The 72089-nt window shown below is 40.0% G+C and overlaps 1 protein-coding gene and 5 pseudogenes across 4 annotated transcripts; 4 read left to right on the top strand and 2 right to left on the bottom strand.

Annotated features, from left to right (window-relative positions):
* Window positions 1-9010: 9010 nt before the first annotated feature.
* Window positions 9011-9309, bottom strand: LOC119528679 (annotated as a pseudogene).
* A 19129-nt stretch (window positions 9310-28438) lies between these two features.
* On the top strand, window positions 28439-30487 carry LOC119529553 (spindlin-2-like). 4 transcript variants are annotated; one of them, XM_037830054.1, is made up of 3 exons: window positions 28476-28510; window positions 28652-28723; window positions 29459-30487. In XM_037830054.1, exon 3 carries the CDS (start codon window positions 29461-29463, stop codon window positions 30235-30237), a length of 777 nt encoding a protein of 258 aa, XP_037685982.1. In that variant the 5' UTR covers window positions 28476-28510; window positions 28652-28723; window positions 29459-29460; the 3' UTR covers window positions 30238-30487. The 4 variants fall into 4 exon arrangements, with proteins under 4 accessions (XP_037685983.1, XP_037685981.1, XP_037685982.1 ...); XM_037830055.1 differs by lacking the exon at window positions 28652-28723 and having other exon boundaries at window positions 28439-28566; XM_037830053.1 differs by having other exon boundaries at window positions 28461-28723.
* A 3826-nt stretch (window positions 30488-34313) lies between these two features.
* Window positions 34314-36285, bottom strand: LOC119530319 (annotated as a pseudogene).
* Window positions 36286-55603: 19318 nt separating this feature from the next.
* Window positions 55604-56738, top strand: LOC119530318 (annotated as a pseudogene).
* Window positions 56739-63236: 6498 nt separating this feature from the next.
* On the top strand, window positions 63237-65892 carry LOC119529552 (annotated as a pseudogene).
* Window positions 65893-66970: 1078 nt separating this feature from the next.
* On the top strand, window positions 66971-70779 carry LOC119530317 (annotated as a pseudogene).
* The last annotated feature ends 1310 nt before the right edge of the window (window positions 70780-72089 follow it).

The raw sequence follows: 72089 nt of genomic DNA, 5'->3' as shown, positions 1-72089 counted from the left end.
TTTAGCATTTTATTTCATATTCCATTAAATTTTTTCAATATTAAATATCAGCATTTTTCCATTAATTTTTTATCTGAATTTTCTCTTAGTTCTTTAAGAAAAGCATTGATAGATGACAAAAGAAGTTACATCCCTTTACATCCAAATTAGAAGTGCATAATTTCTCAATTGTTTTAGTGAAACTTCCCAAATATCTTTCCAAATTCCAGTAAAATTGTATGTCCCCAACTCAACTTCCCCTTAGCTAGATCCCAAAAATGCTAGTGGCCATGCAAGTGTCTCCAAACATAAGGGAATATGATAGAGTTGAATTTGAAGTGGAAAGAGCAGCTTTAACTGGTTGCAGTTAAAATATCTCAATTTTGCAAAACTCAAAAAACATGACTGTGTGACCATTCTAATATGGTCCCTCCTGAGACCTCAGAAGGATCCTGTGCAAGTCAGGAACCCTGAAGTTAAAATTCCATAGTTTCACAATAGTACATATTTATTAAGCAAAATTTAACTGTCAAGCCTTATACAAGTGCTTTATATGTATTAATGTAAGTGTAGTATCCAAGGCACTCATATGGGGTAAGTAATATTGTACAGTTACAGAAATTGAGGCACATGGAAATTAAGTAACTTGATCTGACAATAGTGGTGAAATCAATATTCTAACTCAAGATATCTGACTGTAGGACCCCTACTCTGAACCATTACTCTAGATGGTGCCTTAGGTATTCAGAAATAATAAGGAAAATAAAACTCTGATTTGGACATAAAAAATTTATTTAGCTCTATTTCTATTATATTCACTCTCAAGAATGGTTGCTTCGGTAGCTTATGAAAAATGTTCTGTACAACCAAACATTAAAGAATTAATACCAAATCTTCACATATTCTTCCAAACAATAGAAGAGGAAGGATCACCCCCCAACTCATTCTATGAGGTCAATATGAAACTGATACCAAATCCAAATAAAGATATCACAGAGAAAGAAAATTACAAATCAATACCTCTTATGAATATAAATGCTCAACATGATAGAACATCTAAGAAAAACCTTACATCTTACTTAATGGTGAAAGCCTGGATACTTTCTCCTAAGATCAGGAACAAAACAAGGATGTTCACTCCCACCACCACTTCTATTCAACATGGTGCTGGTGGATCCAGCTAGGGTAATTAGACAAGAAATGAAATAAAAGGCCTTTGGATTGGAAAGGAAGAAGTAAAACTATCTCTATTTGTGGATGACATGATGTATTACATAGAAAATCCTAGGGAATCCACTGAACAACTATTAGTACTTACAAGTGAGTTCACCAAGGTTGCAGGATACAAGATCAAGATTCAAAATTCAATTGTATTTGTATACACTAACAATGAAAAATCAAAAAATGAAGTTAAGAAAACAACTCCACATATAATAGCATCAGCAAGTAAAAAATGCTCAGGAATGTATTTAACAAGTACAGAAGTTCTTCTCTGAAAATTACAAAATATTGTTGAAAGAAATTAAAGAAATTTTAAATAAATGGAAAGGCACCCCATGTTCATGATCAGAAGATGTAATATTGTTAAGATTTCAATACTCCCCAAACTAATCTGCAGATTCAACCAATCCTTATCAGAATCCAGCTGGCTTCTTTGTAGAAATTGACAAACTGATGCTGAAACTCAAGGGACCCAGAATAGCCAAAACCATCTTGAAAAAGCAGAACAAGGCCAAAAGACTCACACTTCCAGATTTCAAAACTTGCCACAAAACAACAGGAATCAAGACAGTGTGATACCTGCATAAGGATAGAAATAGAGATCAAAGGAAAAGAATTGAAAGTCCAGAAATAAGCCCATTTTTAGGCATTGAATAAATATTTATTGAATAAATGAAATTTGATGTATGATAAAGAATCTGGTCAGGGCATTGGTTGATCTGAAGAGATGTGCTTTTTTTTTAATTTTTTTGTTGAGATTGTACACTTTGGACCTTTGGATAACTGTATGTTTGTGAACAATCTATTGCCCATGGTACCATCATACAGCTGTGCATCCAACACCACAGTTAGTTGTTTTTCAATTTTTAGAACATTTTCATTACTCCAGAAAAGAAATAAAAACACACAAAAAAAGGAAACTCAAATCCTCCCATGTCCCTTGTGCCACTTTGAATGTATTATATCCCCCAAAATGCCTTTATCTTTGATGCAATCATGTGGGGCAAATTAATTAGTCTTTTTGATTAGGGTGTGGCCTTTTGATTGGATGTTTCCATGGAGATATGACCCACCCAACTGTAGGTGATAACTCTGATTAGATAATTTCCATGGAGGCATGGCCCTGCCCATTCAGGGTGGGCCTTGATTAGTTCACTGGAGACGTATAATACCTCAGAGAGAAGGAGCAAGCTTACTACAGCCAAGAGGGACACTTTGAAGAAAGCACAGGAACTGCAGATGAGAGACAGTTTGAAGGCAGCCATTGAAAGCAGACTCTTGCTCCAGAGAAGCTAAAAGAGGACAAATGCCCCAAGAGCAACTGAGAGTGACTTTTTGAAGAGGAGCTGCAGCCTAGAGAGGAATGTCCTAGGAGAAATTGGAGCAGACTCCAGCCACGTGCCTTCCCAGCTAACAGAGGTTTTCCAGATGCCATTCACCATCCTCCAGTAAAGGTACCTGATGCTGATGTGTTAACCTGCACATTTTATGGCATTAAGACCAAATAAACCCTCTTTATAAAAGCCAATCCATTTCTGATGTTTTGCATCCTGGCAGCACTGGCAAAGTAGAACACCCCTAACCACCACACCTCCATTATTGATTCATAGTACTGGTATAGTACATTTGTTACTGTTGATGAAAGAATGTTAAAATACTATTAAGTGTAGTATGTAGTTTGCAATAAGTATATATTTTTCCTATATGCCCCTCTATTATTAACTTCTAGTTATAGTGTCAAACATTTGTTTTAGATCATGAGAGAGATTTCTAATATTTGTACAGTTAATCATAGACATTGTCCACCACAGGATTCATTATTTTATACATTCCCATCTTTTAACCTCTAACTTGCCTTCTGGTGACATATGTGACTCTGAGCTTATGCTTTCCACTACCTTCACACAACATTCAGCACTGTTAGTTATACTCACATTGTGCTACCATCACCTCTGTCCATTTCCAAACATTTAATTTCATCCTAGTTGAACATTCTGCTCATAATAAGCAACCACTCCTCATTCTTTTGCCTCATTCTGCATCCTGATAACTTACATTTCATGTCTATGAGTTTACATATTATAATTAGTTGATATCAGTGAGAGTCTGCTATATTTGTTCTGTCTGTTTTATTTCACTCAATATAGTGCCCTCAAGTTTTCTTCATCAACCCATTTTTTTAAGATGGTTTTGTTCACACACATACATTCTGTCCTACATAAACAATCAATGGTTCCCTGTATAGTCCCGTATTAATGTACTCACAACCATCACCACTATGTGTATAAGGACATTGTCATTTCTTCCACAAAGGAGGAGGAAGAGTCAAAGAAGTTAGGGAGACAGGAGAGAAAGAAAGAGAGAAAAAAAGCAAAATAAAACATGAGAGCTAGGAAGCAACAAAAGGAAAGATAGCATTAACTTAAAGTAGAATAAAGAGTCAGACAATATCACCAATGCCAAGAGTCCACACCCTTCCCCTATGTCCCCCTCGTATGCATTTACCTTTGGTATATTGCTTATGCTACATTAAAGGAAACATAATACAATGTTTCTGTTAACTATAGTCTCTAGTTTGCATTGATTGTATTTTCTCCCCAATCCCACCCCATTTTTAACACCTTGCAATGTTGACATTCATTTGTTCTACCTCATGTAAGAACATATTTGTACCTTTTATCACAATCATTGAGCATCCTAGGTTTCACTGAGATATACAGTTGCAGTCTTCATCTTTTTCATTCTGGTGTCCCACATGGTTCTAACCTTCCTCTTTCAATCATACTCACAGTCATCTTTGTTCAGTGTACTTACATTGCTGTGCTACTATCTCCCAAAATGTGTTCTGAACCTCTCACTCCTGTCTTTTCCTTTCTGTTTGTAGTGCTCCCTTTAGTGTTTCCTGTAGAGCAGGTATCTTGTTCACAAACTGTCATTATCTGTTTGTCAAAGAATATTTTAAGCTCTCCCTATATTTGAAAGACAGTTTTGCTGAATATAGGATTCTTGGTTGATTGTTTTTCTCTGTATGTATCTTAAATACATCACCCCACTTCCTTCTTGCCTCCATGGTTCCTTTTGAGAAAGCTGCACATAGTCTTATCAACCTTCCTTTGTATGTGTTAGATCACTTTTCTCTTGCTGCCTTCAGGATTCTCTTTTTATCTTTGATGTTTGATAATCTGATTATTAAGTATCTTGGCATAGGCCTATTCAGATCTATTCTATTTGGAGTATGCTGCACTTCTCAGATCCATAATTTTATGTCTTACATAAGAGATGGGAAATTTTCATTGATTCTTTTCTCTATTATTGCTTCTGCCCCTTTTCCCTTCTCTTCTCCTCCTGGGACATACATGACATGTACTTTCTTGCATATCATGTTGTCCTTAAGTTCCCAGAGAAGTTGCTCATGTTTTCCCATTCTTTTCTCTATCTGTTCTTTTGTGTGTAGACTTTCAGGTGCCTTGTTCTCCAGTTCCTGAGTATTTTCCTCTGCCTCTTGAGATCTGCTGTTGTTTGTCTCCACTGTGTCCTTCATGTCTTGTGTTGTGCCTTTCATTTCCATAGATTCTGTCTGTTGTTTTTTTGAACTTTTGATTTCTACATTATGTACACCCAGTGTTTTCATTATATGCTTCATCTCTTTTGCCATATCTTCCCTGAAATTTCTGAATTGATCCAGCACTATTTGTTTAAATTCCTGTATCTCAGTTGAAGTGTAAGTTTGTTCCTTTGACTGGGCCATAACTTTGCCCCTCCTAGTATAGGTTGTAGTTTTCTGTTGTATGGGCATCTGGCCTCCTTTGTTACCCCAATCAGGTTTTCTTAGACCAGAATAGGCTCAGGTCTTGTAAGGAGGCAATAGTTTCAGGACTCCCTGAGGATGTGATTTAGAAGATTGATACACCCTCTGAGGACTCAAGTAACTGTGCTTTTCTGCCCAGCAGGTGGTGCCTGTCAGCCTGTCACTCCTGAATGGTGTAAGGGGGTATGGCCCATGGCTGTTTTCCCCCAGGCTCTGGGGTCTGGTTCTGAATGGAAGGCAGGTAGTAGAGCTTGGCACTGCCTCTTTCCTCTTAGGGAAGATATACCCCCTGGGGAAAGGTCATTTGTGTTTGAATAGTCTCTGACTCTGCTATCTCCACCCTTGTCTGAGTCTGAGCTCTGGGAATTGAAAATGGCTAAGGCTTTCTCCACTGAGCCAAAAAAGGGACAGAAAGACCCTCTTCAGGGTCAGTCTGTGGCCTTCATAATTTTCACCCATTTGCCAGAGAGCACCCAGTCCTCACGGCTCCCCCTCCCTCCCAGCAAGGTCCTCTGGCTCTTCAAGATCAGTCACCACCAAAAGCCTCTGTCTGCTTGTTGGGTATTCATAGGTTGCAAAACCCCAGTTGGAGCTCAGCTGAGCTATATTCACTTGCTCAGAGAGTGCTGCTCTCTAACACCACAAGGTTTAGCAGTTCAGGCCATGGGGGGAGGGGCTCTCAGCTTGGGTCTGCAGTTTTTTACTTACAGATTTTATGCTACAATCTTGGGCATTCCTCCCAATTCAGGTTGGCATATGATGAGTGGATGGTCACATTTGTCCCTCTGCAATTATTCCAGATTATTTGCTATTTGTTCCTAGTTGTTTATTAGTTGTTCTGGGGGACTGACTAGCTTCCACTCCTCTCTATGCCACTATCTTCTTCCCTCAATTGATTTTTTTAATTACTAACATTTTCTATTAATTTCATTAATAAAAAGTGCATAGTACAAGCCCTTTATCCCAATCCAAGTACTCAGTAAAAGAACAACAATATACCCTGGATGGCACAAACATGATTTGTTTGGTATGATTAACATTTAAAAACAGCAATTAACATTTGGTACATCACATGACCAATTTTGCTTTTAACAAAGTATTTATCAGACATGGTAACAAATACTTAGTGATTTTTCATTTAGAAATATTATAATGTTAAGACTAAAACTACTATTGCAACAACAAAAATTTAATCCATTAACTATAAATTCTTCAATTTTCCTTCTTCAAACTGCTGTGCTGTGTCTTAACCTGAGTGGGTCAAATTTTAGCACAACATTCATTTAGAGTGACAGGCTTTCATTTAGAGTGATAGACTTCCATAGTTCCTTTGAAAATATAAGTTATCTATAATTACATAAACACTATCACATACTGCAAAGATGCAAAAAGTAACATGGAATACATGTACTCAAAAACTATGACTTATTGACCATGGGATTGTTGTTGGATAGATACATGATAAAATCTTTTACTAAAAACATTTCCAATGTTAATTTTTTCCATATGGAAAGAAAAAGAAAAAAAATTACTTTGCATAAAGAACACCAAATGGCTCAAAAGCAAAATAAACTCTTAATGGCATTTGTGGAATGTTTAAGAGCCAAAGATGATATTTAAAATGCGGAGCTCTATCTTTCTTTTTCCAGGTTATTTTTAAAGGATTTTAGCCACAGTTAAGATGAATGTTTACAAAGCCAAGTAATGATTTAATAGAGTTCTCAATGAAAAAGCCACATGTAGAAACTTTAAGAATTAAATAGAATAATATAAATTACTAATGTTGCTAACAAGAATACTTTATGTGCAGCACACTGTCTTTTCGGGAATGCAGAGAAATTTTACAAGCCAAAAACAAGACAGCTATGATAAGAACTTTTATTACTAATTAAGTAGATCGTCCATAAAAGAAAAGGCTAAAATCCTAGAAGTAATATCAATTAAGTGTATGTGACAGAAATGAAGGACTAGAAATAAGAATCCAGATTTCCAGGTATCTAGCTAACACTAGACATTCTGTTTCCAAGTTACAGCTATTTCTTAAGCCAAACCAATTCTCAATTACCTGTGAGCCACAAAGCCAGTATATACATCAGTATCTCTGCCAAGGATTGGCTCTCAGGCAGCTTAAAGAACAGACTGTTAGACTGCAAGGGCAAGCCTTCAAAGTTCAGGGGCAAGGGCAGAAAAAGGAAATGCTATTGGATTTTTCTCCATCTTAAGTAGTTCCTGCCATTTCTGCCTTAAACACTGTACCAGAATGGAGCTGGGAAGACCTTCCAGAATGACCTTCCAGTAGGTCACAGCAAGAGGAAAAACCTTTCATCTGTGGTGCTCTGTTCATTTACCCTGGATCTGACTTACCTGTGTTACCCTTCTATTAGCACAATTAAGAGTTGGTGATATTATTTCAAGAAGTTGAACACAAAGCCAAGATGCACAAGGAGGAATGCAAGCAGTTAATATTGGATTATACACTGAAATAATGCCCTTAAAGTTTGTGGCCTAGAATGTAACCATAGTGAAGGAAAAAACCTCCATGAGTGTTATAACTGTATCAAAGACTCTATTAAAGAGTACAATGATATAAAGTTTATTCAATTCATACAAGTAATATTTCAGATGTATACAATGAAAAGCTAGATTGAGCTAAGGGAAAAAAAAATCCTTATATTGAGAGCAAACTATCTTCTAGCCTCCATTAAGTAACCTGCAATCACTCGCTAGGAAAAAATTCCATAGCCACACAGGTCATGCAGGCATTTTTTATGGTAATTATATTAATTTTTTTTTAAACTGAGCAAAACAATGTAACTTTTACTTTTTCTTATATTTCAAATCTACTTATATTAATTCTTCCCATCCCAATCCATCCCATTACCAAGACAGAAATGAGATAAGGGGTGAGAAAAAGATCCTTGATTGTTTCTCATTTTCCTCCTTTTCTTTTGGAGACAACTAATAATTCATTTTTTAAAATGTTAAAGTCAGAAGGATAACTAGAGACTCAAAAAACTTTCTTGAAAATAAAAAGAGTAAATAAGTAAATGGGCATTCAGATGTCAATAATCAAACAGGCCCCCAATACAGCTTTAAGGTAATTTCATTTTAACAGGGAAGTATTAGAATAGAAAAAAAGCTTCCTGAGAGGCACACATTTTAACAATAAATTATAGCTTAAATTATTATTGTATCAATTATACCTGGCAATGGCAGAGTAAACTTTTATCTCCCCTTCATGAACCCTTTTAAGTCTAAAGTACATTGGCTTATAAATGTCATATAATGGATGGGTAAAATCTACCTTATCGATCAATCATGTTTATTTAATGTTTTCTTAACATTAGACACTTTTCAGTGGGTGTAAAAAACTTAGTAAACAACCGTTTGATTTTTTCTCCTATCCTAGTCACATAAGCCAGTTATAATTAATGATACAGATTTCAGGTGTAATTTAGAAAATATTCAAGGGCTGCCATGGTCCCAAGAACAAAAGAAAACTGCACCCACAAATAAACCATCAAGATAAATGTAAACACAGTGTAGTTATAATTTTCATTCATACAATCTCAGACAAATCCAAGTAACTTTATAAATACCTTATGCAAAAAAGTAATTTTTAAACCTATCAAAATTATTTGAAATATTTAAATTCAGAGATCTCAAATTTCCTTCAATCAGGCCAGAAATCATCCCAAAAATTATGATCATAGTTACAAATAGAATGAATGGAATGTTTACATTTAGGATAACCAAAAAAAGCCCCCATATAAATTTTTTTAATATCATTTACTCAAATATACTGTAAATAGGAATGGTGATAACACAGGAAGCAAAAATAAGCTTGTAAGTGAAATTTCTAGAAGCTCATGAAAACAATACCATCCCATACTGCAGATGCAAAAGGAAAAACAGTTATAGTGGGGTTAAGAGTACTCTGGTCATCTTCGTTCATTTGGTCATGCAAGGTGTTTAACTATTTTCACTTTCCGTATCACAAAGTTAGTCCACAAGATGGGCTGGTGGATCTTGTCCATTATGAGGACTCATTGGTTTTCCAGGTAGATTGGATCCTCTTAGATTAGGAGGTCTCAGTAAGAACAAGATCAACTACAATAACCATCCAGGCCATCAATATCATAGTAATACTGATGCCATTGTCACCAGAAGGTCCTGGTAATTCCTGAAGACATTCTGTGTCTGTGCTGTAGGACTGAGACTATCAACAGATTGATCAGCCTTCTCATCACATGTTCATGAGAGCAAACACATTCACAGGAATTGAATCCAGCTTCTGCCATGATTACTCAGCTTGATTTAACTTGACTGTTTAAATAATTGTGGAGACTGGCAAATCTGAAGTCCATTGGGTAGGCTGCAAGCTGGGAACTCTGATGAATACCAGAAGGAGCTGACTGGCTGAAGCTCAATTGATTTTTTACAAGGGGGTCCAAGACTATTCAATGAGAAAGAAAAGTCTTTTCAACAAGTGTGCTACAATAACTGGTAAAGCAGATCATACCATATACAAAAACTAACTCAAAATTGATTACATACCTGTAAGAGCTAAAACTACAAAACTCCTAAAAGAAAGCACGGGGGTAAAACTTCATGGCCTTGGATTTGGCAATGAGTTCTTAGATATGACAACAAAAGTGCTAGTGACAATAGAAAAAAATAGATAAATTGGACTTCACCAAAATTAAAAACTTTTATTCTTCTGAGGACACTAAGTGAAAAGTGAAAAGACAACTATAGAATGGGAGAAAATATTTTCAAATCATATATCTGATAAGGGCCTGGTATATTTATACAAAGAACTCTTACAATTCAATAATAAAAGGACAATTCACCCAATATTAAAATGGGAAAATAATCAGTATAGACATTTCTCCAAATCAGATATGCACATGACAGTGGCCCATGAAAAGATGCTCAAAACCATTATCAAGGAAATGCAAATCCAATCCACAATGAGAGATATCACTTTACACAACTAGGATGGCTATAATCAAAAAGTCAGATGATAACAAATGTTGGTGAGGATGTGGAGAAACTGGAGCCCTCATACACTGCTGGTATGAATGCAAATTGGTGCACCCACACTGGATAATAGTTTGGCAGTTCTTCAAAAAGTAAAGTTACTCTTTGACCCAGCAACCCCACTTCTAGGTATATAAACCCAAGAAAATTGAAAACATAAGTCCACACAAAACCTGTGCATAAATATTCATAATAACATTATTCATAATAGCCAAATGGTGGGAGGAATCCACATGCCTACTGACTGATTAATGTATGCATAAAATGTGATCTATCCATACAAATGGAATATTGTTAGGCAATGAAAATCAATGAAGAACTGACGTATGCTATAACATGGATGGACTTGAAAACATGCTAACCACATAGTATTTGAGTCCATTTATGTGAAGTGTCCAGAATAGGCAAATCTATAGAGTCAGAAAGTAGATTAGTAATCTCATAGGGTTAGGGAGTTGGAAAAGATGGTGTGATAGCTAAAAGGTACAGGGTTTATTTTCAGAGTAATGAAAAGAGTCAAAAATTTATTGTGGTGAGGGTTGTAGAACTCTGTGAGTTGTTCACATTTTATGGTCTGGTATGTTGATTTTACCTCAGTAAAGCTATTACAAAAATTAAATATTTTTTAATTTTAAATTGTAAAAAATTTTTAATTTTAAAAAATGGCCTGCATCTAGGTTTTTTTCATTACAAAATAAGATTTAAAAGCCAGAGTTCCTCTATTACAAAACATTAAGAGGGATATGAATATCCTAACAGGGAGAATAAAGGTCAAATGAACAGAAAAGGGCTGTTTATAAAACAAGAAATGTAAACAATTATAAAACAGAAGAAAATGTTCAACACCATTCATAATAAAAGAATAAGAAAATGCTAGCTTTTTCTATAATTGTGGCACCCTCTGGCCTGAACAAAACAGGCTTGTGGACCTTGGCAAACAGCAGGCCTAGACAGCTTGTCCTAGGCAGCTAATGTTTACCCTATCATCTTTGCAAGCCAGTAAAGAGAAAAGAGGTAAATTGTAACTTTTAATGGGAAGTAAGCAGGAGGTGAAAAACTCTTGGTCTCAGGAAAGAGCAAGAATGTTAATGTAGTCTACCTGCTTCCTGGCCCCCAAGTTTTATCACTCTTGTGGTTATTTACAAAGCCCCATCCTATAATTCTTTCCTTCCTGCACCACCCCCATGTCACAGGATGCTCTCCAACCCTTAGGAATGTTCTTTGTCTTAAACCCTTGTAATTGGCTTGCTGTCCTCTTTCAATTGCATGGAGAACTTCCCTGTGAAAGCAGTACCCACCAGGTGAGAAAAAAAGCCATTCAATTTCTGTTGATTTCTGCTTCCCTGTGAGTAAGCCCCAAATAAAGTTCATGTTTCAGAAAATGCTTGATATCTTCTTTGGTCTTTTGTCTGGGACAATTGTTGGGCCATCCAGGAGACCAAAGGGGCCCCCACTTCTGCAGGCATGAACCCAGGGAAGGGTGAGACCCTGGGGGGATATCAGGGTGGACTGGGACTTCCATGTGGGGAGAAGCTACCCTCCTGGATGAATGGGGTTTGCCAAGGGAATATGGAGGTGTGTGCATTTCCCCAGCAGGACTAATAGATATCCTGCAGCAGGCCAAAGGAGATTTGGGAATTCAGAAAGAGAAAAGGGGCCACCAGATTGTAGCTGTGGTGGGCTGGCCATTGTTAGAGACCATACGCACCACTACTGAGGAAGCTTTAGGAGCAAAGGTGGCTGTACACTACCTGGAGGATGAACTAAAACTGGAAAAGGATATAAGGCTGGTGCAAGCCAAACTGAGAGATGCTTTGAATGAAAAATTAAAGCAAGTAGATGAAAATTTGGCCATGCTTCTTGCCATTATGCTAAAGCAAAAGGGTGCAAGCTGCAAAAAATGCAAGTCAGAGGCATTCTAACCTTGCCTGACTGGGATCCTAAGGTTTGGGACCCTGTGGATTTGTCTTCAGAGAAAGAGTCACAGTCAGAATGGGAGGGGGACAAGGAGCATAAGCTCATCCATCCTCAGGTCCAGTGCAAAATCAAATCAGAACAGCTGGTAGGTTCTATTGAAGGAGGGGAGAGTGAGGCAGAATGGGTACCTGATGAGCCAAAGGTGCTTGTCACATCACAAGAATTCTCCCCAGCAGAATTAAGAGATACTGGGAATCAGTATTGGCAAAAGCCTAGAGAGCCATTAGCAAACTGTTTGCTAAAGCTATGGGATGATGGTGCAGACAGCACTCTGCTCACCAGGCAGGAAATGAGTAAGTTAGCTACCATTTCCATTCACCCCTCCCTACACCAGCAATTGTACTCACTTGGAACTAACTTAGAGACTTATTCACTCTTTCAGTGGCTGGTCAATGTAAAATTGTGTGGCTGCAGGAAGGGGATTTACCTCACACCCTGCTACAGTGGAATAGCATAGAGGGGCTTCTGGATATACTTCAGGGATTAGGCATGAAGCATTCAATTAATGCTAATGAAACTGTGGGACCAGATAATGTCACTTTCACACAAGGTTTCTGTGGAACATTTCTGCACATGGCCCTAATCAATGGTATGGTGCTTTAATGCCCCTCCTTAAGCCCCTAAAAGGAAAGCCTCTCCTGGAAGCTTCCCAAGAGATCATGGAGTTGGGAGAAGTGGACCACCTGCAGAAAACCAAGGTGAGTCCCCAGAGGACATGACGGGCCAAATAGGGTGTCACATAAGCTAATGTGGGCAGATCTCATAGCAGCCAGAACAGAAATAGAGGAAATTGATGGACAACCAAATGCTGTGCTAGTCAAACTGTGAAGTAAGTTGCACAAAGAACAGAGGTTTATTAAGCAGGAAATTAAACCCTCAGGAAAAAAAAAGCTGCATTAGGCTATCAGGTGTGTGGTATGTGAGCAGAACCCTCTCCTCCACCAGCAGAGGAAGTTTGGGAGGTCTCATTTCCCATGGATTAGAGGTAGGCCAAGGTCCCCAAGTAAGAGCAATTTATGAGGGCACTAGGGATCAGAAGCCACACATTGAATTAACTATTTTTTTGGTATCTCACTAATGAACATAGAGTTTTAGCCCTAGTAGACACAGGAGGAGAATGTACCCTAATATATGGGAGAAAAGCATGAAGTGGAGGCCCCACACTAACCATTGCCAGTTATGGGGGCCAAAGGATTAAAGTAACTCAAAAGCAGGTTTTAATGCAAATTGGCCAGCTACCTCCCCAAACTTACACAGTATATATATCCCCTATTCCAGAATATATACTCAGGATTGATATTCTGCAGAATATCACCCTGCAAACCACTATAGGGGAATTCTGCCTCTGGTGATGAGTCATAAAAGCAGTCCGGAGAGGATATGCTAAATGGTCACCAGTAAAGTTACCTCCTCCTAGGTGCACAGTTGCCATTCACCAGTATCAGTTACCTAGAGGACACAAGGAAATTACATCTACCATAAAGGAGTTAGAAAGGGTTGGTATTATTATTCCCACCTATAGCCCCTTCAGCAGTCTGGTCTGGCCAGTAAAGCAGTCTGATGGCTCTTGGAGAATGACTATTGATTATAGAGAACTAAATAAATAAACCCTCCTTTGTTTTCAGTGGTGAACATCGCCACATTGCTCCAGGATATTAACACAAAATTAGGCCTCTTTGATTTTGTTTTAGATCTTGCTAATGCCTTCTTTAGCATTCCTCTAGACTCTTCCAGTCAACCTGTGTTCACCTTCAGGTGGGGAGGACAACAGTGAACTTTCAGTGTTGCCACAAGGATATATTAACAGCCCCACTATTTGCCATAGCCAAGTGGCTAGAGATTTAACAAAATGGACACCTCTTGATGCTGTCATTATGTTCCATTATATTGATGACATAATGCTAACTAAAAATTCTCTTCCAGACCTAGAAGAGGCTGCTAAAACAGTGGTGACTCACCTTGAGAGTAGAGGGTAGGTGGTAAACGGAGAAAAAATGAAAGGATCTGGGTGTTCTATCAAATTTTGGGGTGTTGTCTGGTCAGGTAAGACAAGAACTACTCCTTCTACTGTTACCAATAAAGTGCAGAATTACCCTGCCTCATGAACTGCCAAACAATTAATGGCTTATTTAGGGCTATTGGGTTATTGGAGATCTTTTATACCTCATTTAGCACAAATTCTTAAACCCTTGTATTTGTTAGTTCAGAAGGGAAAAACGTGGGAGTGGGACATTCCATAACAGACTGCTTTTGAGAGATCAATGTGTGCCATGGTGCAGGCACAGCTTTATGTGGGGTAGACACTGATGTACCTTGTGACATTGGCTTGGGTGGGGTTTGTGGCAGAGGCCGCAGGCTAAACATGTACCTATCAGATTTTGGTCACAATGATGGAAAGGAGCAGAGCTTCAATATAGTCCTTTAGAGAAGCAATTGTGTGCTGCTTATAATACCTTATTACAAGTAGAAGGACTAACTCAAAAATGTCCAGCAACTTTACAAACACCAATACTTACTTATACAGGAGTGGATCCATGACAGCAAAAGCAAGCCAAATTCTGGGAGTGCTCAGTTAAGCACATTAACAAAGTGGAAAGCTTACCTCCAACAATGCAGTGTTTTCAACAGCAGCCCTTTAAGTGCAGAAATACATGAAATCCTGGGACCAGCCTCTTATATAGAAGAAGAGTTTATCCCACTACCTACCAAACTTCCTGAGGTATCTCCTCCTCTGATGCCCACTGTTGATGGACAGGGAAGTATACCGGATTCTGCTTGGTATACAGATGGGTCAGCACATGGGCAGCCAGCTAATTGGACAGCAGTGGCTGTCCATCTGAACACTGACACCATCTGGTGGGAAACAGGAACTCTGCAAAGCTGCCAATGGTCTGAGTTATGGGTGGTATGGATGGTGATTGTCCATGAGCTGGGAGATGCTTTAACTGTACAGATAATTGGTCTATTTACCAAGGCCTGATGGTATGGTTGGCTACATGGAAATGAGAACAATGGACAGTGGTCAGTCACCACTTATGGGGGAAGAAAATGTGGAAAGACATCTGGATAGCCTGCCAAAAGTGTAAGGTAACTGTTTTCCATGGGTCAGTCCATAATGCTAACTCCTTGCCCCACAACATAGAAGCAGATGCCCAGACAAAAATCTGCAGCTTGGTGCCAACAAAACAGAAGGCAGCTGAATGGCTACACCAGAAAACTGGGCACTGGGGGTACCTAAGCCTGTGGAAATTGGCACAGCAGTTCCAATTGCCCATTACTCGGCAAGAACCAAAAGAGGTAGTAGACACCTGTCCTTCCTGTTCACTGTGATGGTCCAGAAAGCTTCCTCACCAACTTGGACACACCAGGCAGGACCAAATTCCTGTTACCTGATGGCAAGTAGACTACATTGGGCTGCTTTTTCTACCCGAAAGTGCAATGTATGCTTTTACAACCATAGACACAGCTATGGAGCTTTTATTAGCTTTCCCAGTAGGAAAAGCCAAACAATGAGCTACAATATATAGTTTAGAAAAGTTAAGTGCCTTTTCTGGGGTCCCCACACATGTAGTCAGTGATGGGGGACCCCTTTCACTGGGCAATTAATCCAGGCCTGGGCTACACATGATGTCCTTTGGATGTGTCACTTGTCCTATAACCCCACAGTGGTATGGTTGATTGAAAGAATGGTCTTTTAAAGGAACACTTAAAGGATGATAAAAATTCCATACGACAATGGACTCCACAACTGTATCCAGCTCTGATTAGTATTAACACCAGACCCAGAACAGCTGCTCCTGCTCCTGTCTAAATGGTAACTGCAGGGCCCATGCAGGCCTTATGAATTCAAATAAGGGGGCCAGCAGCTCTCAAGCTGCAGCATGGCAGTGATAATAACCTGCTCTTTCCTGTGCCATAAACACTAGAAATTTGGGAGAATAAGGTCAATTGGCCCTGGTATTGGCCTATGCAGAGCCTCACTGGCTGGTCATCCTAAGCCCATGGGGGGTTGGATTTGCCCAAAACTTAAATATTCAGCTACAATTTATTCAAAAAAATGACTGAAGTGATATATATTGTTAATCCTGCCCCCCCCCCATACCTCAGGGAACTATATGTATTCCTTTGTGGGCTCTCATTATGCCCAGGTTAACTTTAGATCTAACCCCTGAAAGCCTTATACAACCCCAGGAGGAAAATTTGCATTATCTCAAACCCCCAACAATGCTCCTTTGCCTGGAACACTGTTGTCTATGGATGGGAATGTAGCTTGTGTATTGTTAGATCACCAAGACTTACCCCTTATTGTACCCCATAAACATCTTTCTTTTCCCCCATAGCAATGTAGGAAATATGTTTCTATGGTGGGCTTCTACTGTAACCCACACTCTTGACCATATGCAAAAATCACATACAAAGTAGTGATCATTTATCTTATGATCCTTTTGTCTAAATGGTGGAACTCATTAACTTGGCCATACTGCCACTTGCTAATAGGTTTATTGTTTCTCTGTACCAGTATATTAATACTATGTTGTTTATTGTATTATTGTTGTGAATTATGGATGTAAAGTCTGTCCTATGGTCAATGTAAACTGTTGTGCAGGGGTGGATTGTGGCATCCCCTGGCCTGAACAATACAGGTCTGTGGAACTTGGCACACAACAGTCTGCATGACCTAGACAGCTAATGTTTACCCTATCATCTTTGTAAGCCAGTAAAGAGAAAAGGGGTAAATTGTAGCTTTTATTGGGAAGTAAGCAGGAGGTGAAAAACTCTTGGTCTCAGGAAAGAGCAAGAATGTTAACCTAGTCTACATGCTTCCTGGCCCCCAAGTTTTATCACACTTGTGGTTATTTACAAAGCCCCATCCTATAATTCTTTCCTTCCTGCACCACCCCCATGTCACAGGATGCTCTCCCACCCTTAGGAATGTCTTTGTCTTAAACCCTTATAACTGGCTTGCTGTCCTTTTTCAATTGTGTGGCCAATTTCCTTGTGAAAGCAGTACCCACCAGGTGAGAAAAAAGCCATTTGATTTCTGCTGATTTCTGCCTCCCTGTGAGTAAGCCCCAAATAAAGTTCATGTTTCAGAAAATGCTTGGTATCTTCTTTGGTATTTTGACTGGCAAAGCCCCCTTGGGCTGTGACATACGCTTTCTAGTATTATACCAGAAGTACTGCATGTATCTAATATTTAAAATATTATATGTACATATTCACATGGATAACATTTCATTCTTGTTTTCATTTCATCAAGCAAAAAATGAGGAGATTTCTCCCTGTAGAGGCTGAATAATCTAAATAATTATGAAAACTACATTTCACTTTGTACTGTTCAGTCTTTAGTCTCATAATTAATACAAATATGCCTGACCTCACCTATTTAATAGTTGAAAGATCCTGAAATCTGGAACTAGCATACTTGGCTTTGAGTACTGGCCCTGAAACCTACTAGCTTAGTGACCTCCCTAAGCCTCCATCCCACATTTGTGGAAAAAGGATAATAACCCCTACCTATTTCACATGACAATTTGGGAAGGTTGAGTGAAAGAATGTATGTCAATGCAATTAGCAAACCATAAAATACTAAACATTTGTAAAATATAATTATTACTTTCAACTCAGGTTCAAATTTGAGCTTTATAATTTATTAGCTATATGAATTATATGGAAAGTTTCTTAAAATCTTTAAGACTATTTTCTTACCTGAAAATGGCAGCTTTATGAAGATCAAATGAGGCAATACATACAGAGAGCTTAAAGTACAATGTATGTGGTAAGGGCTTGGTAAGTGTAGCTATTATTTCTGTTTAATGCAATTTTATTAAGATATATCCACATACCAGAAAATCATCCAAAGTGTACAATCAATGATTCATGGTATCATCATATAGTTGTACATTCATCACCATAATCAATATTTGAACATTGTCATTATTCCAAAAAAAAGAATAAACATAAAAATAAAGAACACCCAAAATATCCCATACCCCTTATCCTTCCCTATTATTTATTTATTTATTTGTCTTCACTTTCTTACTCATCTGTCCATACACTGAATAAAGGAACTGTCATTCTCAAGGTTTTCATGATTATACAGTCACACCATAAAGGCACTATAGATACACAATCATCTGCAAAAATCAAGTCTTGAAGATGACTGTTCAACAATTTCAGCTATTTCCTTCTAGCTATTCTAAAACACTAAAAACTAATAAAGGATATCTATATGATGCATAAGAATAACCTCCAGATTGACCTCTTGACTATTTGAAATCTCTCAGCCACTGAAACTTTATTTTGTTTCATTTCTCTTCCTCCTTTTGGTCCAAAAAGGCTTTATCAATCCCATGATATTAGGGTCAGGCTCATCCCCAGGAGTCATGTCTGGCCAGAAAGATTTACACCTCTGGGATTCATGTCCCACATAGGGAAGAGGGTACTGATTTTACCTGCAGAGGTGGCTTAGAGAGAGAGGCCACATCTAAGCAACATAAGAGGTTCTCTGGGCAACAAAAGAGGTTCTCTGGGAGTGACTCATATGCATAAGTATAAGTAGGCTTAGCTTCTCCTTTGCAGGAGTAAGTTTCATAAGCACAAGACCCAAGATTGAGGGCTTGGCCTATTAAATTGGTAGACACCAATGCTTGTGAGAATATCATGAATTCACAGGTGGGGAAATATATTTTGACATTTTCTGCAGTCCCTCAAGGGGGCTTTGCAAATATTTTATTCTCTTCCTAAATTCTTCTGGAGTATATCAGGGCATCACACTAACCTGTGTAAACCAACAAGATCTCAGTCCCTTCAAGGTTCCATATAATTATGGTGTCAGAATAAACTGACCACACAAGTTAAATTAGATGGTGTGCTACAGAAAATATAAATTTTGCACCAAATTAACACCTCTTCCTTTGGTCTCACACAGAAGTTGAAGTTTTAAAACACAGTCAATATCATCCTTTACCCTTTAGTCTGATTTGCCTTAATAGTAACTATATCAGCTTCATTCATATGAAGTCTAATCTCTTTTTCAGCTTTTTTAACAGTTGCTGTATAAGGTAATGCTGATTCACAGCTGCAGAAGTCTATCTCTGAATCTCAGGTGTCACATAGATACTTGAAGTTCCAAGGAATGACAGGTTATACACAAAGAGCTCAGCATCTCAGACTTTAGATATAACCATAACAACTCAGGAATAGATGTGTCTGCTGTAAGAGCTTACAATCCAGAAACCTTTACAGTAAGCCTTCCCCTGATAACCTATGCTCTCAAATTCAATTCTCAGAATTTACACATTACATTTAGTCCATATTAGTGAGGCATTAAAATTTTGTCTTTCATTTCTCGCTTATTTTACTCAGGTTACTGTCCTCAAGTGTCATCCACCTAGTTGCATTCCTCACAAATTCATTCCTTCTCACAGCCACTTAATATTCCATTGTATGTATACGCCATGGTTCATCCTTCCATTCAACAGTCAATATACCCTTAGGCCACCTCCATCCCTTGCAAATCATGAATACTGCTGCCATGAACACTGGTATGCAATGTCCACTCATGTCCCTGCTCTAAATTCCTTGAAGTATATACCTAATAACAGGGTTGCAGGATCATATGGCAATCCTATACTTGGCCTCCTGTGGAACTACCACACTGCACTCCAGATGGGCTGCACCATTCCCCTTCCCTACCAACAGTGAATAGGAACATCCCTCCCTCCACATTTTCTCCAGCACTTGTATCTTTGTTTATTTTTAAACAGTTTTATTCACACACCATACAATCCATCCTAAGTAATAATCAGTGGTTCCTGGTATAATTACTAAGTTATGCATTCACCACCACAATCTATATGAGGACATTTCCATTTATTCCACAAAGAAAGAAGAGGAGAAAAAAATGAAGAATAAAAATTAAAAAATAAAATAAAATAAAATAAAAAGGGGAAACAACACCCACAAGAATCTCATACCCCTCCTTCATATCCCCCACTTATTAACATTTAGCTTTTATATATTGTCTTTGTTACATTTTATGGAAGTATATTACAATGTTACTGTTAACTATAGACTGTAATTTGCATTGATTGTATTTCTCCATATGTCATCCCATTTTCAAAACCTTACCGAAAAAGAAAGATCCTCGATAAGCAGGAAGATGGCAGACTGGTGAGCTGTATGTTTTAGTTACTCCTCCAGGAAAGTAGGTAGAAAGCCAGGAACTGCATGGACTGGACACCACAGAGCAATCTGACTTTGGGCATACTTCATACAACACTCATGAATACGTGGAACTGCTGAGATCAGCGAAATCTGTAAGTTTTTGCGGCCAGGGGACCCGCGCCCCTCCCTGCCAGGCTCAGTCCCGGGGGAGGAGGGGCTGTCAGCTCTGGGAAGGAGAAGGGAGAACTGCAGTGGCAGCCCTTATCGGAAACTCATTCTACTGATTCAAACTCCAACCATAGATAGACTGAGACCAGACACCAGAGAATCTGAGAGCAGCCAGCCCAGCAGAGAGGAGACAGGCATAGAAAAAAAACAACACGAAAAACTACAAAATAAAAGCAGAGGATTTTTGCAGTTCTGGTGAACATAGAAAGGGGAAGGGCCCTGAGGCGCATATGCAAATCCCGAAGAAAAGCTGATCTCTCTGCCCTGTGGACCTTTCCTTAATGGCCCTGGTTGCTTTGTCTCTTAGCATTTCAATAACCCATTAGATCTCTGAGGAGGGCCCATTTTTTTTTGTTTGTTTGTTTGTTTTTTTTTTAATCCTTTTTTCTTTTTCTAAAACAACTACTCTAAGAAGCCCAATGCAGAAAGCTTCAAAGACTTGCTATTTGGGCAGGTCAAGTCAAGAGCAGAACTAGGAGAGCTCTGAGACAAAACGCAATAATCCAGTGGCTGAGAAAATTCACTAATCACCACAACTTCCCAAGAAAAGGGGGGTGTCCACTCACAGCCATCATCCTGGTGGACAGGAAACACTCCTGCCCATCGCCAGCCCCATAGCCCAGAACTGCCCCAGACAACCCAGTGTGACGGAAGTGCTTCAAATAACAGGCACACACCACAAAACTGGGCGTGGACATTAGCCTTCCCTGCAACCTCAGCTGATTGTCCCAGAGTTGGGAAGGTAGAGCAGTGTGAATTAACAAAGCCCCATTCAGCCATCATTTCAGCAGACTGGGAGCCTCCCTACACAGCCCAACAGCCCAGAACTGCCCTGGGGGGACAGCACTCACCTGTGACATAGCACAGTCATCCCTCAACAGAGGACCCGGGGTGCACGGCCTGGAAGAGGGGCCCACTTGCAAGTCTCAGGAGCCATACGCCAATACCAAGGACTTGTGGGTCAGTGGCAGAGACAAACTGTGGCAGGACTGAACTGAAGGATTAGACTATTGCAGCAGCTTTAAAACTCTAGGATCACCAGGGAGATTTGATTGTTAGAGCCAACCCCCCTCCCTGACTGCCCAGAAACATGCCCCATATACAGGGCAGGCAACACCAACTACACACGCAAGCTTGGTAAACCAATTGGACCCCACAAGACTCACTCCCCCACTCACCAAAAAGGCTAAGCAGGGGAGAACTGGCTTGTGGAGAACAGGTGGCTCGTGGACGCCACCTGCTGGTTAGTTAGAGAAAGTGTACTCCACGAAGCTGTAGATCTGATAAAGTAGAGATAAGGACTTCAATTGGTCTACAAATCCTAAAAGAACCCTATCAAGTTCAGCAAATGCCACGAGGCCAAAAACAACAGAAAATTATAAAGCATATGAAAAAACCAGACGATATGGATAACCCAAGCCCAAGCACCCAAATCAAAAGACCAGAAGAGACACAGCACCTAGAGCAGCTACTCAAAGAACTAAAGATGAACAATGAGACCATAGTACGGGAGATAAAGGAAATCAAGAAGACCCTAGAAGAGCATAAAGAAGACATTGCAAGACTAAATAAAAAAATGGATGATCTTATGGAAATTAAAGAAACTGTTGACCAAATTAAAAAGATTCTGGACACTCATAGTACAAGACTAGAGGAAGTTGAACAACGAATCAGTGACCTCGAAGATGACAGAATGGAAAATGAAAACATAAAAGAAAGAATGGGGAAAAAATTGAAAAAATCGAAATGGACCTCAGGGATATGATAGATAATATGAAACGTCCAAATATAAGACTCATTGGTGTCCCAGAAGGGGAAGAAAAGGGTAAAGGTCTAGGAAGAGTATTCAAAGAAATTGTTGGGGAAAACTTCCCAAATCTTCTAAACAACATAAATACACAAATCATAAATGCTCAGCGAACTCCAAATAGAATAAATCCAAATAAAACCACTCCGAGACATATACTGATCACACTATCAAACACAGAAGAGAAGGAGCAAGTTCTGAAAGCAGCAAGAGAAAAGCAATTGACCACATACAAAGGAAACAGCATAAGACTAAGTAGTGACTACTCAGCAGCCACCATGGAGGCAAGAAGGCAGTGGCACGATATATTTAAAATTCTGAGTGAGAAAAATTTCCAGCCAAGAATACTTTATCCAGCAAAGCTCTCCTTCAAATTTGATGGAGAGCTTAAATTTTTCACAGACAAACAAATGCTGAGAGAATTTGCTAACAAGAGACCTGCCCTACTGGAGATACTCAAGGTAGCCCTACAGACAGAGAAACAAAGAAAGGACAGAGAGACTTGGAGAAAGGTTCAGTAGTAAAGAGATTCGGTATGGGTACAATAAAGGATATTAATAGACAGAGGGGAAAAATATGACAAACATAAACCAAAGGATAAGATGGCTGATTCAAGAAATGCCTTCATGGTTATAACGTTGAATGTAAATGGATTAAACTCCCCAATTAAAAGATATAGATTCGCAGAATGGATCAAAAAAAAATGAACCATCAATATGTTGCATACAAGAGACTCATCTTAGACACAGGGACACAAAGAAACTGAAAGTGAAAGGATGGAAAAAAATATTTCATGCAAGCTACAGCCAAAAGAAAGCAGGTGTAGCAATATTAATCTCAGATAAAATAGACTTCAAATGCAGGGATGTTTTGAGAGACAAAGAAGGCCACTACGTACTAATAAAAGGGGCAATTCAGCAAGAAGAAATAACAATTGTAAATGTCTATGCACCCAACCAAGGTGCCACAAAATACATGAGAGAAACACTGGCAAAACTAAAGGAAGCAATTGATGTTTCCACAATAATTGTGGGAGACTTCAACACATCACTCTCTCCTATAGATATATCAACCAGACAGAAGACCAATAAGGAAATTGAAAACCTAAACAATCTGATAAATAAATTAGATTTAACAGACATATACAGGACATTACATCCCAAATCACCAGGATACACATACTTTTCTAGTGCTCATGGAACTTTCTCCAGAATAGATCATATGCTGGGACATAAAACAAGCCTCAATAAATTTAAAAAGATTGAAATTATTCAAAGCACATTCTCTGACCACAATGGAATACAATTAGAAGTCAATAACCATCAGAGACTTAGAAAATTCACAAATACCTGGAGGTTAAACAACACACTCCTAAACAATCAGTGGGTTAAAGAAGAAATAGCAAGAGAAATTGCTAAATATATAGAGACGAATGAAAATGAGAACACAACATACCAAAACCTATGGGATGCAGCAAAAGCAGTGCTAAAGGGGAAATTTATAGCACTAAACGCATATATTAAAAAGGAAGAAAGAGCCAAAATCAAAGAACTAATGGATCAACTGAAGAGGCTAGAAAATGAACAGCAAACCAATCCTAAACCAAGTACAAGAAAAGAAATAACAAGGATTAAAGCAGAAATAAATGACATAGAGAACAAAAAAACAATAGAGAGGATAAATATCACCAAAAGTTGGTTCTTTGAGAAGATCAACAAGATTGACAAGCCCCTAGCTAGACTGACAAAATCAAAAAGACAGAAGACCCATATAAACAAAATAATGAATGAAAAAGGTGACATAACTGCAGATCCTGAAGAAATTAAAAAAATTATAAGAGGATACTATGAACAACTGTATGGCAACAAACTGGATAATGTAGAGGAAATGGACAATTTCCTGGAAACATATGAACAACCTAGACTGACCAGAGAAGAAATAGAAGACCTCAACCAACCCATCACAAGCAAAGAGATCCAATCAGTCATCAAAAATCTTCCCACAAATAAATGCCCAGAGCCAGATGGCTTCACAGGGGAATTCTACCAAACTTTCCAGAAAGAACTGACATCAATATTACTCAAACTCTTTCAAAACATTGAAGAAAATGGAACACTACCTAACTCATTTTATGAAGCTAACATCAATCTAATACCAAAACCAGGCAAAGATGTTACAAAAAAGGAAAACTACCGGCCAATCTCCCTAATGAATATAGATGCAAAAATCCTCAACAAAATACTTGCAAATCAAATCCAAAGACACATTAAAAAAACCATACACCATGACCAAGTGGGGTTTATTCCAGGCATGCAAGGATGGTTCAACATAAGAAAATCAATCAATGTATTACAACACATTAACAAGTCAAAAGGGAAAAATCAATTGATCATCTCAATAGATGCTGAAAAAGCATTTGACAAAATCCAACATCCCTTTTTGATAAAAAACACTTCAAAAGGTAGGAATTGAAGGAAACTTCCTCAACATGATAAAGAGCATATATGAAAAACCCACAGCCAGCATAGTACTCAATGGAGAGAGACTGAAAGCCTTCCCTCTAAGATCAGGAACAAGACAAGGATGCCCGCTATCACCACTGTTATTCAACATTGTGCTGGAAGTGCTAGCCAGGGCAATCCGGCAAGACAAAGAAATAAAAGGCATCCAAATTGGAAAAGAAGAAGTAAAACTGTCATTGTTTGCAGATGATATGATCTTATATCTAGAAAACCCTGAGAAATCGACGATACAGCTACTAGAGCTAATAAACAAATTTAGCAAAGTAGCGGGATACAAGGTTAATACACATAAGTCAGTAATGTTTCTGTATGCTAGAAATGAACAAACTGAAGAGACACTCAAGAAAAAGATACCATTTTCAATAGCAACTAAAAAAATCAAGTACCTAGGAATAAACTTAACCAAAGATGTAAAAGACCTATACAAAGAAAACTACATAACTCTACTAAAAGAAATAGAAGGGGACCTTAAAAGATGGAAAAATATTCCATGTTCATGGATAGGAAGACTAAATGTCATTAAGATGTCAATTCTACCCAAACTCATCTACAGATTCAATGCAATCCCAATCAAAATTCCAACAACCTACTTTGCAGACTTGGAAAAGCTAGTTATCAAATTTATTTGGAAAGGGAAGATGCCTCGAATTGCTAAAGACACTCTAAAAAAGAAAAACGAAGTGGGAGGACTTACACTCCCTGACTTTGAAGCTTATTATAAAGCCACAGTTGCCAAAACAGCATGGTACTGGCACAAAGATAGACATATAGATCAATGGAATCGAGTTGAGAATTCGGAGATACACCCTCAGATCTATGGCCGACTGATCTTTGATAAGGCCCCCAAAGTCACTGAACTGAGTCATAATGGTCTTTTCAACAAATGGGGCTGGGAGAGTTGGATATCCATATCCAAAAGAATGAAAGAGGACCCCTACCTCACCCCCTACACAAAAATTAACTCAAAATGGACCAAAGATCTCAATATAAAAGAAAGTACCATAAAACTCCTAGAAGATAATGTAGGAAAACATCTTCAAGACCTTGTATTAGGCGGCCACTTCCTAGACTTTACACCCAAAGCACAAGCAACAAAAGAGAAAATAGATAAATGGGAACTCCTCAAGCTTAGAAGTTTCTGCACCTCAAAGGAATTTCTCAAAAAGGTAAAGAGGCAGCCAACTCAATGGGAAAAAATTTTTGGAAACCATGTATCTGACAAAAGACTGATATCTTGCATATATAAAGAAATCCTACAACTCAATGACAATAGTACAGTCAGCCCAATTATAAAATGGGCAAAAGATATGAAAAGACAGTTCTCTGAAGAGGAAATACAAATGGCCAAGAAACACAAGAAAAAATGTTCAGCTTCACTAGCTATTAGAGAGATGCAAATTAAGACCACAATGAGATACCATCTAACACCGGTTAGAATGGCTGCCATTAAACAAACAGGAAACTACAAATGCTGGAGGGGATGTGGAGAAATTGGAACTCTTATTCACTGTTGGTGGGACTGTATAATGGTTCAGCCACTCTGGAAGTCAGTCTGGAAGTTCCTTAGAAAACTAGATACAGAGTTACCATTCGATCCAGCGATTGCACTTCTCGGGATATACCCGGAAGATCGGAAAGCAGTGACACGAACAGATATCTGCACGCCAATGTTCATAGCAGCATTATTCACAATTGTCAAGAGATGGAAACAACCCAAATGTCCTTCAACATATGAGTGGATAAATAAAATGTGGTATATACACACGATGGAATACTACACAGCAGTAAGAAGGAACGATCTCGTGAAACATATGACAACATGGATGAACCTTGAAGACATAATGCTGAGCGAAATAAGCCAGGCACAAAAAGAGAAATATTATATGCTACCACTAATGTGAACTTTGAAAAATGTAAAACAAATGGTTTATAATGTAGAATGTAGGGGAACTAGCAGTAGAGAGCAATTAAGGAAGGGGGAACAATAATCCAAGAAGAACAGATAAGCTATTTAACGTTCTGGGGATGCCCAGAAATGACTACGGTCTGTTAATTTCTGATGGATATAGTAGGAACAAGTTCACAGAAATGTTGCTATATTATGTAACTTTCTTGGGGTAAAGTAGGAACATGTTGGAAGTTAAGCAGTTATCTTAGGTTAGTTGTCTTTTTCTTACTCCCTTGTTATGGTCTCTTTGAAATGTTCTTTTATTGTATGTTTGTTTTCTTTTTAACTTTTTTTTCATACAGTTGATTTAAAAAAGAAGGGAAAGTTAAAAAAAAAAAAAAAAAAACAAGGAAAAAAAAAGATGCAGTGCCCCCTTGAGGAGCCTGTGGAGAATGCAGGGGTATTCGCCTACCCCACCTCCATGGTTGTTAACATGACCACAGACATAGGGGACTGGTGGTTTGATGGGTTGAGCCCTCTACCACAGGTTTTACCCTTGGGAAGACGGTTGCTGCAAAGGAGAGGCTAGGCCTCCCTATGGTTGGGCCTAAGAGCCTCCTCCCGAATGCCTCTTTGTTGCTCAGATGTGGCCCTGTCTCTCTAGCTAAGCCAACTTGAAAGGTGAAATCACTGCCCTCCCCCCTACGTGGGATCAGACACCCAGGGGAGTGAATCTCCCTGGCAACGTGGAATATGACTCCCGGAGAGGAATGTTGACCTGGCATCGTGGGATGGAGAACATCTTCTTGACCAAAAGGGGGATGTGAAAGGAAATGAAATAAGCTTCAGTGGCAGAGAGAATCCAAAAGGAGCCGAGAGGTCACTCTGGTTGGCACTCTTACGCACACTTTAGACAACCCTTTTTAGGTTCTAAAGAATTGGGGTAGCTGGTGGTGGATACCTGAAACTATCAAACTACAACCCAGAACCCATGAATCTCGAAGACAGTTGTATAAAAATGTAGCTTATGAGGGGTGACAAGGGGACTGGGAAAGCCATAAGGACCACACTCCACTTTGTCTAGTTTATGGATGGATGAGTAGAAAAATAGGGGAAGGAAACCAACAGACAAAGGTACCCAGTGTTCTTTTTTACTTCAATTGCTCTTTTTCACTCTAATTATTATTCTTGTTATTCTTGTGTGTGTGCTAATGAAGGTGTCAGGGATTGATTTGGGTGATGAATGTACAACTATGTAATGGTACTGTGAACAATCGAAAGTACGATTTGTTTTGTATGACTGCGTGGTATATGAATATATCTCAATAAAATGAAGATTAAAAAAAAAAAAAAAAGAAAGATCCTCAAGAACGAAGGTCTGGGAATTACTAGTTAGGAAAACGAACGTAAAGATTGGGTCAAGATGGCAGACTGAGCACTGGCGCATTTCTTCCGTCCTAACCCAAATCCTCTTAAATGACAGGAAAGGCAGATTTATGCATAGAAGAAAAATAGCTCCATAAAGGCTCGGGGGAAACGCAAAGAGTGAATTCCAGGAAAATGAAAAGCAGATAAGGCAGTGACGCTAGCGGGGTAAAGTGGAGGTTCGGGTGGGGAGCAAGGGGGCCCTTAAATAGGGGGAGGAAAGGAGGCGATAGGGCGTGGAGGAGGAAGCATTTGCGGGTTCCTCTTCGGATTTGGGGAAGAGGCGGGGCCAGGACCCAGGAGCGCCTCTCAGGCTCGGGCTGGCGTGCGTTGGAGGCTGGGGGGTGGGGGGACGCTATGTCTGGCAGGAAGGGGAGGCCTCTCTCCAGGCAGGAAGCTGCGCTACGGAAAGAGGGAGGAGACTGCGGCGGCCGCAGCGGCGGGTAGGACCCCGATGTGGCAGAGGGGCCGCCGCCGCCGACTGCAAGGCGGAGGGCGCGCGAGTAGAGCGCTGGGGACCCCGCCGCTGTCTCTTCGCCTGCCCCTACCGCCTTCCTAGACGCTTACGTATCTTCCCTTCCCAGCTTTTGCTAGCACCGGTCTCGTCGGCTGCTGATCCTCCTTGGCCGCAAGCTCAGAGCAGAGGAAACACCGAGGTGTCCGATTTGGGCGCGTGAGGCCCGAGATCGCGGCGGTGGGGATGTGGGCGTTGGGCTAGAGAACTGGAGGATGGGGATGGGTGGGCGCCAAGATGGGATATGAGGGAGGCTGGGAAATGTAATGGGGAGGGTGAACGGGAGGTGGGGTGGGGGGAGGGGGCGGAGCGAAGAACACAAGGCTGGTGTGCAGGATGATTGGAAAGGGAAATATCTTTGTGGTGGGCGCCCAGAAGGAGAATGGAGATGGCCAGGAAGAGATACAAGAGGGAGTTGCACCTGGTGGGAAGCAAAGGGATGGGCAGGCAAGGAGGATGAAGAGTAGAAGGCGATGGGCGGGGGACAAAGGGCTACCTGCGCAGAAATGGGGATAGGCGCCAGGAAGAGGGAGAAGGGGTGGGGATAAGAAATGATCAGTGTGTTGTAGGGGCTACTAGGATTGCAACAGAGGAACAGACACCATGCAAAAGAGCAGGCTCACTCTAACAGGGGCCTCAAGCACCAGGACCACCACAGCAACCGCCTCTCTAACCCTCCTACACAATAACAAGCCTGGAGGGAGGGCACTGCAGGCAGACATCCCAGAGTGTCATGATATCCAGCATTGCTGCTGGACACGCCGGAATAACATGAACTGATATACACCTGGTACACAGGGATTTTACAATACAGAGAAAAAAAATCATGTTATAGTACATTGAATATTTCTCCCTAGCCTCTCTCCTCCCCCTGCAGGTATGAAGACCCCCCACAAAAAGGCAGCCCTAGGGCAGCGAACCAGGTCAGCTGTAGGTGGCCAGACTGGATCTGCAAATATGAGGAAGAAAAAGACCTCCCCAAAGAAGCAGAGGGGCAGACCTTGTTTCCAGTCCCGCAGGAACATCGTAGGCTGCAGAATTTCACATGGATGGAAGGAAGGTGATGAGCCCATCACTCAGTGGAAAGGAACCATTCTGGATCAGGTGCCTATAAATCCCTCTCTTTATCTGGTGAAGTATGATGGAATTGACTGTGTCTATGGACTGGAACTTCATAGAGATGAAAGGATTTTAAAGCTTAAAATCCTTCCTGATAAGGTGCCATTTTCTCGAGTCAGAGACGTGCGCCTTGCAAATACCATAATTGGAAAAGCAGTAGAACATATGTTTGAGGGTGAACATGGTTCTAAGGATGAATGGAGGGGGATGGTCTTAGCCCAAGCACCTATCATGAAAGCCTGGTTTTATATTACCTATGAGAAAGATCCGGTCTTATACATGTACCAGCTTTTAGATGATTATAAAGAAGGTGACCTCCGTATCATGCCAGAGTCAAACGAGTCTCCTCCAGCAGAGAGAGAGCCAGAAGGAGTTGTAGATGGCCTGATAGGTAAACATGTGGAATATACCAAAGAAGATGGCTCCAAAAGGACAGGCAAGGTCATTCACCAAGTTAAAGCCAAACCCTCTGTGTATTTCATCAAGTTTGATGATGATTTCCACATCTATGTCTATGATTTGGTGAAAAAGTCCTAACTGTTATGATAAAAGTTGGCAAATTTGTGGAAGCAAATGTCTAATTTGTAGACATAAAAAAAGTTACTTTTCAGTGTATTGAAAGTTTAAAGGTCCCTGTTAACCCATCATCTTTGCCAGCATAACTGTTGTTTTGTTCTGAAAAATACAAATTTATATGGACATAAAAAAACAAAAAACAAAAAACAAAAAACCTTACCAAGTTGACATTCATTTGCTCTTACTCATGTAAAAACATTCTTATCTTTGTACATTTAATCACTATCATTGTTCACTCTAGGTTTCATTAATTTATACAGCCCGTCCTTATCTTCTATCTTTCCTTCTGGTGTCATACATGTCCCTAGCCTTCCTCTTTCAACAAAACTCACACTCAGTATTCTGCTTTGCTAATGCTGCCATTATGCAAAATACCAGAAATGGATTGCCTTTTATAAAGGGGGCTTATCTGGTTACAAATTTACAGTCTGAAGGCTGTGAAAATGTCCAAATTAATGCATCAGCACAAGTATATGTTCACCAAAGGAAGGCCAATGGTGTCCAGGAAACCTCTGTTAAGCTTGTGGCTGGTATCTGCTGATCTCAGGTTGTGTTCCAGTTCCTCTCTCAGCTCCTTGTATTCTTCAAAATGTTGCTCTTGGGGTGTTTGTCCTCTCTTAGCTTCTCTGGAGCAAAAGTCTGCTTTCAATGGCCATCTCCAAAGTGTCTCTCTAAGCTGCTCTCCAAAATGTCACTCTAAGCTGCTCTGAGGTCCTTCTGTTTGTGAGCTCTTTTATAGGACTCCAGTGATTAAATCAAGACCCACCCTGAATGTGTGGGGTCCATATTTCCATGGAAATAATTTAATCAAATGTTTTGCCCACTGTTGCCTGAGTCACGTCTCCTTGGAAACATTCAATCAAAGGATTCCAACCTAATCAACCCTAATACATCTACCCCCACAAGATTGCATTAAAGAATGTGGCATTTTGGGGTGCATAATACATCCAAACCAGCACACTCAACTTTATTCAGTGTACTCACAACATTGTGCCACCATCAGATATTATTGTGCTATCCATTTCTGGATCTTGGGAGTCAATCCTTTTGAACATTCTGTACTCCTTCAGCAACAAATTCTCAATTTCTACTCTCTATCTACTGATAACCTGTGTTCTCAGCTTTAACTCTCAAAGTTTGCTCATTAATATTAGCTCATATTAGTAACAAATACAGTATTTGTCCTTTCTTCTGGCCAACAATATGTCCTCAAGATTCATCCATGTTGTTACATGCTTCATGATTTTATTCTGTCTTACAGCTGCATACTATTCCATCATATGTATATACCACAGTTTCTTTATCCACTCCTCTGTTGATGGACATTTGGGCTGTCTCTGTCTCTTGGCAATCATTAAAAAAAACCACTATAAACATTGGTGTGCAAATGTCCTTTCATGTCTCTGCCTTCAGTTCCTCTAATATATACCTAGTAAAAGGATTGCTGGATCATATGGCAATTCTAAGTTTCCTGAGGAACCACTACACTGCCTTCCAGAGGGGTTGCACCATTCTATATTCCCACCAACAGTGAACAAGTATGCCTCTTTCTTCACATCCTCTCCAGCACTGGTAGTTTTATGTTGTTGTTGTTTTTTTTTATATTGGCCATTTTAGTATGTGTGAAATGATATCTCATGTAGTTTTTATTTGCATTTCCCTAATGGCTAGCGAAATTAAGCATCTTTTCATACTTTTTTGAGCCATTCGTATTTACTCTTCAGAAAAGTGTCTGTTCACGTCTTTTTGTTGAGTTGTAGGATCTCTTTAAATATTCTGGATTATTAAATCCTTATCTGATATGTGGTTTCCAAATATTATCTCCCCCTGATTAGGCTGCCTTTTTATTTTTCTAACAAAGTTCTTTGATGCACAAAAGTGTTCAATTTTGAGCAGATCCCATTTATCTACTTTTTGTTTCAATGCTTGAACTTTGGGTGCAAGGTCTAGAAAACCACTTCCTATCATGAAATCTTTAAGATATTTCCCTACATTTTCTTCTAAAAGTTTTATGTTCTTAGCTCTAATGTTTAGGTCTTTGATCCATTTTGAGTTAATTTATGCATAAGATGTGAGACAGAGGTCCTCTTTCATTCTTTGGATATGTATATTGAGTTCTCCAAGCAGCATTTATTGAATAGGCTACTCTGTCCCAGTTGAGTTTGCTTGATCACCTTATCAAAGATCAATTTCCCACAAATGAGAGGGTCTATTTCTGAAAACTCAATTTGATTCCATTTGTCAGTGTGCCAGTTTGGATGTATTATGTCCTCCCAAATGCCATGTTCTTTGATGCAGTCTTGTGAGGGCAGAGGTATTAGTGTTAATTAAGTTGGAATCTTTGGAATATGTTGTTTCCATGGAGATATGACCCACCAAACTCTAGGTAATACCTTTGATTAGATTATTTCCATGGGGTTGTAGCCCCACCCATTCAGTGTGGGTCTTAATTAAATCACTGGAGCCCTATAAGTGCTCAGAGAGAAGCTCAGTACTGCTGCAGCTGAGACATTTTGAATATGGCTGCTGAAAGCTCATGCTGACATTTTGGAGAATGCCATTTTGAAACACAACCTGGGAGCAAGCAGGTGCCAGCCATGTGCCTTTCCAGCTAACAGAGGTTTTCTGGATACCACTGGCCATCCTTCCAGGAAGTTACCCTATTGTTGATGCCTTACCTTAGACACTTTACGGCCCTCAAAGTAACTGTAACTTTGCAACTTAATAAATCCACTTTATAAAAGCCAAACCAGTTTGCATAACAGCAGCATTAGCACATCAGAACAGTCTGTGTATCTATTGTTATGTTAGTGACATGCTGTTTTGACTACTGTAGGTTTGTAATATGCTTTAAAATCAGGTAATGTGAGATCTCTCACTTCATTTTTCATTCTCAATATACTTTTAGCTTCTCCAGGCACCCTGCCCTTCCAAATAAACTTGGTTATTGGTTTTTCTATTCTACAAAGTAAGTTGTGATTTTAATTGATACTGCATTGAATCTATAAATCATTTTGGGTAGAATTGACATCTTAACTATATTTAATCTTCCAATTCATGAACACAGTATTTCCTTCCATTTATTTAGATCTTCTTTGATTTTTTTTAGCAATTTCTTGTAGTTTTTTTTGTGTATAGTTCTTTTGTGACCTTGGTTAAACTTATTCCTAAATGGTTTGTTTGGTTGCTATTGTGAATGGAATTTTTTTCTTGATTTCCTCCTCAGATTGCTCATTGCCAGTGTATAGAAACACTACTGATTTGTACCTGTTGATTTTGTATCCTGCCACTTTTCTGTACTCATTTATCAGCTTTAGTAGCTTTAGTGTAGTTTTCTGGAATTTTCTACATATAGCATAATGTCATCTGCAAACAGTGAAAGTTTTGCTTTTTCCTTTCCAATTTGGATGACTTTAATTTTTTTATCCTGCCTAATTGCTCTAGCTAGAACTTCCAGCATAATGTTGAATAACAATGGTGACAGTGGGCATCCTTGTCTTGTTCCTGACCTTAGAGGGAAAGCTTTCATTCTGTCCCCATTGAGTATGATGTTAGCTGTGGGTGTTTCATATGTTCCCTTTATCATGTTGAGGAAGTTCCTATCTCTTGAAGTGTTTTCATCATGAAAGGATGTTGAATTTTGTTAAATGCCTTTTCTGCATCAGTTGAGATGGTCATGTGGTTTTTCTCCTTTGATTTATTAATGTTATGTATTACACTAGTTGCTTTTCCAGTGTTGAACAAGCCTTGCATAGCTGGAATTAATCCCACTTCATTGTGATGTATAATTTTTTTTGTATTTCAGATATTTTTATTTCTTCAAATTTGTTAATTATTAGGAAAGACTGAAATAAAAAATACAACTGAGTCCCACCACCATTATCATCATCATCATCATGGAAATGGCTTTAAGGGAAAAACTTGTCAGATGAATATTATTGCTACCCATTTTCAACCAGTAAATATTTGCCAGTTGATAAATAGCCAACCATCGGTTCAGATTGCTAAAGGTATGTTATATAATAAAACATGCCTGTTCATGGTGGGGGGTGGGAAGCAGAAAATAACCTATGTTCATAAAAGACATGCACAAAAACACCTCCCATGCACTTGAGTACATTGGATCAGGCACCCTTGAAGAAAGCTTTGGATCCTTCATCATAAGCAATCTTCCTCCAGCAGTCAAATGTGTCTGTGTACATGATATCAGTTCCTTTATGCCCTGACTGCATCATCAAATGGCAACAAACAGTGTTGAGTGGATAGGAAGTCAACCCAGCAACAGCTGTGATAGACTATGCAATCATCCAGCTGATGAAGATGTGAGTATTGGTGGGATTGGGAAGCATTCCCTTTGTGGTGTCATAGACACCAAAGTAAGCAGCTTGGTGGATGATGATACCACATACCAACACATTAAAGTCTTGGTACAGGCCCTTAATCCCATAGGATTTGTAGATCTTAACAAGGCAGTCACTGAGGCCTATAAATTCCCTTTCAGCTCCAGCTTTCCTCACATTAGCTGCTAGACAGGTACAGGCAAAATCAAGAGGGTACACAAAACACAAGGATGTGGCATCAGAGGCACCACCTGATGCCAGGTTCCATGCAAAATAGTGCCAAAACTGTGTCCTCTTTTCCACTACCCAGGAAGCTCTATGTATATGTCTTTGAAAGCAAAGTTGAACACCTGAGTGGGGAAGTATTTGATGACATTGGCCAGGTTACCACACCAGAACAGGACTTCCTGCTCCTTGAGGATGTGAATGACACAGTCAATAATGCCCATGTATTGCTTATCTGTGGTGATTTGCTTGCTGGCATGCTGCATCTGCAGCAGCAACTTGACCCACACAATGGGCACTACCATCATCTTGGAGATGGCTGCAGCCACTCCACATCTCAGGTAGTTCTTGGAAAAGGGCTACCAGCATCTGTCATTGAGAGGAATGAGGAGGCAGGCAGGTAGGTACTGGATGGGGCTGGGAACTGGTTTCAAATCCCAGGCTCTGGGCATGGTGTATAATTCTTTTAATGTGCTGCTGTTGGATTTGATCTGTGAGTTTCTGGTTGAGGATTTTTTAATCTATATTCATTAAAGATATTGGTCTCTAATTTTTTTCTTGTAGTATTTTTGTCTGGCTTTTGTATTAGGGTGATATTGGTATCACAGAATGAGTTAGGTAGCTTCCCCACTTCAATTTTTTGAAGAGTTTGAGCAGGATTGGTACTAATTTTTTTCTTAAATGCTTGGTAGAATTCACATGGTATCCATCTGGTCCTGGATTTTTCTTTTGGGGGAGCTTTTGATGATTGGTTCAATCTCTTTACTGTGATTGGTTTGTTGGGATCATCTATTTCATCTTGAGTCAATGTTGCTTTCTCTTGCTTTTCTAGGAAGTTCTCTATTTCATTTATGTTGTTAAGTTTATTAGCATATATTTGCTATAGTACCCTCTCATTATCTCCTTTATTTCTGTGGGGTCAGTAGTTATGTCCCCTCTCACATTTCTGATTTTAGTTATTTGTATCATCTATCTATCTATCTATCTATCTATCTATCTATCTATCTCCAGATCTCTCAATCTATCTTTCCATCTCTCTCTCCATCTCTCTCATCAGCGTAGCTAAGGATCCATCAATTTTATTGATTTTTTTTCAATGAACCAGCTTCTGGTTTTGTTGATTCTATTGTTTTCATATTCTCAGTTTCATTTATTTCTGCTCTAATCTTTGCTATTTCTTTCTTTCTGTTTCTTTTGGGGTTAGTTTGCTGTTCTTTCTCTAGTTCCTCCAGTTGAACAGTTAATTCCTCAATTTTTTTCTTTCTTCTTTTTAACATAGGAATGTAGGGCAATAAATTTCCCTCTCATCACTGCCTTTCCTGCATTCCACAAGTTTTGATATGTTGTGTTTTCATTTTCATTTGTTTTGAGATATTTACTGGTTTCTCTTGTAATTTCTTCCATGACCCACTGGTTGTTTAAGAGTGTATTCTTTAACATCCATGTATTTGTGAGTTTTCTGGCCTTCTGCCTGTTATTGATTTCCAACTTCTTTCCATTATACAAAACACTTTCTCAGGTCATAATTTCAATCTTTTCAAATTTATTGAGACTTTATTTGTGACCCAATATGTGGTCTGTCCTGGAGAATGATCCACAAGCATTTGAGAAAAATATGTATCCTGCTGTTGTGGAGTGTAGTGTTCTGTAAATGTCTAAGTCTAGTTCACTTATCATTCTACTCAAAATCTGTTTCCTTATTCACCCTCTGTCTAGTTGTTTCATCCATTGATGAGATGGTGTTTTGAAGTCTCCAACTATTCTTGTAGAGATGTCTATTTCTCCCTAAGTGTTGTCAGTGTGAGCCTCAAGTATTTTGGAGCACTCTGGCTCAGTGGATAAATATTTATAATTGATATGTCTTCTTGATGAATTGTCCCATTTATTAATATAGTGTCCTTATTTGTCTCCTTTAATTGTTTTACATTTGAAGTCTAATTTTTCTGATATTTGTATAGCTGCCTCTGATCTTTTCTAGTTGTTGTTTGCATGAAATATCTTTTTCAAACCTCTCACTTTCAACCTATTTTTTTCTTGGGTCTAATGTAGACAGCATATAGATGGGTCCTGTTTTTTAGTCCATTCTGCCAGTCTATTTCTTTTAATTGGGAAGTTGAATCAATTAATATTTAATGTTCTTATTGTTAAGGTAGTATTTTCATCTACCATTTTGTTTTTTGGATTGTATATGTCATATTTTTTTCTCTATCTCTCTTTCTTTTTACTTTTCCTAATAGTCTTCATTTCTACACTCTTCTCCAGACTTCTCCTGTCCTTTCCTATCTGCCTGTAACACTCCCTTTAGTATTTCTCATAGAGCCTTTTTCTTGTTCCAAACTCTCTCTTCTCTTTCTCTGAAAATATTTTAAACTCTACCTCATTTTTGAAGGACAGTTTTGCTAGATATAGAATTCTTGGTTGGCAGTTTTTCTCTTTCAGTATCCTAAATATTTCAAACCACTGCCTTCTTGTCTCCATGGTTTCTTCTGAGAAATCTGCACATAGTCTTATAGAGCTTCCCTTGTATGTGATAGATTGCTTTTTTTCTTGCTGTTTTCAGAATTCTCTCTTTGTCTTTGACCTTGACAATCTGATTAGTAAATGTCTTGGCATAGGTCTATTTGGATTTATTCTGTTTGGAGTACTCTCTGCTTCTTGGATCTGTAATTATATGTTTTTCATAAAAGATGAGAAATTTTAAGTCATTATTTCCTCCATTATTCTTTCATCCCTTTTCCCCTTCTCTTCTGCTCTGTGACACCCATGACACCTGTGCCAGTTTGAATATATTCTGTCCCCCAAATGCCATTATCTTTGATGTAATCTTGTGTGGGCAGACATTATCAGTGTTGATTAGATTGCAATTCTTTGGGTGTTTCTTTGGATATGCGCCCCACCCAGGTGTTGGCCCACCCATTGGGTGGGTCTGAATTAAATTACTGGTGCACTATATAAGATCAGACAGAAGGAGCAAGGAGCTATAGCCAAGAGGACACTTTGGAAGGAAGAACTTGAAAGAGACAACCTGGAATACTTAGCTGAGGAGATCTCCAGACTATGTGTGGAGGATGTACCTTGGCTTCTCCTTGCAGCTTATAGTAAAAAGTGAGTGGATAGACATAAACTTAGAACTGAACTCTTGGGTTCAAAGAAACCAGAAGCTGATGGCTTGGAAAATTATGAGCTTCCCGGGGGTGGAATCCCAGAAGATACAGCCCAACTTGAGGATATAACCATACATGGAACCCAGCCACCATTTCAGTACCAGCCAAGATTGGAAAAGGAGTTAAACAGAAAGGATTTGTGGAAAGTCCTATTGTCTGATGGCTTTGACCCCTGTGTGCTTCATGCAAAGCCAACAGAATTTTTGTGATATCTTTATAGACAGAGCCATTGCCAGTCTGGACTGGAGGAGACAGACAAGGAACAAATTGAAGGAAAAATTTCTTCAAAGACAGAGCCATGGAGGTTGAGATCTGGAGTCAAGAGGTCTCAGGCTGGGAGAGTGGAGCAGCCCACATGCATGGAAAGGGTGAGTTTGCCCTGGAGGTCAAGGGTGGGCCTTCTGCCTCAATGCTCAGGAAATGTTCTGCCATCCCAAGCCCCAAAGAGGGTGGAGCACATTCCCAGGGAATTGGGGAGAGCCTGGCTTCCACCACACTCTTCCAAAGGGGTTGACCATGTGCCCCAGAGATGGAAGAGAATCTGAGTGCTGCCCCGATGTTTGAGGAGGGTGGGGCTGAGAAGGTGGTCTTCCCAATGTGTGGATACGTTGGAGCACTCACCTAAGCATTTGGAGAGGAAAGAGCTGCCTCAAAGACCCTTAGGAAGGGTTAGACTCCTGCTCTCTCAAGCTCCAAGGATGCAATATCATTCTGTAAATGGCTCTCAGACTTTGAAATCTAATGGAGTTTGTCCTGTGGGTTTTAGGAACTGTTCTGGTCCTGTTAACCCTGTTTTCCTTACTCTTTCTCCTTATGGCAATGGTAATGTTTATCCTATGAATGTCCCTCTGTATATTGGAAGCACATAACTTGTTCTAAGTTCATAGATCCACAGCTAAAGGAAAATTATGCCTTAGGACTGAACACATCTATAATTAATTTTGATGGAATTTTGTACTTAACTATTGATACTGAAATGGTTTACGTTCCTGTGATATTGTTGTGGGATGAATGTATTTTGTATTTGGAAAGATGTCATTTTGGAGTCCAGGGGGTGGAATGTGCCAGTATGAATATATTGTGTCCCCCAAATGCCATTATCTTTGATGTAATCTTGTGTGGGCAGACATTATCAGTATTGATTAGATTGTAATTCTTTGAGTGTTTCTTTGGAGATGCACACCACCCAGGTGTTGGCCAGCCCATTGGGTGGGTCTGAATTAAACTACTGGTGCACTATATAAGATCAGACAGAAGGAGCAAGGAGCTATAGCCAAGAGGGACACTTTGAAGATAGCACAGGAGCTGCAGTTGAGAGACAGTTTGAAGATGGCTGTTGAAAGCAGACTCTTGCTCTGGAGAAACTGAGAGAGGACAAATATCCCAAGTGCAACTAAGAGTGACAATTTTGAGGAACTGCAGCCTAGAGAGGAACATCCTGGGAGAAAGCCATTTTGAAAACAGAACTTTAGAGCAGACACCAGCCACATGCCTTCCCAGCTAACAGAGGTTTTCCAGACACCATTGGCCATCCTCCAGTGAAGGTACCCCATTGCTGATATGTTACTTTGGACACTTTATGGCCTTAAGACTGTAACTTTGTAACCAAATAAATCCCCTTTACAAAAGTCGATCCATTTCTGGTGTTTTGCATCCTGGCCGCATTAGCAAACTAGAGCAACAACCATAACACATATTTGTGTGCTTCATGTTGCCATTCAATTCCCTGAGACCCTGTTCATATTTTTTCATATTTTTCCATTTTTCCCTATCTGTTCTTTTGTGTATAGGATTTCAGGTGTCCAGTCCTCTAGTTCATGAATCCTTTCTATGACTCTTCATATTGGCTGTTGTATGTCTCCATTGTGTTTTCCATTTCTTCTATTGTGCCTTTCATTCCCATAAGTTCTGCCATTTTTTACTCAAATGTTTGAGTTCTTCCTTATGTTTGCCCAATATATTCTTTATATCTTTGATCTCTATGCCATGTCTTTGTTCAGTTCATTGATTTGATATTTGAATTGATTTAGGAGGTTTGTTTGAACCTTTTTAATTAGTTGTTTCAACTCCTGTGTCTCATTTGAAGTGTTAGCTTGTTCCTTTGACTGAGCCATATCTTCATTTTTCCTAGTGTGACTCATAATTTTTTGTTGGTGTCTAGGCATATGGTTTCCTTGATTAGTTTATTCTAGAGGTCATTTTCACTCTTTTTTCTAGGGTTTTCTTGTTGGTTGACTTTGTTCTCTGCTTGTTCTCTGGCATTCAATTCAACTTATTCTAGACCTCTAGACCTCTGTTTAATTGGTCAGAATTTTTCAGCTCTTGTTATTCTGATTCTTGCCCTGCCTATATGTCTCTCTCACCAGTCAGTTGTCAGATTAGCTCTGCCCCCTGGTCTCCCCGAAATACCAGGTGCCCATAGCAGCCTGCCTCTGGAGAGTAGGCACTGGGGACCACAGCTAGTTCTCCTTGTGAGGGTAAAATAAGTCTGCTTTCTCCCAGTGGCACTCTGTTTTTCACTGGCCAGCAAGCCCTGGGTGTGTTTTAGAGCACTGCTTTAACCATTGGGTCATCCATATTTCTCAGCTTAAACAAGGCCTGGTTCCCATGCAGGGGTGCAAACCAGCTCCAGTGGACCTGGGATAATGTCTGGAGAAGTTCTGAGAAGTCCTGCAATTCCCTAGTGCTTTCTGGTCTGCCCAGTAAATGATGCTGTCCGGTGACTTAATCATCCTCAGAAGGTGTTTATCTTCTGGATCTGGGCTGAATCTGTCCAGGCAGGACTGAATTATCTCTTGGGGTCCAAGCTGTATCTGAATGACCTCCTGGAGCTGAGAAGCTGCATTTGACCAGGTGGGGCTGAATTACCTCTTTGAGCCCCTGCTGAGTCTGGCCAGGTGGGGATGAATTATCTCTTGGAGCCTGGGTTGTGCCTGACTGGGTGGGGCTGAATTACCCCTTGGAGTCTCCATCTGACCAGGAGGGCCTGAAGCTGTGGGTTCTTTTGCCCTCACACTGCTGGGAAAAATCTGACTCACTGTGGGGCTGGGTCCCCCACTTTCCTTATGGGATAGGATTCCCCCAGCTTCCACAGTTTTCAGCTGTCCCCCAGGCAAGGATCAGGCCATCAGCTACTATTTCCCTCAAGGGTGGGGGAAGGGCTTTCAGACCCAGGACCAGAAACAGCCTCTGCCCATGTTTTCTCAGACTCTTTGTCCTCCCCTGTCCTCCTGGTCTCCAACCATTGGGGATCTGTCTAACTGCTGTGAGAGATTTTATGGTCTGTATAGCCGGTGGGAGGTGAGAGGAATCATAACTGCTGTTTCTATGCCCCTTATGTGCTGCAGAAGATAAGTGAGGGGAAAAGGAGAGGACCAGCCAGCTTGGAATGGAGTTTTCCTACCTGATATTTTTCTTTTCCTTCAATTTGGCATTCATAGGGTCCTTCTCCAATCTATACCCTTCTCCACAGTTCTGAACAAGTCAGGGTTAACCCCTTTTTGATGAATATCTGGGGAGAAGTTTTCAGTGTTTACATCACCATGTTGATGATGTCACCCTATTATTTCTTAATGTCACTTATTTTTTGATGTGTATCAAGAGAAATACTTCTTTAAGTTGTTCTTCTAAAACTGACAAAAGATTATAATGAACTATCTACATATTCAATTACCTGTGCTTGGAAGAGACCCAATTTGGGTAGCATACAAGCTATGTTAGAGGAATAAATCATTTCTCTGTATAGAGCTAAATATCCTAGTATGAAAACTGAACCTTGTATTTATTTGGTAACTGGGTGAATCAACCTGGACACAAATTATATTTAAAAAATTATCACACATTAAGAATATTTATTGCAAAGCCCAAGGATCACCATCAGTATAATTTGATGAATATTACATTCATAAAATGTTTGGAAACTTCAGGAATAACCTATTTCTTTCCTTTGCTTTTGCTTTTATATGGCCCTGTCCTTGCAAATCTGGACTCCATACCTCTTTATCACCCATTTCTATAACCAAATAAGTTAGACTGTCTCCACCCAGCTGTCTTTTTTCCATGTTGTTCTGAGAGGTGCATAAAGTGGTCACCAGGGAGAAAAGTCATGTGCTACCTCTCACAGGCTTCATTCACTTTCCCATACAGCTTTTGAGGTCAGACATCTCCAAGATGTTTATGACCCAAATTTGGAGCTGCAGCAGACCAGGGAAACCAGACAGCTGTACAGACCAACTCAGCTTCAAATGATGCCAACCCTTTATGTGATAACATTAAAAAAAAAAAAAAAAAACTAAGGTGACACAACAGTTGAAAAGTATAAAATTTTTAGCATACTGTAGTTTGTGGCATATAGAACACAAGTAATGTAAGCCAAGTAATTTATTGTTTTATTTCTTCATAAGTATTTACCACTGTGTGTTCCCAGAAGCACCGAATCATAGTAACTTCTGATCTTATCCCAACCAGCTGCACACATACTGGGAATCAAACACCTGCAACTGAGGAAACTTTTATCACTGGGGTTCAATGACTCTAAAATATACTCATGCATTCTAGTTCAAGTCAAACAATGCATTTCTTTTCATATATGGATTTAATGTGATAAACTATTCCCTACTTGAAAAAAATCAGTATGATTCATAAACTTTGCCTCCCTGCTGATAATTGTTTTTGTTCTCAGGAAACAATCTCAACTCTGCATGATGATTACCAGTCATTTTTAATTTTAGGAATTATATATATTAATAAAAGACTTAGCATCCCATAGATGAAAGACAATCAAGTAAATGCATTTACATAATATCTTATACTACTATAGAAAACCATTGCATACACACTATAAATTAATTGCAGGTTCCAGTTTTCTGTGGAGAGATGTTTTTTCCCACTATTCAATGGGAGCTTGATTGGAATTTGCTAAAAGCAGGGCCAGTATCCAACTTGTAGTTGATTATGCTCTTCTTTGTATGTCAGGTGTCACTGTACCGCTTCTGGAAGAGGTTTCTAAAACAGCACAAGAATACTGTTTAGGGGGAAAGCATTCAGTTTAGCTCACCACTTAATGAGAAATTACTATGTTCCAGGTACCACACTGGGCACTGAAAACAAAACAAAACAGACACAGTCTGGTTAGAAAGGTAAGCACATAAATAGGTCAGTCAAATAAAACACAGTAAATGCTATGATAGAATGTGCACAGGGTGCATGAGTGCATGCTCAAAATAGAATTAATCCCATCCGAATAATTTTGTAGCAGATGCTGTAGGTGCCTTATTCATTTTCTCTGGTAGCCAGAGCCTTCTCTAGCTGTATGTGAGAACAGTCCTTTCCAATGACTCAGTGGGTGGATAAATAACACAACTCTTACATTATTCAGAGACAACTCTAAGGAAGACTAATTCTGAGATATATGTTCTACAGGAGTCCAGTTGAATCTCTGACTCTTGAGGACCATTAGGGTAAAACTGAACCAAGTGGTAGCTGATGGAAATTCTTGTCTGTTCCAGGATAGTAAATCAAAAAGCACTACCTCATCCCTGAGGTAAATTCAGATTTTAGTGCCACTGTTAAGGGTTTGACAAAAAGCAGGGGTAGTAACACCAATCACATCCTCCATTTAAATTCCATGTTTGGCCTATACAGAGGTTGGATGGATCTGAGAGAAAGACTGTGGATTATCATAAACTCAATCTGGTATGATTTCAATAGCAGTTGTTCAAATGTAGTATATTTTCTGGAGCAAAACAACACAGCCACTAGCACCTGGTATGCAACTGTAAGTCTGCAAATGTGTTTTTTTTTCCTCTTCATATGAATTTTTAAGGACCATCAGAAGCAGTTTGCTTTTACCATTTGTAGCCTCAGCACCAAGTCAACCCTCTGATCTTTGCCATAATACATAGTCTGCAGAGATTATGATCATGTTGACATTCCACATAAAAATCACATTTGTCCACCATATTGATGACATCATCTTAATTGCAACTGCTTAGGAACTGAGCAAGAAGTAGCAAGTATTTTAAAGCACATAATGAGACATATGTAAAGCACAGAGTAGGAGATAACTCTACAAAAATTCAGAAGCCCACTACCTCAGTGAAGTTCTCTGGAGTCCAATGGTATGTAACATTCCAAGCTATCTCCTCCAAAGTGAAAGATAAGTTGCTGGACCTACCACTAAACAAGAGTTATTACATGGGCCATTTTGGATTTTAGAGGTAATATACACTATATTCAAGTGTTCTTCTTAGATTCCACTCAACAAATAATGTGCAAAGCTATAGTTTTGAAGGGGATTAGAGCAAGGGTAGGCTGATGTGCAAGCTGCTCCTCTTTGTTACCCCACAGATCCAATGATACTTGGAGTGTCTGTGGCAAATAGGATGCTGTATGAAGTGTTTGGCATGCAACAGTTTGGAGAAATACAGTATATACCTCCAGGGTTTTATAGAAAATCTTTGCCTCTTCAGCAGATAACAATTCTCTTCAGACACTGATTCTGGCTTGCTTCTGGTACCTAATGCCTTATATGTGAACTGTGTTTCTCATCATGAACTGACTGAGCTACTTAGCCATAATGTTGGGTGAGCACAGGAGCAATCTGACATCAAGTGGAATTAGTATATTCTTAAGAGATCAAGCTTAAGCAGATCCAGAAGATACAACTAAGTTGCCTTAGCAGGTGGCTTATACTCCTTCATCAACTCCTGCCACTTCTCCCTCAGTCCACACCTAGGACCTCATAGGGGAGTTTCTTATGACAGTTGAATGAGGCAAATGATGCTCAGGCCTAATTTACAGATGGTTCTCCATGATTTGCTGAAACAGAGTAGAGTGGACAGTTACAACATTCCAATACTACTCAGAAGTGCCAGTGCACAGAACTTCAAGTAGCACACCTGTTTGTCCACTTTGTCTGAATTGAAAGATGGCCAGAAGCATGGATTTATACTGATTCACTACAGTTGCTAACAGCTTGGCTGAATGTTCAGAGACTTGGTATGAATAGGATTGGAGTATTTGTGACAAGGGGGTCTGGGGAAGAGGTATGTGGATGGATCTCTCATAAAGGTCACAGATTGTGAAGATGTTTGTATTTGATGTGAATGTCCTCCAAAGAGCATCCACTACAGAGGAAGCTCTCAATAACCAGGTAGGAAAAAAACCTGTTCTTTATATATCTGTATGTCATTCTTTCCCTAGCTGTCTTACCGTGTGCTTGATGGGTTCCTGTATAAAGTGGTCACAGTGGCAAGAATTGAGACTATTCATGGTCTCAACAATATAGACTGCCCTTGCTACTGTTACTGATTAGTGCCTAACTGGCAACAGCAGCAATTGACACTCACCTCCAATATGGCGCCATTCTCCAGAACACCAGTCAGCTATAAGGACCCCTCCATGATGGAGAAGGCAGAGGTTTGTCTTCACTGAAATAGACTTTATTCTGGATATGGATTTGCTTTTCCTGTTTGCAATGCTTTTGAAAAGTAGCACCATCTGTGGAGTTTCAGAATGCTTTATTCATCATCACAGCATTCTACCCAACATTGCTCCTGATCAGATAACTCATTTCACGGCCAAAGAAGTAACAGCAGTGGGCTCCTGCCCATGGAATTGACTGATCTTACCACATTACCCAACACTCAGAAGGAGTTGGATTAATAGAATGGTAGCATGGCCTCCTAAAGTCATTTACAATGTGAGGCATTTGGAAGATGGGGTTCTATCTTACAAGATGAAATATGCTTTGAATCAAAAAACCATATATGGTTCTGTTTCTTATACAGCCAAAATATATGGGTCCAGAATTTAAGCAGGAAGTGGGAATGGATTCCTTTATACCTAATAACCACTCACAGAAATTTTGCTGCCTGTACTGAAATTCTCAGCTCTGTGGGTTTGGAGGTCTTTGTTCCCAAGGGCAGAATGTTTTGCCAGGAGATACAACAATAATTCCACTGAGCTGGAAGTTGAAACTGACACCTGGATCTTTTGTGCTCTTGGTACCACTTGCTTGATTGATCCAGATTATTAAAGAGAAATTGAGTTGCTGCTATACAATGGGGTAGTGAGGACTATGTCCTCTGAGGAATCTCTTAGTGCTTCCATGTTCAACATTGAAATTTAATGGATTATTGCAGTAAATAAAACTCATGAGCAATGAATATTAAGAAACTTCAGTAATGACATTTCAGATCATACTACCAGGTAAAGAACCCCAATCAACTGAAGTCCTAACTGAGGATAAATAAAGCAGTAGAATGGAAGAAAGAAGTTTAAATATCAACTATGCTTTTCTGATCAGTTATGGAAATGAAGACTAAAGCAGTTCTTTATATTATCTTCCTTGCTTATTGTTCTAGTTTGCTAACACTGCCAGAATGCAAAACACCAGAAATGGATTGGCTTTTATAAAGGGGGTTTATTTGGTTACACACTTACAGTCTTGAGACCATAAAATGTCCAAGGTAACACATCAGCAATTGGGTACCTTCACTGGAGGATGGCCAATGGTGTCCGGAAAACCTGTTAGCTGGGAAGGCATGTGGCTGGCATCTGCTCCAAAGCTCTGGTTTCAAAATGGCTTTCTAACCAGGATGTTCCTCTCTAGGCTGCAGTTCCTCAAAATGTCACTCTTAGTTGCACTTGGGATATTTGTCCTCTCTTATCTTCTCTGGAGCAAGAGTCTGCTTTCAATGGCCGTCTTCAAAATGTCTCTCATCTGCAGCTCCTGTGCTTTCTTCAAAGTGTCCCTCTTGGTTGTAGCTCCACTTCAAAATATCACTCACAGTTGCACTGGGTTCCCTCTGCCTGTCAGCTCATTTATATGGCTCCACTGATCAAGGCCCACCCTAAATGGGTGGGGCCATGCTTCCATGGAAATTATTTCATCAGAGTTATCACCTACAGTTGGGTGGGGTGCATCTCCATGGAAACACTCAAAGAATTACAATCTAATTAACACTGATATGTCTGCCCACACAAGATTACATCAAAGATAATGGTGTTTGGGGGACATAATACATTCAAACTGGCACACTTATTATGCATATGCATGTGACTAAGCATAAACATACATGCACATATAGATAGGGAGATGACAGAGAGAGAGGAGGGGGAGATTTTGCTGAAGAGTAACTTTACAATTCAACCTTTAGTGGAAGAATATTCAGGAGAGGCTGTAACTGAGGAGTAATTAACATGGTTCAGAGACGGATGATGTAACTGTTGCACAGAAATGGATTCAATAACTTTAGGACTTCATGTCTCCTCATTTGGGAAGATAAAATGTATTCATTTCAAAAACAGATTGCTGAATTTCAAGTAGAAATATAGAGGTCTTTCTGTTGTTTGGAAGGAGGGATAAGTGTAGTGTAGTTTGTATGGATGCCAAGTAGCCAAAAAGGTAGATTATGTCTGTTTTTTTTTTCAAGCTATTATGGCTCAGCTGTAAGTGCACCCTTCAACCCTCTGCTTCTGGATGCTGGTGCAGGAACTCTGAAAACTACATTTCTCTTTTGCCAGCTGACTTCCTCTTGTGCTCTTCCAATAGAGCATTCTAGAAAGATACTGCAAGGGTGGAGGAGCTCAAGGGGACTTGCTTCATGTTTTATTTCTGTCTGCTTCCTGTGCCTGTGAGCTTTTCTCTAGCATTACTTCTTCACCCTGGCAACACCAATTTTCCCCCATAGTAGCAGCTAATTCAGTTCACAGATTTTCCTATGCTTGCAGAACCATCCCACCTCAAAGACACCAGCACCAGCCTGCAGGCACCCCTTCCTCAGAGGTCGGGTCTCAGGCCAGAGGACCCCTCTTCTTAACCCAGAGACACCAGCACCAGCTGAAAAGTGCCTCATCCTCCGGGATCTGAATTTCACCTCCAGGGGGCCCCAACCAAGCTTCTAAATTCCAGCCTCTTCTCTTTACTCACCAACTTGGGAGTGGTAGCTGCTTCCTGCAAGTGCTGCTTCCATGAAAACTTGGTGTTTTCTTTTTGTGTTTTTGTTTACCTAGATAACAACTTGCTGTGTGGTTAACAGTTCCTAATGTTAGATCATCTTTCTGTGCTTTGTATTTCCTAAGTGGATGCTTACTAATCCAAATGCCTTCCTAGGATTCCCTCACATATAATTATCTCCCAGTCCAGGTTGGAAATTTCTCTTCTGGATTCCCATCAGTCTCATAGTGCTACACCTAACAACTCTGATCACAATTATCATATAATTTTGTGGTTGTCTATTTTCCTGTATCTCACACTAAATGGAGAACTCTGTAATAACATATATTTCTAAATGATTCACCTTGGCATCTCTATTTCCCAATATAGTTCCTGCAAAATAGAGACAGTCAATAAATATTTATTGAATAAAGATGAATTCGGGAAGGTTCCCTGTGGGAAAGTGAAAGAGGAGAGAGAGAGAGGTAACCACTAGACCAGTGGTCCTCCAACACTTTGGTCTTGGGATTCCTTTACATGGTGCTATTCTCGTAAATGTTTAATAACCAGCTTTTTAAAAATATTGCTCCAACTTGTGGTATTTGCTGATTTCTGTTGTTTAAATACTTCCTCCATAGCCAATTTCAAACCACCAACATGACATCATTAAACACAGAGTTGGGAAGGGACATGTGCAATTGGCTCTGGTGAGGCAGTGCAAGCTGCTTTCAGCACACCCTTCCCTTTACACTCTTAAATATTATTAAGCACCTCAAAGAGTTTTAATTTATGTGGATTATATCTATATTTACAACATTAGAAATTAGAGCTTATAAATTGTTACAATCTTTATTAATTTTAAAAATAACAATATGTTGATGACACAATTAAATGATGATGTGAACAATTGTTTTACACTTCGATTGATTGGTATGTGAATATATTTCAATTTTTTAAATGGTAAAAAAACAATAAATCCATTGCATGTTAATAACATTTTTATGAAACATTTTCCAGAAAGAAATAATAATAATGAGAAGAGGGGGAATTGTTTTACACTTTGATAAATCAAGAGGAAATACAAAGGAGAATTAACCTGGTTTAGGTGGCATAGAAGCTGGGAGGAAAAAAGTCACCTACAAAGGAAATGGGATAGTCAGGGTTATGATGGGTCACAAGCATAAAAAGTTATAATAAAAAGAACTACAGAAAAGGAGATACAATGAGTAAGGAAAAGCAATGAAATAGAGAAAAAAGACAGAAGAGAGGGTGAGAAAGTTGGTTGGTAGAGGAAGGAGCAGTAAGAAAAGAGACAAGGAGGAGTCAAGCCATCATAATGGTGGAAGGTCAATGAACTTCTACTACTGAATGGCCCACTAGAAAATCCATTCCAGGTGTTGGCATTTCACTGAGATTCCTTTTAACTATAGACATCCTTAGGAAAGTTCACATTTTTCTTTAGATAACTTGAGTCAGCCTCTATTCTAGTAGCCAGCGGAGCTAATTAACTCATATCTACTAGGGAAGGCATCATGCTAGGTGCTTCACATCATTATCTCATTGAAGAAGTAAATGTAAGCCATTATATCTCAATTTAAGCACATGCACCAAAAATGCTTCCAAACATCAGGTATAATGGGATGTAACTAAGTTGGCATGATTTTTATGTTACATAAGACATACTAAAATATAGAGGCCATAAGCCACAAGCAACTATATCATTAAAAAATTTGTTGTTTTCCTCCTCATGGTTCAAAAGGAGAATATCAGTTTGGAGGGGCAAGATGGCAGCATAGAGAGGGGTGGAAGCTAAGTAGTCCCCCCTGGAACAACTACAAAAAAACAGAAACAACTAGTAAATAATCCAGAATAACTGCGGGGGGACAAACGAGACCATCCACTCATCATACACCAACCTGAATTGGGAGGAATGCCCGAGAACACAGCATAAAATCTGTAAGTAAAACCTGCAGAACCAGGTCGGGAGACCCCCTCCCCCATAGCCCGAGCTGCAGAGCCACGTAGTGCCACAGAGAAGCTCTCTCCCAGCAAGAGAATACAGCTCAACTGAGCTCCAACTGGGGTTTTAAGTAGAGACTGTGACCTGCTCACTACAGGTATGCAGCCCCAAAAAACAGACAGAGGCTTTGGGTGATGACTGACCTGGGAGAGCCAGAGGGTCACCTTGGACTGGGTCTAAAGGGGACTATCTGTTTCTTTTTTGGCTCAGTGGAGAAAGCCCCAGTCATTTTCAGTTTCCAGGGCTGTGACTCTGGGTAGGGTGGAGACACCACAAGCAGAGAGCAAGACCATTGAAATGCTAATGACCTCCACCTGAGGGGTCTGCCTTCTCTAGGAGGAAAGGGGTGGGGCCCTTTCCATTCAGAACCAGACCCCAGAACCTGGGGGAACACGGCCATACCTCCTCACACCAGTCAAGAATTATAGGCTGACAGGCGTCACCTGCTGGGCACAAAAGCACAGTGACCTGAGGCATCAAAGGGTGAAGCAATTTTCTAAGACACACCCTCAGGGAAACCAGATACTGAATATTTCTTCCCTCTGGGACCTGAGCCTGTTCTGGTCTGGGAAAACCTGATTTGGATAACCAAGGAAACCATGCCTAGACAACAGAAAATTAAAACCTACACTAAGAAAAACAAAGTTATGGCCCAGTCAAAGGAACAAACGTACACTTCAACTGAGATGCAGGAATTTAAACAACTAATGCTAAATCAATTCAGAAAGTTTAGAGAAGATATTGCAAAAGAGATAGAGGCTGTAAAGGAAGCACTGGGCATGTATACGGCAGAAATCAAAAGTTCAAAAAAACAACTAGTAGAATCTATGGAAATGAAAGGCACAACACAAGAGATGAAAGACACAATGGAAACATACAACAGCAGATCTCAAGAGGCAGAAGAAAACACTCAGGAACTGGAGAACAAAACACCTGAAAGCCTACACGCAAAGGAGCAGATGGAGAAAAGAATGAAAAAATATGAGCAACATCTCCGGGAACTCAAGGATGAAACAAAGTACAATAATGTATGTATCATTGGTGTCCCAGAAGAAGAAGAGAAGGGAAAGGGGGCAGAAGCAATAATAGAGGAAATAATTACTGAAAATTTCCCATCTCTTATGAAAGACATAAAATTACAGATCCAAGAAATGCAGCATACTCCAAACAGAAGAGATATGAATAGGCCTACGCCAAGACACTTAATAATCAGATTATCAAATGTCAAAGACAAAGAGAGAATCCTGAAAGCAAGAGAAAAGCAATCCATTACATACAAAGGAAGCTTAATAAGACTATGTGCGGATCTCTCAGCAGAAACCATGGAGGCAAGAAGGAAGTGGTGTGATATATTTAAGATACTGAAAGAGAAAAACCACCAACCAAGAATCCTGTATCCAGCAAAGCTGTCCTTCAAATATGAGGGAGATCTCAAAATATTTTCTGACAAACAGACAATGAGAGACTTTGTGAACAAGACACCTGTCCTACAGGAAATACTAAAGGGAGCACTACAGGGTGATAGAAGGCAGGAGTGCGTGGTTTGGAACACAATTTTGGGAGAAAGTAGCACAACAATGTAAGTACACTGAACAAAGGTAACTATGAATACAGATGAGAGAGGAAGGTGGGGAGCATGTGAGACACCACAAGAAAGGAGGAAAGATAACAACTGGGACTGTGTAACTTGGTGAAATCTAGAGTATTCAACAATTGTGATAAAATGTACAAATATGTTCTTTTACGAGGGAGAACAAGCAAATGTCAACCTTGCAAGGTGTTAAAAATGGGGAGGCATGGGGGGAGGGATGCAATCAGCATAAACTAGAGACTGTAACTAATAGAATCATTGTATTATGCTTCCTTTAATGTAACAAAGGTGATATACCAAGGTGAATGCAGATAAGAGGGGGTATAGGGGAGGCATGTTAGACACTTGACATTGGTGGTATTGTCTGATTCTTTATTCCACTTTGATTTAAGGTTATTTTTCCTTTTGCTGCTTTCTAGCTGTCATTTTTTTTGTTTCCTCTTTCTTTTGCCTCTCTACCTTCTTTGACTCTCCCTCCTGCCTTGTGGAAGAAATGTAGATGCTCTTGCTTAGTATGAGCAGAATGTTCAATCAGGATGAACTTAAACGTTTGGAAATGAACAGGGGTGTTGGTAGCAAGATGTGAAAATAACTAACAGAGCCAAATGGTGTGTGAATGAGGTGGAAAGGGGAAGCTCAGAGTCATATATGTCACCAGAAGGAAAGTTGGAGGTCAAAAGATGGAAATGTATAAAACTGAATCCTATGGTGGGCAATGTCCATGATCAACTGTACAAATACTAGAAATCACTTCATGAACCAGAACAAATGTATGACAATACAATTAGAAGTTAATAATAGAGGGGCATATAGGGAAGAACTATATACCTATTACAAACTATATACTACAGTTAGTAGTATTTCAACATTTTTTCATAAACAGTAACAAACATACTATATCAATACTAGGAGTCAACAATTGAGGGGGGTTGGTTAGGGATAGGGGAGGTTTAGAGTTTCCTTTTCTTTTTTTCTTTTTTCATCTTTCACTTTATTTCTTGTCTGGAGTAATGAAAAGTTTCTAAAAATTGAACAAAAATTAAGTGTGATGGATGCACAGCTGTATGAGGGTACCCAGGGGCAAGTGATTGTACACTTTGGATCTTTGGATAATTGTATGGTATCTGAACAATCTCAATAAAAATGGAAAAAAAAAAAAAAGCTAGACCTGTGATTTTTCAGACTGGGAGCTCCTCAGTAAGAAAGGAGTTATGAACTCAGAAGGGTAGTCATCCTATACTGGGCTTTGGTCTTACAGAAGGCATTTGTCAGATGCTTCCTCAACATTTATTCCCACATTTTCAAGCCAAATGTATTCCTGACATTCTTCTGGAGACATTATCCATTGTTCATTCTCCATCCATTTTTGGTCACTCTCCCTTCATCTTAGCCATTCTTAGGTATAACTCTTGACTGACTTTAGCTTATTGGGGTATTTCATTTCTTTACCTATACACCCATGACAACAGTGACTAGTTCAGGGATGTGCATGCTAACTACTAGCTGCTAAAACATATTTTATTGGAGATATTGCTGAAAAGGAGCAACTTCTTTTCCACAAAAACATTTGGAAGAAATAGTACTTGAATGATATTGAGTTCTAGAACACCTGTGTTCAAAAGGGAGACCCCAGAACCACCCCCCCCCAAGAGTGTGGTGGTGGGGCCTTGTGTGGCCCTGAGAATGACTGATACTATGAAGCAGAGGGGAGAGAAGAGACAAGGAAAGAAATATGGTCCTTGGTGAAACTGTTTAAGCCCCTTGAACCAGTCTCACTTGGAACCAAAATGACATTTAGACTTCTGTTTGTGAGCCAATTAATTCCTACTTAAGCCAGTTACAATTAGGATTCTTTTGGTTGCAAGTGACAGAAAAACCCAACTGTTTATGACCCAATGGAACATCACTGAGGATGTGGGTATTACAGTAAACTAGTTTCCTCCATTGATTTCAAGATTAAAACAAACTTGATTAATAAATCTTGAGAATGAAGTCACAGAAATAATGAGTAAGGCTAAAAGTTTTTCAGACTAAATACTTCAAAATGGGGTGGGGGTAGAGACTATCTTAAAAGAGCTGGAAAGCCTATGCAAGTGCCTATATGAAAAATGCAATTATTCTATATCTAAATGGTCATCCTTCCTTAATCAAGTTTACCAATACATGTGCCATTTTTATAAAGATAAGGTGGTTGTGCCAGTTATGGACCCCAGAAGAGCCATGATCTTTTAATTCAATCATGTTGGATGGAACCTTTTGATTGAGTGTTTCCATGGAGATGTGACTCACCCAACTGTGGGTGAGAATTTGATTATATTATTTCCATGGAGATGTGACCATGCTCATTCTGGGTTGGTCTTAATTAGATCACCAGAGTCCCTTAAGAGAGCTCATGGAAACAAGGAGTTCAGAAGAAAAGCTGAGAGACACATTTTGGAGAGCAGATAAGATACATAATCCAGAGTTTGCCCCCAGGAGAAGCTAAGAGCCAACACAGACCCAGATGCTTGGAGATGCTGGGAGATGCAGACAGAATGACATTTGGAGATGGTAAGCTAAGAGGTAAAGTCCAGTGTTTGCCCCTGAGAAGCTAACTGTGGATCTCCAGTTACTTAGGGATAAATGCTGTGGAAGAACAAGCAAGGATGCACAGAGGCTGAGAGGAAGAAGCTAAGAGAGACAGAAACCCAGATACATTTTGGAGAAAGCCATTTTGAATCTGGAACCCAGGAGCAAAGGACCAGCAGATGCTGGCCATGTGCCTTCCCAGCTGACAGAGGTGTTCCGGATGCCATTGGCCTTCCTTCAGTGAAGGTATCCTCTCATTAATCCCTTAGTTTGGACACTTCTATGGCCTTAGAACTGTAAATGTGTAACCTAATAAATCCCCTTTAAAAAGCCAATCCATTTCTCATATTTTGCATAGTGGCAGCTTTAGCAAACCACAGCAGTGGTATTTTGAAAACTGAATGTCATGACTAATACAAGTTTAGAAAAGTTAGGAAGCCATCACCACTTGCAGTACTTCTGATCAGAAGTGATTAAAGTTAAAGCAAGGAACCAAGAAGCTGAAAACAAAAGTTAGAAACCATTTATGCCAAATGAAGGATTAGTTGAGTGGTGTCATGGTTAATAACACCAGCTGTCATGGCAGTGAAGGCAGTGTAGAGTTGTGTAGATACAAGTCAGCCTTCAGTCTCAAGGGGGGCATATCTGGGTTCTCATCTCATTAGTCAGTCCAGGTTTCTGTACTGGAGCACATAAATTTCAGACACTTGGTGATTAGCTGCTTCTTGAAGCAGGATAGGGCAACATTGGGAGTCACAAGTAAAAAGCTGTGCCCAATAAAGTTGTGAGTTTATCTGGGTCAATAGCAGAAAGAAATGGCATATAGTGGAAGGTGAGAAGGCTGGGACAGAAGAATCCAGAATAGTTAGTCCAGAACAAATGTGAGGTGGTAACCTGGCAAATAATAAAATACTAAGTTTGGGAAGGGTGGAGAAATTGTTGTTATGTAAGCTTTAGCCAGATATTGCCATAGAATGCCAAGCCCCAACTGATAGTATTCCTGGAAACCCTAGAGAGTGCACTGGGCTCTGTCTAAATTTCTATAGAAATTTCTCTTGGTAAGTTTATATTTTTTCAGAAACTTAAGGCCTCCAGATTGATCCAATGCCAGATAAGCCCTGGAATGCAGAGGTACTGGTCTCTCTGAGAACATCAACCAGGTTCATAACTCTACCCCATAAGGTTAACACCCCTTTCTAGCATGGAGAAACTAACATGGTCATTGCTGTGAACATTGAGAGAAAGATCACATGAAAGGGAGGAGGTGTGACTAAGAAATTTGGATTTAACAAATTACTGCCAATACTGATTCATTATATAGATTATTTTTAGTGTCTAGTGTTTTTAGAATAGCCAGAAGGAAATATCTGAAGTTGCTGAACTGTAATCCAGTAGCTTTGATCTTGGATAATGATTGTATAACTATATAGCAAAAAAAAAAAAAAAAAAAAAAAAAAAAAAAAAAAAGAAACAAAAAAAAAAACCTTTTAAATGAGTTCCCATATTTGTATGGATCTACTTCCAAATGTTTTGTTCTGTTCCACTGATCTATATATCTATCTTTGACAATACTACACTGCCTTAGTTAACCTAAAACATTTTGACTTCAGAATCAATTCAAGCTGCTGTGAATAGGTGCATCATAGGGTATGCAGAAAAAATCCAAACCTCTCTTCATCAAGGACACTGCTTCCTTCCAGCTGGCATTGTAATGGTGCTGAAGCAGTGCCCCAGGTTTGTGGCTGCAACAGTCTAGGCATTTTACCTGCAAGACCCTATTGACATGCAAGGCTGTTGAACTTTCAAAACGTTCTTTCCTGAGACATGAATAATGACATTGGTCACTTTCACCAAGTTTCTTATGCATGGTTGGTGCAACATAGGTTTGTGCCAGATTTATGGAATGGATACAAGCTGCCTCCTCCATCTCATCCCCAATATGGAGCCCATGAGTTGGGCATGAAGTTGGCTCATGGATTTGAGATCTTATGTTCCAAATGTAGCCCACATTTTTCTGACTCCAAGAAATCCCTTGTGACCACCTCACCACTCTGGGCTGGCCTATTTAACAGTTGGAAAAAGAATGATGTCTTTAAAGGAATGAAAGAAGGTTCTGCTCGGTACCAGAAAAGACTAGAAATGGCAAAGAACTACTTCCAACTCTCAGTAAACCCACCAGAAAGCTTTCCTGCTATGAGCACAAGTGAAGAAATCTTAGCCTTATTACAGGCAATACCATTTGATGTGGAAGAGCTTAAGAAAGAAGCTAATTTTCCCCGAGAGGATGATGACATCTGGTTAGAGTTCTCACAAGATTAGCTGGATCAACTCCTGCAGGAATCTGCTGGCAAGAAAGAATCAGAGACCATTCCCAAGGAAGAGGAGGACTATGACTTTAACTAAAGTCTCAGAGAGCATGAAAGCTTTCATAACAAAAGTCTCAACCCATAAGGGAGAAGAACTTCCCCAAGACCCTGTGTTAGAAACAAGCATTATACAAAAAATGCTCACCCAGTTCTGGAGGAGAAAAGTATTTAGGATCTTGCAAGAAAGGGCACACAGCCAAAAACTTGGTAGGCTGGTGCACCAGAGGAAGAGAATGGCGATCTTTTAATCTCCTATTCCTAACGCGCAAGTCCCTCCCATTTCCCCATTGACTGGGTACTACAGAGGTTACAGCCTATCCAAAAGAGCTAACTAGCCCATCTTTAAGATTTTAATTTGTACAGCCTTTCTGAGGAGCCAACTAGCTCATTATTGAGATTTTGAATTGATCAGCCTATCCAAAAGAGTTCATTCAGTTTCAATTTTCTGCTGGGAGTTCCTGCCTCTGATTTTACCTCATATCTCTTTACATTCCAGTAACCATGGTTACTTTTCCATATAAGGAGTTGGCACAGATTCTCTTTCTTCCCTTTATCACAAGGCTTGTTTAAGCTGGTTCTGCCTCCATTTTCCCTATTCCATGCTGTCTTTATGTGAAAGCTAAACTTATTCCTTTCTTACAGATTCCCTCTTCTTTCTTTTTTAAACACTTTCAGTTTTCACATTTTAGTTTCTCAAACTTGCTAAGGGCTTTTTCACATTCCTCATCATAGGGATCTTTCTTATTCTTGATTAGAGTGGTTTCAATGGGTCTTTGAACAAGCCTCTGGGCACACGGGATGATGTAGCACCCAGCTGATATACACATTTGGGCTGGAATGATAAGGAAAATTAAAATAGATGTTGCAATTCCTTTCCATTTCTCAAACCAATTTTCCAACCATTCTGTGAGTGGGTTGTTAATGCTAGAATTTTTCGCTAGTTCCTGAAATAAGGCTGTTAAGCCTTGTAGAGCTTTGGTGATAGTTCCATTGGGTGCTGTATTATTGGGGATAAATGTGCAACAACTTCCCCCAACTATAGCACAGACACCTCCTTTTTTAGCTAGCATTATGTTTAGGGACATTCTGTTTTCCCATGTCATTTGGCTAGTGGCATTTAACTGGCATTTAACTGTTCTGCTATTCTCTTAATGACATCCCTAGTATAGTTGATAAATCTTAGCTGATGATCTACATTTTTATTGATGGTGATCCACCAGAATACGAATCATTCAAATCCTGCAACTACTTGATTTTTAGCTTTAAACTTATTAGGAACTTCCTGGAGACCCCCTATACTGTCTACATAAATTTTTTTTCATTGAAGGAACCAAGTACATTTTGTACATTTTTCTTTTCTCCTTTGCCTTGGGTTGGTACCTTCTCATTACTTTCAAATGCCAGGGTAAATGAGATAGCCAATTGAACCAGAGCACAGGTTCCTCCCCACTTTTCAGGTAGTGTTGGCCAGAGAATGCCCTTCCCACAGTACCACCAGAGGTCTGCTCGGGGTATAGTTAGGCTGGAGAAGTTGCCAGTACTATCCTTGCTTACATTCCACACTGTGTACACAAAGCCATGGTACTAAGATCCTGGAGCCCTTCTTCCCATCTGGAGAGACAGGCAGAGTGGTTTCCGGGACCAAGGCAAGATGCTGGTATGGCTTTGATACTTCCCTTCTGGACTGGAGGGAAAAGGGAGAATGCCATACTACAACTTTCACCAGGAGTAGCATTTTGCAAGAGGAGTGTTATACATTTAAAGTTCTTTTCATGCTTTTTCATCCCCAAGGGGAAGGGCATAATCTTAACAGTGGGTTGTTTGGTTGCACAAGCATAATAGTCACTTCTGTTTAGACTCTGGATGGTATATTTGACCCATTCTACCCAGGCATTTGTATTTCCATAACCTGTCTCTATTTCTATGGTCTGCTTTAGGTCTTTGGCCTTAAGTATTCTGATGACCTTGGGGTCAATTTGAACTGGAGAGTTAAACTCCAGCCAAGTTTCCCTTAATGGTTTTTCCCCCAACCTGGATAAGACCCATCCTTCATACTGTGTGGTCTACCAAACAGTGTTCAAGAATAACAGGGGTCAGGTGACTCGTAAGTTATACTCTCAGATGTTCACCCCCCCAACAATCTAGCTCTCTATTTGAACAGTCTGCTTACATAAATGCTTATATTCCTCCATCAGTTGTCACTGATATTTTTGATTTTTACAGCTAATTACTTGACAAATGTTAAATTGTACAGTTTGAGACTCTAAGCCTTTGACTACACTTATAACCAGCTTAGCAGAACCTGTTACTCCTTAAATATTGAACATTATGATCAGTACAAGCAATTTCATCATTAAGCTATACACAGAGCACAATGCAAACACAGGGTTTAATCCAGCCCTTCCTCCCTCCTAGTATGTTCTTTCAACTGTTGTCTATTTAGAGTGATCCTTAGGGGATCTGAGGTGGGAGTCACTCTCCAGGATTCAGGTTGAGTTGCTGGATACTTATCTGGTTCAGTCACTGGTCCCTTTACTTGTGTGTAATGAGTCCAGCCTTTTTCTGCTGTTCGGACTGCCATCTCAGTCATCAGCAAGACTTCATAGGGTCCCTCCCTCCCAGATCGGCTGAAGTTTGGATTCTCTCCATGACTGGATCAGAACCCAGCTGCTGGGCTGATGTTGATGGGCAGCAAATTCAAGAGGTGGGGTCTGAGCCAGCAGTCCACAGTGCCTGAGAGATGATAAAGTAGAAGACAAGGCCAGTATATAATTCTTAAGGAAAAGATCCTTTGTGTCTAGGTAGGGGAGCTCTCCAGTCCTCCTGGGGAAGGCAAACCAAAAAGCATTTCATAAGGAGAAATTCCCAGTTCTTTTCTAGGGGTAGTCCTCGTTCTTAGTAGAGCTATAGGTAAGCTGTTTCCAAAATTAATTTAGAAAGATGTTTCTTTATGGTTTGATTCATTCTTTCCACTCTCCCAGAGGATGGTGGATGCTGGGGAGTATGGAAGTCCTAATTGACACCTAGGCTTCCCATGATGTTCTGCAATACACCGGAGGTAAAGTGGCTACCATTGCCAGAGTTTATATTTTCCACTAACCCATAATGGGGAATGATTTGTCCAAGGATAACTTTAGAGGTTCTTAACACTATGACTGAGGATAGAGGGTAGGCTTCCACCCATCTGGTGAGATGATCTACAATACTTTTACTGACTTATTGAGGGCATTTCAGTGTACAAATTATGCACCATTCACATATTTGTTTAGCAACTGTATAAAGGCCTACACCTCCAAATTGCCTAAGTACTAAATCACACATGGCTTGCACCCCTCTAATGACTTCTCTAGTGTAAAACTGTTAATACCTGCTTTAGGTACAGACACTCCTGAAGTCATGTGCATGAAGAGCAGCAAGAACTTACCAACATTTTGGGCTGGAACAATTAGACTAAAGGACAACAATAATTTACAACAACCCAAGATTAATGAACACAAAAAGGCTTACCATTCTTAAATGCCTAAATTTCAGTCTTTAGTACACCTAGTTTAGTGATGCTTGAATATACTTGATTCACATATATGTATACCCTGAACATGCACACAAGTTTTGCTGTCAGATGAGTAAAAACCCACTCTCCAGGGAGAGGAGGACAAGCCTTGGTGTGTAGTATTTGACAATATGTGTGGTGTCTTTATTCCTATTAGACCCAATTTTAAGATAGCAACCTGGCATCACCAAATGGAGAGCTGGGAAGAGATATGAACCACTCACTGTCCCAAGTTTGTTTAATTCAGCTTTAGTGAACCTTAACCCCTTTTATAGGGACATTTACTTGCACTTTGAGTATGGACCTTTTGCTTTTGCCCAAAATATATCAGCAAAACCATGCTGCCTTTTACAAGAATACACAGTCCCATATATCTGGAACACAGACAGACACATGTAACTTATATACACACTCATAACCATGCAAAACATACATATGTTATGCTCATTTACAAGCATGTATAGCCAATACACTACTGTTACATATAAATAGAAAACCTTTACACAATTTCTCACTTTTTTTCATTCTTCACACTATTGTGAAACTGCACACAATTGCCCAGCTTTTGAGTACACACAAACTAGTATACACTATAAACACAAAGAAATAGCTTCAGTTTACTATAGATGAGTACACAGGAAATTTTTGCCAAGTTTTAAATTACACACTGACAAACTTCCACAGTTCCAAAGACTCCCATGTAATTATATTACATGCTTTCATTACATACAAAAACAACTATCCCACATCCGTGTATAAACATACAACTTAAACTTCCATTAGATTCATGAAGTTTTAACTCTCAGAATGCATCCAAATACAGTCCTAGAAAATGTGCATGTAACTTCCTGTGCACCCTGATACACATATTAAGGAACTTTAAATGTAACTTCCACATGCCTTAGACTTAATTACACAACACATTAAAATATGAAAAAGTATTCATTAATACCTGTTTAGCCCCACATAAGTATTTGAATAGAGAATCACACAAACCCCATGCTACAAATTCCCCCTTCTTTTTTTTTTAAACTGCTCCAATTATTTCTCTCACTTTTGTCTGTTTCCTCCCTGCCTTGTAGACTCTGAATATTTCCTCCAATGGCTTTTTCAGCCATTCATCCATATTTTGGATCTTTTCTGAGTATTAGGCTAAAATTCCTTTATACAGCTGACCTTTTAAAGTCTGAGAGTCAAAAACAGAATGGCATTGTATTCTTGGGACTTGAGAGAGTGGGAGTCCAACCCTTTTCAGAGGCTTTTGTGGCAGCCCTTTTCTCTCCAAAGTCTGGGGTGATGTTGGGGAGATTACCTTTTTGGCCCCACCCTCCTTAAACATCAGGGTGCCACCCAGACTCTGCTTCTCTGGGGCAAAGGCTCTACCCTCTCTGAACAGTGGGGTGGTGGCCAGGCTCTCCCCATTTCCATGGGAATGTGCTCCACCCTCTGGGTCTTGTGGTGGCAAAACTTTTCTAGAGCATTGAGGCGAAGGTCCACCCTCAACCTCTAGGGCAAACTCACCTTTTTCATGCATGTGGGACACTCCACTCTCCCAGCCCGAGACCACTTGACTTCAGACCTCAACTTCCATGGTTCTTTTGGGGGTTTGGGTACAGCCAATTTTATTTTAGGTGGATGATTCCTCTCTCTTTCTCTCATAGCCACCCTGTTTCCCATTCCCCTTTCTTCTCCCAAGAAGGGGATATTTATATAAACCAGAGTCTAAGAATTGATTTAATTGTTATTCAGCTAGCCTTACTAGGCTTTTCATTAATGATTCTCACCTTTCTTTCTTTAGGAGCCTTCAGAAACTGAAACTTTTGGATCTCTCTCCATTTTTTTTCTTTCATTCCTTAACTTTTGGTGGGTTGTAATTACTGGAGCAGTCAGCATTAACCGGCTCTCCAATTGCCTGGGGGCATAGACTGGTTCCACCAAAACCCCAGGCTTTAATGGTTCCTGCCCCAGTGGGGGAGGGGAAACCATAGATGGGGGAATGCTTATCCCAGGTTTTAGTTTCTCCTTTCCCTGCAGCCAGCACATGGCACAGTTTGATTCTACCTTGGAAAAAGGTTTATTTTTATTAACATGACACATGAGGTCAGCACAGAGCCAACCCTCATCTGCCTTATATTTTGGCCAGAATACATCTGGCAGCAAAATGCCTTTTTTTTTTTTTTTTTTTTTGTCTAAATGTAATAATATTTGATCATTTTCTTTTATCATTTCCCTTGGTCTGATCACTTTCAGCCCAATGTTTTAACGTGTTTTCCAACGGATTATTTAGAGAAATGTTCCTGGGGGACCCTAAAGGTACCCCCTTCCCTTTATTCCTAGCTGGCTGACTGCCTCAATTCCCCATTCTGAGTCTTGCCTGGGCATCTTTCCCTTAGGATCAGCTCTAGGCTCATCAGAATGTCCCCATTCTGAGTCTTCTTTGGGCATCTTTCCCTCAGGATCTGCCCCAGACTCTTAGAATGTTTCAACCACCAAGGTAATATAATATTTCTTTCCTTACCTTGGTCTGTGCACAGAGTTGCCTGGTCAACCAGAGGCAGGCTTTCCCTTTTCCCCTTTTTCTCATCCACAACCAGCAGATCCAAACATCTGGTCTTGGGCCCTTTAGCTGCCGGAGATGGGCCCCCAATGGCGGAGTCTGAGACCACTCAATCAGTGGGGCATGCCTTCCCTTTGTCAACCTCAGGGGTCCCCCTCCAAAGCTTCAGATCCCAGACAAGCTCCCAAGTTGTTAGAAACAAGCATTATACAAAAAATGCTCACCCGGTTCTGGAGGAGAAAAGAATTTATTTACAGTCTGCAAGAAAGGGCACACGGCCAAAAACGTGGTAGGCTGGTGCACCAGAGGAAGAGAATGGCGATCTTTTAATCTCCTATTCCTAATGCGCAAGTCCCTCCCATTTCCCCATTGACTGGGTACTACAGAGGTTACAGCCTATCCGAAAGAGCTAACTAGCCCATCTTTAAGATTTTAATTTGTACAGCCTATCCAAGGAGCCAACTAGCTCATTGAGATTTTGAATTGATCAGCCTATCCAAAAGAGTTCATTCAGTTTAAATTTTCTGCTGGGAGTTCCCGCCTCTGATTTTACCTCATATCTCTTTACATTCCAGTAACCATGGTTACTTTTCCATATAAGGAGTTGGCACAGATTCTCTTTCTTCCCTTTACCACAGGGCTTGTTTAAGCTGGTTCTGCCTCCATTTTCCCTATTCCATGCTGTCTTTATGTGAAAGCTAAACGTATTCCTTTCTTACACCTTCAGAGGCTCCAATCACATTTGATGCAGATTCTTTTCTTAATGATTTTGATAATATTTTAAGGGCCAAGCCCCCTTGAGTCAGACCCTGATGATCTGGAGGAAGATTTTGAATCTTTAGACAGTGATGATGACTTGGATCTTGAAACAAAGGGGCCTGGGGAAGAGGCTTCTCTGAAAAGAACTCTCGATAATCTGAAATCATACATGACTCAGATGGACCAAGAACTGGCACATACCAGTATTGGCAAAAGTTTCACCACCCAGAAGCAAGTGGAACAACTGTTCCAGACTAGCAGTAATAATTCAGATAAGGAAGATTCTGGTACAGGAGAATCTGTCCTGGCACCTATGTCCTGAACCTGGTTTCAAATGTATTGGAATCCTATAGTTCCCAAGCCAGACTGGCAGGACCTGCTTCCAACCTTTTACAAAGCATGGGAATGTAGCTGCCTCACAACACTAATCACAAGACCACATGAAAGCCAATGAAAGATTAAAGAGCACACACTCTTTCTCTTTTGCCTTCTTAAATATTGGCTTATTGTGTTAACTTCTATTTTTTCATTTAGTAAATATGCTTCTTCATTATAAAAAAGAAAAAGAAAAAAAGCCAATCCATTTCTGGCATATTGCATTCTGGGAGCATAAGCACACCAAAATACATACCAAGCCCCAATCAACAGTGCTCCTGAAAACTCTAATTAAAATATACTGTGGGCACGGGCAGTGGATGTGGTCCTGCCAAGAGCCAAAGATGGCAGTGAATGTATACTCAATGTAAGTGATCAGTGATAACTTAAGTCAACATGACATGATGGCTTGGATCAGTGAGTCTCTGCAGTTGAATTTTACAAAAATCCAACAGTAGTGCTCAGGAGCTGCCTATTGTCAGTTTATGGACATGCTGTTCCCTGGCCCCATTGCTTTGAAGAAAGTGAAATTCCAAGCTAAGTTAGAACATGAATACATCCAGAACTTCAAAACTTCAAGCAGGTTTTACAAAATAATTCCTGTGGACAAATTAGTGAAAGGAAAGTTTCAGGACAATTTTGATTTGTTCAGTTGTTCAACAAGTTTTTTGAAGCAAGCTATGACAGAAAAGCCAATGATCTTGCAGCTGATAGACAAGGTCAAGAAATGGCAGTGCCTCCCTCCCTTGTTATTCCAGCTCACAATAAACCAAAGAAACCTCTTAGCTCTATCAGTGCAGCTCCACAGAGGCCCATTTCAACACAGAGAACTACTGCAGTGCCTAAGGCTGGCCCAGGTGTGGTGAGAAAGAATCCTGGTGGGGATGATGAAGCAGCTGAATTGATTGAATTGATGCAGCAGGTCAATGTATTGAACCTTACTGTTGAAGACTTGGAGAATTCTCAAAGAGTGATTTTTACTTTAGAAAACTAAGAAACATTGAATTGATTCATCAGGAGAATGAGGGGGTTTCTTTTCATAAGCAAAAGTACCTTTTCTTAAAAAGTGCACTTTGCAGAAGTTTCATTCCTTTTCCATTAAATATGAGTTAGGAGCTTTTATCTTGTAGCAGAGCAGTATTAACATCTAGTTGGTTCACTTAGGGAACAAAGGTGCTTTTATGTAATTCATTGAAGTGGAGACCTCAGTAGAGAAATGGAAAGACTGAATTGAATTTTAAGCTAATGTGAAATCATGGCAAAGAATGTTTTAATAAATAAATAAATGCCTTAAGAGTTAAAATATATATACTGTGAACTCCATCTTGTTCCTGCTTCTGTTCAAACCATGCATACAATCTCTCACCCAATTTGTTTCTCCCAGATTGGAAGCCTTTCACAACAAACTTCTCCATGCCAGAGGCTACACTCCTGTTCCCCACGCTCAACCAACAACCCTCAGTAGCATAGCCAGAGAATTCTGTCCTCCACAAGAAGGGTGTATGGCCCACAGACAGCTTGAACAATTACAAAAGATGGACAGTTGCTCCAAATTCCCTTAATATTAAAGGGAGATAGAAGTCTCTGAGAGGGGAATGAGGTAGTGAGGTGAAGTTAGAATTAGGGTGATAGCTGAGCAAAGGGCAAATTCCCAGAAGCTATAAGGCCTCAAGGAGAAAGATATCGCTGAGAAGAACAGCAATAAACAGCACTTGGAGGCCAAAGACCCCCATCTGAATGAGTCATCTACAGAGAAGGGTAAAGCCAAATGACCCCCACCTGCCTGAGTCATCCATGGAATTTGGTGGAGCCAACCGGCCCACCAGAATGCACCATCTACCATGAGACAGCACCCTGGAGCAAAGGGAGGGTAGAAAAGAGAGCCCCAAACAAGAAGGGGGAGGTGGGATAAGTAAAGCTAATCTATGAAAGCAAATGGCCCCACATTGCTGGGGCCTCTCTTACCTCTGTCTTTGTGAGAGTGCCCGCATGTCCTCTCACATGTGTGCTCAATAAATTTTTCTGTCTGCTTACTCTACAAAGAAAAAAAAAAAAGACTGATCCACAACATACTACTGATTTTGAAAGGTGATTACAGAAAACATAACTGCCACAAAAAGTAACATCAAAAATGTGCCAGTCTAGAAGCTGTAATTTCAAGAGATGGCTAACTGGCAGTTCCCCCACCCCACCCCCAGACTTCCAGGAGTCATCTGCAGCTTAATGTAGCCAGGCTGCTGTATCACTACAAACAGAAGGCCCGCCTGTGCTCCAGGATACCTTCTGTGACTTAGAAGTTTCCAGCTCTGGATACAGTTTGGCAGGTATGTTTTATATCCTCCATCCGAGAGCTGTTTGTGCACATCTCTATAGAGCTCCTCTTAGCCTTGGAACTCTTATCTGTTAGCAAGTTGGGAGGTCAGTCTTCATAGTAAACTCAATGCAGGGACTCCAGTAAGAGGATATTAGACCATGGTATAGTTTACTACATATTTATATTCTATCCTGAAGAATAAGAAACATAAATGACTTTCTCATTTCATTCTACATATTCCAAGACCTTTGGTGGAAACAATAAGAAGGCTCAAAGTCAGAGCCGACAAACTGGGCAAGAAATTCATCTTTGCCACTACCCCCTCTGCCCAAAACTGACAGATCTCATTCATTCTCTGACCTTCAAGATATATGGTATTCCCCATCAGGCCTTGAGTACCAGACAGGACCTGAAACACCCAAGAATTGGCTCTTTCAACTTTTGCAAGTAAATGAGAATCACAACTTTACTTCCAAAGTTTCCTCATTATCATAAAGCAAAAGATCTCCCTCACAGCTATTATCACAAGGGCTCAGACACAAAGGGCAGGCATATGCCCTGAACCACAATCCCAGATTCTTCTGTCAGCATCACCAGTGCTGTTTTGGGGATTAAGGCAAAAAAGATGAAGTGTTCCAAATGCTAGCTCAGGACATTATTTCCAATTCTACACCATCTTGGCTGTGCTCTATTACAGCAAATATCAAAATGTGCCCCTTGGACCTCCTATGTAGAGGAAAATAACTGGATGATAGCTTCAGCTGCTGCTCTACGTATCAGTTTTAGTTGTCATGAGAAGTGGCCCATGAAAGAAATGTGTGTGTGTGTGTGTGTGTGTGTGTGTGTCTGTGTGTGTGTCTCTGTGTGTGTGTGTGTGTGTGTGTGTGTGTGTGTGTCTGTGTGTGTGTGTGTCTGGCAGTAGCCAATGACTACTACTGATCCAGGTCAGAGGTCTGGATCAAAAAGGAACAAAAACCAGAGACAAGGAGGTCTGGTAAAAGGCATATGGATGTATAATATATAAGTTTTGTATCCATGTTAAGACCTGCTGGAAACATCCACCACAGAAAAGGCACTTAACAACTAAACAGACAAAATGACTATACATTGACATCAGCCAGCCTTCATCTGCAGCCAACAGGCAAATGAATGGATTGGCCACAGTTGCAAAAATCAAGGCTACTTATATGCCCTGTAGCATGGACTGCCATCTTCCAAAGACAATCTAGCTACTGCTGCCTTTGAATACCCAACCTGCCAATAACAAAGAGGAAAGCAGAATCCCAAGTATGGCTCTACTCCAGGGATACCAACTGGACACTTGGTAGCAATTTGGCTACATTCAGCCCCCTCTATTCTAGGAAAGGCAGAAGTTCATCTACACAGGAATAGATGCCTAATCTCAGTATGGATTTGTCTGTCTTGCTAGAAGAGCCTCAACCAGCACTGGATCTGATGAAAATAACTAAGTGCCACTGTATGTCTGAATTTCATTAGAGAAAACTATTGCTGGCTTCAGAAAATCCTCAGTTCACAGATTATTTTTTCAGAGAATTTCTGAAGTGACTTTCTAGAACTTCTCAGGAGATGCTTTGCATTAAGAGAGTCCACCACAACATTGTATATACTGAATATATCTCCCATCAAGAGCACATCCATAGGAATGTTACTCAGCTGGAAACTCCAATGTTTCTAAGTGGCTAGGCAGAGAAGGCATGTGAAAAGTGGATGAGATACCAAAAGGATGTTATAACCAGTACATAGATAAGGACCCAGAAACTATCTGCCAACAATTGGAACTAGAGGAAAATAAGAAACAGGACCTTGAGGATAAAGAAAAAACTGCCAAATTTACTGAAGAGCAAGTGAGAAGAGGTCTTGAATGAAAAGAAAAGGAGGCCCTATTTTTAGAAATTAAGTAGAGAAAATGAAGAAAAAGTTACATATAATTCAAATAAAGGAACATGCAGTTCAGCAGCAGAATCTTCCAAATCAATCTCTTTGGGACCAAATGCATTGAAGACTTTAGGGGTGCGAGCCCTCTCTGAGATGGCATCTGAACAACTGAAGCAGTTTGATGAACAGAAGGAACTGAAGCAGCATAAACAATTTCAGGACTTACAGGAAGTGATGGAGAAGAGTTCTAGAGAAGCTCTGGGGCACCAGGAGATGCCAAAAGCTGAGCATCATCACCGAGTAGAAGTTTTCAACCTGAAGCCTTGGGAGGCAGAGCAACAGCACCTAAAGTAAATGGAGCAGGAGCAGCTTCAGAAGGAAGAAGGCCAGATCTACCTGAGGAGACCCTATGTCCTGCAGGAGGAGTTGCTGCACCTCAACCAGCAGCTGGACTCCTGACTAGCACAGAGACCAGCTTCACATAGACCTGTCTGCCTTCCAGACCCAAGACAACCATCTGTACAGTCTCATCTCAGGGATCACTTGGTATAATTCTGAGAATGGCTTTCCTACAGCAGAGGACCAAGCTGTGGCTGAGCAAGCTCTGCAGGAAATGTGCGGCCTCCTTACAAATTTGCCGCAGGAGATCACCCAAGCCTGTGAGGACAAGCATAGGCAAGATGAAGACAAGGCCCAGGTAAAGCAGTGAGAGTCACAGATGCAGCAGGGGCCAGAGGTCCCCCCAGAGTCCTCAGCTTCCAGCCAGGGCCCAAAAGGGAATCAGAATGAAGACCTCCAGGTAAAGGTACAAGACAGTCCAAGGTACGAACCAGCAGCTGCAGGATTCATCCAATCAGTGTGTGTTGGCCTCTGAGGGATTGACCAGCAGCAAGGACAGTCAGGTCAAAAAGATAAAGATGGACCTACAGAAGTCTGCCACCAACCCATCAAGCCATATCTCCATAATTGCAGGCTCCAAGCTGAAGGAGATCTTTGACAAGATCCACACCTTCTCTCTGGAAAACCTGTTCAATCTGGTGGATGCACCATGTCTATCATACTTAACCCACAGGGACAGGACTTTGTCCAGTACAAACTGGCAGAGAAATTTGTGAAACAAGGAGAGGAGGAAGTGGCCTCTCATCACCAAGCAGCTGGGATCTGTGTGCTCCACCCAAGGTTAGGGGACCTTCATCTTGCTCAGCTACATCAAGTGTCCTTACTCTGTTCCTTTCCATTCAGCTTTCAGGGATGGAATGGCCTTCATAGCCAAGCATTCTGATTATCTTCCAAGTAAAGTATTCCAAAGTGGAGCAGCAGGACAACTTTCTAAAACATATGTCTGGGATGATCCATCTCTATGCTGCCATCATCCAGCTCCAGTGGCCATTTGGAAACAGACAAGTGGTTCACCCTCATGGCTTAAATCATGGCTGGCACTGGTTGGCATGGATCTTAAACATGGAGCCCCTGGCTGATGTGACAGCCACCCTCATCTTTGACTTTCTGGAGGTGTGTAGAAATGCCCTCATGAAACAGTACTACCAGGTCCAGTTCTGGAAGATGATATTTCTCATCAAAGAATACTACATCCCCTGAATTGAAGCCATCACAAGCTCATAACAAATGGGCCCTTCATAGACCTCAAGCAGTTCTTGGAGAAATGTTTGCAGCAGCAGGAGATTCCTGTCCCCAAGGGCTTTCTGATGTCTTCCTTCTGGTACTCCTGATGTCAGCTTTGTCACCCACTACAGACAATTGCAGGAAGGCAATAATAAAGCAACTGAAAACAGCTGTTTTGAGAAGTCATGCCAAGTTCAGAAATCTGCCAATATATGTTTTTTATATATTTACACTGTGTGGCTAGGAGAGAAGATTTTCATGGGTCACAAAATATGGGTTCACTTAGTAGATTTGGTAGTTTCTCAAGGGGTTCACATCATGGAGTAAGTGCAATTTGCCTTTCCCACTTCTGAGAAAGTTGAAAAGAGGTTTTTAGTATTTGATCTCATCCTTAATTTCCTTTGTCTCTAGTAATTTTCAGAAAATAAGTGACACCTTAACCATTTAACTCTGAGCTGAAGTGAGACCACCACCTTCACTGTCCTACCCTAACCCCTGTTTGAATGAATTCCCAAAAAGAGCAACAATTCATGAAATCTCCTTTAAAGTATTATTTAATGGTTGAAGCCCAAATCCTTAAATTTAAGTCTATATTGTGGTTGGTATGCTTTTCTCAGCTTATGGAGTAACCATGTAGAGGAAAAGTGTGATGCAGACATGGAATCAGTCCCAAATTGCATCATGGATGACTGAGTTGGTCCTAATTTGAAACTTGGTCCCCAAATAGCTAGAGATGTGTGATTCAGGGTAGGTATCTTTTTTATTTAATTTTATTTAATTTTATTTATTCAATTTTTTTTATTTGTTCATTTGTTTGTTTTTGCTTTTCAGTTTGAATTAAGATAGGCTGAGATGGGGCTTTAAACATACATGAACTGAATATCCATAAGCCATGAATCAGATTAAATAAAGATGTTAGGGAGAAATCAAGAACTGCATAACTCTTCACATGTTCTGAATATGATAAATTTGCCTGACTAAAGCCACTGCAAAAACGCAGAGCTGAAGATCAGTTACGAGTTGAGATTTGTTTTATGAAAGGGTTCATTCTCTTTTATACTTCAGAGGTAATAGCCATGGATCTCTTCCTCTGTGCTCAATGTCATGGGGAGGAAGGGGTTGCCACTGGTACTCTTGAGTGGTTTGAAGTGACTCATTCCTTAAATTGTTGACTGTGGTGCCAAAAAAGGAAATAAAACTTGGCTTTTAATCCTCACCCCCAACACCAAAAAAAAAAAAAAAAAAAAGAAAAAGAAAAAAAGAAAAGAAAAGAAAGAAAAAAACAAAGGAGTCACTAGGACAGTTTTTCATGAAAAACATGAACCCTAAAATAGGTTCATCTGTAGAAAATTGTCTATGCCTTGGAAAATGTCATAGTTCCAGAAGCTTTCTTTGAGCTTACTGACCCTTAAATATAGAGAAAAAGCATAACTGCAGCAGACCCAGGCTCTGGCACCAAGAGGGTAGCCCTACTAACATCACCTCCCAATGGCCCACTAGAGGCCTTTGTGATTCCCATTCTTGTAACCCTTGGCTTTGCAGGGTTAGAACTCCTAGATGCTATGGGTGTAGACCCTTGCCAGAGGAGTCAGAATGGGTTTCATTGAACTACAAGCTACAATTACCACTGGGTACTTTGGACTTGCTGTGCCCAGAGACCAGCAGACAAAAATGATATAGCTGGACATCTCTTGGTATTCCCTTGCCAAATTTTAACTACGAATTGACAAGTGAAGCAATGCTGGCCTAAGAAGAAGATGGTTTCTAGGGCTGCAGTTCCTTCAGATCTGAGGGTTTAGATCTTACAGCACTATCTTATATGGCCATGATCTGCCTCCAACATCCTAACACCCATTCATCCAGTGTTTTACTGTCAAACCCAAAACTGGAAGATCTAGAAGAGCAAACTAAACTCAAAGCAAGCAGAAGGAAAAAAATAAAGATTAGAACAAAGATAAGTGAGAATAGAAAAAGAATCAGTGAAACCAAAAGTTGATACTTTGAGAAAAATCAATAAAATCAACACAACTTTAGCTAAACTGACAAAGAAAGGGGTATGCAAATAACTAAAATCAGAAATGAAGGGAGACACTACTAAACCCACAGAAATAAAAAGGATTATTAGGCAACACTATGAACAACTATGTGCCAAATTAGATAACAAATGAAATGGACAAATTCCTAGAAACACACAAACTACCTACACTGTCTCAAGAAGAGATAGATCTCAGACCAATAACTAGTAAGAGATTGATTCAGTGACCAAAAACTTTCCAAAGTAAAGTCCAGGACCAGATGGCATCAGAGGGGAATTTTACCAAACATTCCAAGAATTGATACAAATCCTGCTCAAACTTTTCTAAAAAATTGAAGAGGGAACTTTTCCTAACTCTGAGGTCAGCATCACCCCATAATAAATGACAGAGGCAAAATTACTGTGATACTGAAGAAATTAAAAAATTATAAGAGGATACTATGAACAACTGTACACCAACAAACTAGATAATTTAGAGGAAATGGACAAT

Source organism: Choloepus didactylus, chromosome 3 (assembly GCF_015220235.1).
Source record: "Choloepus didactylus isolate mChoDid1 chromosome 3, mChoDid1.pri, whole genome shotgun sequence".
NCBI lineage: Eukaryota > Metazoa > Chordata > Mammalia > Pilosa > Megalonychidae > Choloepus > Choloepus didactylus.
The sequence above is the reverse complement of the archived record's forward strand: the minus strand, read 5'-3'. Positions and strand labels throughout refer to the sequence as shown.

What these genes read in the sequence shown, in the direction of transcription:
- LOC119529553 (XM_037830055.1), top strand. Translation starts at nt 29,461, where the DNA reads ATGAAGACCCCCCACAAAAAGGCAGCCCTAGGGCAGCGAACCAGGTCA.